Here is a 72,089-nt window from a genome sequence, read left to right as displayed (position 1 = left end):
AAATGGATCAAAGACCTAAAACTATAAAATTCCTAGAAGAAAATATAAGCAGTAATTTCCTTGACATTGACTGTAGAGACATTTTTGTAGATATGCATCCTCAGGCAAGGCAAACAAAAGCAAAATTAAACCATTGAGACTACACCAAAACGAAAAGCTTTTGCTCAGCGAAGGAAACCAACAAAATGACAAGGCAACCTACTGAATGGAAGAGATATCTATAAATGATATATCTGATAAGTATTTTAAAAATATAAAGAATTTATATAACTCAACACTCCCCAACCCCTCCAAATAATCCAATTAAAAATGGGCAGTTAGACACGAACAGACATTTCTCCAAGGAAGACCTATCAATGGCCAAAAGATGCATGAAAAGATGTTCAGCATTGCTAATCATCAGGGAAATGCAAATCAAAGCCACAATGAGATATACCCCCTTGCATCTGTCAGAATAGCTGGAATTAAAAAGACAAGAAATAATACGTGTTGGTGAGGATGTGGAGAAAAAGGAGCACTCATGCACTGTTGGAATGCAAACTGGTGCAGCCAATGTGGAAAACAGGATGGAGATTTCTCAAAAAATTAAAAGATGGTTCTTAAGTGCAGTCATACTGCCTGGGTTCAAATCTGGGCATCACCATCTACTAAGTATGTAACTTTGAACAAGTTTATTAAGTTCTACTTTGGTTTTCTCATTTGTAAAATGGAATGATTAATAGAAATACCCAGCCCATAGGGTTGTAGTGGGCTTGGAGAATGTGTGTGAAGCCTGAAAGAGAAGAATGTGAATAGATGCTTTCTTTTATAATATTATCATTAAATGATATCTATGATCTCTCTCATCTGTACTACATATTTTGTGTCCCTGGGTGAGTAAGCAGTGGGAGTTATTACTATGTCAACTGAATTAGTGACTCAGTTACTCAGCACATTTTTAATAAGTAGCTACTGTGAGCCTGGTACTATGCTAGGACTGGGAATATAACAATGAACATAGAAATGAAGTCCCTGCCCTCATGAAACTTACTGGGAGGATAATCAACAATACATTAATAAATATGTATTTAACATGGTGTTAAAATATTTGAAGAAAAGAAAGAAATGACAGGAAGACTCCACTTTGGGTTAGCTGATCAGGAAAGGCCTCTGAGGAAATGTTTTATAAGCCAATACCTAGATTGGAGACCATGTGGACATTCAGAGATCTGGAGAGGAGGGGGACGGAACATCAAATGCAAATGCCTAAGAACAAGTAGGAGTTTGAAATGTTTGAGCAATAGAAAGAACATGAGCAAGGCTGGGGCAGGATGAGCAAGGAGGGTGATACAGAAAAAGCCAGAATGCAAACCCTGAAGTCCACATGAAGAACTTCAGATTTTATTCTATAATGGTCCTAGTTAAATTATTGTAGTCATTCACACAGAGAAATGATGCTGTGGAGCCTCCTTAGAAAACCTAAATGCATCTGATTATTTTCTGAGCAGGGGAAACAGTTTTTCATTGCTTTTTCTCTCTGTCTCTCTCTGTCGACATATATATTATGTGCAGTTACAAATAAAAAGGTTATTTGCTCAATACATAAAGTGAAACTTTAAGAACATTCCACCTGTGACCTTTGCTGTATCAGATGAAACTAAGCTTTAGCCTGGTGTTTTGAACCTATACTCATTTCCAATAAACACCCCAAACATGTCCCCCTGAAGATTCTAATATGTTCTTGGGTGAGGAGAGAGAAGTCAGATGATTTATTTTCCCTATCCCCACTAAGAAAAAAAAATTTGGATTCTCCATACTGTCACCTGCCAAGAAGATGTTGTCCAGTTGTTCTGCAGTTTTTAATATATAAAAATGTAGAGCTTCCAAAGATAACATTGAACTATGATTTTGTTTTCACACCACATCCAACTTCTACCAAGTTGAGCATCTATGATTTAACCCACAGAGAATCATTTAAATACTGTACTAAGGGGATCCCTGGGTGGCGCAGTGGTTTGGCGCCTGCCTTTGGCCCAGGGCGCGATCCTGAAGACCCAGGATCGAATCCCACGTCGGGGTCCCGGTGCATGGAGCCTGCTTCTCCCTCTGCCTGTGTCTCTGCCTCTCTCTCTCTCTGTGTGACTATCATATCATAAATAAATTTATAAAAAAAAAATTACTGTACTAAGTTTGGTGTTCTATCATCTTCCCTTCGTATATCTACACAGATAAGCCCTATGGAAATAGAACACTGCAGAAGGATCAAAGGGGGTGATAGACCTTTTAGACTGGTGTCAGGATACTCTCCTCCTTCTAGACCCAGCTTTGTCTCTATCCCATTAAATAACCTGAGTGTGTCATCTGGTCCCTCTGGCTCTTCCCCCTGGCCCCACCTTATCTTTCACTAGTAGAATGTGATATTGTATCAGGTTATCAGTAAAGTTTTTTTCAGAAGCCAACATCTACCCATAAAATCAGCTTACAACCAAAAAGAGGCAGGATTGGTCCTAGACAGTTGTGAGGGAGAAAAATAATTATCCCTGTTACCTGACTTCTTCATTCTTTTATTGCCATTCTAAAGGCACAAAGCCCAGAATATGGTACTTCTGACATTCAGTGAATGGAAATGTATTCTAGAGAGTAGTGAGCTTTCCCAGGCCTTTAAACACCTACAGTGCAGGTGGTAACCTCCTTCATCTCTCTAAAGAAGCTTGTCTGGAAGAAGTTCCATATTTATGTAGGGGTCAGAACTGGGAATACTTTTTGCTTCCAAATTATATGTCATCAAACTCTTCAAAACTCCCCAAGTTTTTTCCTCCTCCTTCCCACATCATATTTTGTTTCCCTCTTATCTCTAACTTTAGCAAACTGCTAACAATGATTGTGTACAAGGTTCAGCTCAATGGGTATCCAGCCATACTGATGGATGAACATGATGAAGTTTATCACTGTTGAGGTAGAAGCTGGTCTAAGAACGTTAGGATGTTGTGTTGAGACCTGGGTCAGCTGGTGTGCATGCCTGCCCACGAAATAAAAATAGATTTGGCAAAAACACATTCCTTGTGCCACAATGAAGCCATTCCTCTCCTACCACTAGTCACTACAGTTCATATTATTGATTACATTTTTTCTAGTCATTTTAAAGTGGTCAGTCTTATTTCTTTATCCAGCTTTATTGAGATATAACATTGTAAGTTTAAGGCTTACAACATAGTGATTTTATTATGTATATGCTGCCAAATGATTACCACGATAAAGGATAGTTAATACATCTATCACCTCTCATAGTTACAATTTTTGTGTGTGTGGTAAGACCTTTTAAAAGACCTGGGATCCCTGTGTGGCGCAGCGGTTTAGCGCCTGCCTTTGGCCCAGGGCGCGATCCTGGAGATCTGGGATCGAATCCCATGTCGGGCTCCGGGTGCATGGAGCCTGCTTCTCCCTCTGCCTATGTCTCTGCCTCTCTCTCTCTCTCTCTGTGTGTGACTATCATAAATAAATAAAAATTAAAAAAAAAAGACCTTTTACTCTCTTAGTGACTTCCAAATGGTAGATGAATATGGTGTTAACTATTAGTCACAATGGTGTACATCACATCCCCAGAACTTCTTTATCTTGTCACTGGAAGTTGGTATTCTATGACCACCTTCACTCATTTTCCTCACTCCTGGCTACCACCCATCTGTTGTTTGTTTCTATGACTTTGTTTTTGTTTTTATATTCCATATATAGGTGAGATCATACAGTGTTTACCTTTTGTCTGACTTATTTCATTCGCATGATGCCCTCAGATTTCATTCAGGCTATTATTAATGGTAGGATTTTTAAGACTGAATAATATTTCATTGTGTATATATCATACTTTATCCATTTACCTCTCAATGTCCATGTCTTGGCTGTTGGAAATGATGCTGAAATGAACATAAGGGTACATATGTCTCTTTAAGATAGAGATTTCATCTCTGTTGGGGATATATCCAGTTGTGGAATTGCTGGGTCATATGGTATTTTTAATTTTTTAAAATTATTTCTTATATATGTTTTTGAAGAATCTCCATACTGTCTTTGCAAAGTCGGTGCACCCAGTTTACAATCCTAGTTGTCTATTTTATAGACAGTGTCCTCTCTGTTTCTTGAGGTTTCAAATCAGGCCATACTACTCTTGTATCATGCCCCAGATGGTTCAGGAAAACAAACCTCATACTATGGGCATTTACTCAGGACTGCTCTCTTCCTACTTATTTGTAACTTGCTCAGATGCTTCTCATATTTCTAGCCCCATGTTTGGATGACACTGAAGTCTCTGTCCAGTCAGAAACCCAGGACTTGGCATCTTCTGGTGCAGGTGGAGGAAGATGTCAGGTGTGTTTGTACTGCAGGGCAATTGATTTCCCAATTTGAACATGAAAATAATTCCTTGTGCTTTCTAGCTACTCTGCTTCATAGTGGTATTTTTAAAAGGCAAGTGGTATTCTTTAAAGGAGAGAGAATGATTATGCTGCATAATTTTAGCCATAAATTCTTCTATTACTGGGTCAGGATTGGACATGGAAACAACTCTCTAAAACAAAGCTGTTTGCCCATATCTAGCTCTCTGAGACCTGGACATATCTGGCAAAATTACGGTTTTATTATAACTTCCCTATGTATCTGCCATATTTTTCAGCAGATGATTTGTCCCACTTTTTAGTATTACCATTGTTTCTCTCAAAAATTTCACATGCCAGAAAAAACATTATAAAGGTTTACAAATCAATTTCTAAGAGAAAGCAGAGGAACTGGAGGATCACTTGAATTTTCATTATGGCTAAAGGCAGGAAAATAACCAGGTAATAAGGAGATATCAAACAAAACAAATCTAAAGAATTCATTAGCTCTAATATGACTTTTCTCTGTTGATGGAGATAAAACCTTAAACAGGTTCATTTCCTGACTCTAGAATCATTATGAAAATGTTTGTGGCATACCTATAAAAGAAATGTCTTTATTTTCAAGAGCTACAGTGAAATAAGGTAACAGAAATGGGCTAGAACTATTTGTGACATAAAAACAGATTTAAAAAATGAAGGATAGAAGGCACCTGAGGTGGCTCAGTAAGTTAAGTGTCCTACTCTCGATTTTGGCTCAATTCATGATCTCAAGGTCATGAGATTGAGCCCTGCATCAACATGGAAGCTGCTTAAGATTCTTTTTCTCCCTCTGTCCCTACCCGCCCACCTCTTCCCATCACAAAAAATCTAAGATAGAAATATTTTTAAGGTCATTTATGTATGTTTTACATATAATATTGTTGAAACAGGGAATATGCTGCATGACAGGGTTGTAGATAATATTAGACATGGTCAACTAGATCAGAGGTGCTTTAACATAAGTTTGGGTAGTAAAGAATGCATCCATTCATTGTTCCTTCATTTATTGTAGTGGGTGCTACAATGTGCCACCTGAATGCCCTCTTTCAGAACTGAGGTCTCAATTCCCCAGTTGTCCTTAGTGTTAGCTGCAGATGGATCACAGCTCAAGGCTTCTTCAGGACTTGTTCTGGCTGAAGGGAGCTGCCTTCCCTGAAATTATTTCCTACCCGCTCCCTGGGGACAGTCAGCTTGCAGTGACTGGTCCATGTACAGGGCTGAGTCCTACTGTGTCTCCATACGGAGCATCTCTGAAGGGGACCATTCTGTCTCAACTGCATCTCTCCAGCTCTGCATCTTTTGCCCTATTACACATGTTTTTCCTGAGACTGCACCTTCTAAAATTTCAAAGCACAAATCTCTGTCTCAGAGTCTACTTCCCAGGGACAATGACTTAAGATATGCATCAAGTAATTTTGAGCATCTATCATGTACTAAGCATGGCTCTAGATATTAGGAATACTGGTGAATAAGAAAAGTTTCTTTCCCTCTTGGGGCTTGCATTCTTGAAGGTGGATGGGGGTGATAAGATACAAAAAAAATGTCAGGTAGTGATAAATGTTAGGATATAAAACTAGAGAAGGGTGTAAAACTAGAGAAAGTGTTTGAAACCGTTGCTGGTGTGTATGTGTGTGCATGTATCTGTGCATGCTTTGGGGGGGAGTGCATTTCTGCTGAGAATCCTGAATAATAAAGAGCTCAGAGAGCCTAAGAAACAGTGTTTAAAGCAGGTGCAAAAGGTTATTTTGGTCACCCACCTATGATTACTAATGCAGATAGAAAAGAAAGTCTTCCAGGACTTGGCTCCTGGGCATCTTTTCAACTTTATTGCCCCCCCTACACCTCCTGCTTTATCCAGATGACAGCCCTCCAGGGTTCTTGGATCATGTTCTATTCTTTTTTTTTTTCCCCCAGCTTTTCATCCTAAGGAAAACTAAATTAGGTTTATATATTTTTCCAGTTGTATTGAGAACTAATTAACATATATCACTGTATAAGTTTAAGGCATATGGCATGATGGTTTAGTTTACATATATTGTGAGATGATTTACCACAATAGGTTCTGCAACTATCCATCTTCTCATAAGTATAATAAAAGGAAAGAAAGAAGAATAAAGGAAAACAAATGTTCTCTTGGTGATGAGAAATCTTAGGACTTGCTCTCTTAATGACTTTCCTATATATCATACAGCAGTATTCGCTGTAGTGATCATGTTGCACATTATATCCCTAATACTCATTTATCTTATAACTGGAAGTTTATAACTTTTGATCACTTTTCTCCAATTTCCCCTCCTCTCACCCCCATCTCTGGTAACCACAAGTCTGATTTCTTTTTTGATGACTTTTAAAAAAAGTGATTCCACATATAAGTAAGATGACATAGTATTTGTCTTATTTCATTTACCATAATGTCTTCAAGGTCCATCTATGGTGTCACAACTGGTAGGAATTCCTTTTTTCTTTTTTTAAAGGTTTTATTTATTTATTCATGAGAAACACACAGAAAGAGGCAGAGACATAGGCAGAGGGAGAAGCAGGCTCCTTGTGGGGAGCCTGATGCAGGACTCAATCCCAGGATCTCGGGGTCATGACCTGAGCCAAAGGCAGATGCTCAATCACTGAGTCACCTAGGTACCCTGGAATTCATTTTTTTTTATAGCTCAGTTATTTCACTGTAAATATATACTATAACTTCTTTATCCATTCATCCATCAACTGGACACCTAGGTTGTTACCATGTCTTGGCTATTGTAAATAATGCTGCTATGAAGATGGAGATGCAGGTCTTTTTAAATTATTGTTACCTTTGGATATATTCCCAGAGCAGAATTGCTGGATGAATTTACATTTTCCTAATAATTGGTGTTGTCGAGCATCTTTACATGTACCTGTTGGTCTTTCATATATCTTCTTTGTAGAAATGTCCATTCTGATTATTTGTCCATTTTTAAATTGAGTTATTTGGGTTTTTTGCTACTGAGTTGTAGGAGTTCTGTATATGTTTTGGATATGGACCCCTTATCAGATATATGGTTTACAAATATTTTTTCCCATTCTGTAGGTTGTCCTTTTAGTTTACTGATGGTTTCCTTTACTGTGAAGAGGCTTTTTAGTTTCCTATAATTCAACTTATTTTTTATTTTGTTTCTTGTGCTTTAGGTGTCATATCCCAAAAATTATTACCAGACTCATATCAAGGAACTTTGTTCACATGTATTTTTCTAGGAGTTTCATGTGTATTTTTCCAGGAATTAAATCTTGCATTTAAGTTTTTATTTTGATTTAATTTTTGAGTGATATAAGATATGGGTCCAATTTCAATCTTTTACGTTTTAATTTTATTGAGTGATGAATTAATTGATCATGACCTGAGCTAAAATCAGAGTAAGATGCTTAACTGACTGAGCAACACAGGTGCTCTCCAGTTTCAGTATTTTAAATGTGACTATCCAGCTATCCCAGTACCATTTGTTGAAGGTACTGTCTTTTCTTCAATTGAGTAATCTTGGCTCCCTTGTTCAATATTAGTTGACTATATATACTTAGGTTTATTTATGGGCTCTCAGTTCTGTTCTATTAGTCTATGTGTTTGTTTTTATGCCGGTAACATATTTTGATGACTATAGCTTTATAGTATAGCTTGAAATAAGAAGTATGACACCTTTTGCTTTGTTTTTTTTTATTTTTTTTTATTTTTTATTTTTTAATTTTTATTTATTTATGATAGTCACAGAGAGAGAAAGAGAGAGAGGCAGAGACATAGGCAGAGGGAGAAGCAGGCTCTATGCACCGGGAGCCCGACATGGGATTCGATCCCTGGTCTCCAGGATCGCGCCCTGGGCCAAAGGCAGGCGCCAAACCGCTGCGCCACCCAGGGATCCCTGCTTTGTTATTTCTCATCCTAGGATATCTGGCAAAAAAGCATTTTGTCTACTTTATATTTACTTCTGGAAGGCAATTCAAAGGCAGGCCATCCTGATAGAATTTGTAATAAGAGCACCTCAAACAGTACAACATTATTTTTAATATTATAGACTAAGCTGCTAACATGTAATGTAAAATTCAGTCTTTCTCTTCCTACCCTCTCAACCACTAAGTGTTTCTGAAGGGATTTCATTACCTTTTATTTGTTGAATGCAAATAGAATAATAAATGATATTCTCAAACTTCATGGATTTCCCTAACTTCCCTATTTTAATCCTCTCTGTCAGTGGTTTGAAGGTATTTTTGCCTCTGATTAAAAAGTTGGAGTATTTCACTGGATGTTTTATAGGCAGATTGGTAAAGTAGGTGTGAAGGGCTCTGGAATTCCTATCATAAGATATATAGGGGGAGAAATAGGAAGGATGACCAAGAAAAAGCTCCACAGACTTTGTTCAAGTCCTGGAAGGTCTTATTTGGGGTGATATTATAGTTTTCCTGTGTTCCACTGGAATGTAGAATTAGGACAAAAAGTTGAACTCTATGCCCAGCTAGATTTTAGCTCAATAAGAGGAGAATCATTCTAAAAGTCATAATGTTCCAATGGTGGAATCATTTGTCTCTGAGGTAATGAGTTTCCCATTGCTGAAAGCATTCAAGCTGCCTGGATTGCTGAAAAGTTCTCAAGCATTTAAATCTACTGGTAGTGTGAAAGAGTGCTTCTGCATTAGAAGTTGAGTTGGGTGAGATGAACTCAATTTGTGCTAAGCTTTTGTGATTCTATGATATGAGATAAAGATTATGACTCATTTTATTTTCTGAGTTTATTTATGAATAGAAACTTGAAGGATAGGACTAATGGCCTTGTCAGTCTCCTTCTTTGTGGAAGGACCTCAAGTTACTGAAAGATGAAATCGCAAGTTGAATTTAATGGAAGAATGACCCTTTGACATTGGCCTCAGACAGTATACCACCTGTCAGCCTGAGGTATGAAGAAAGTGGGACTCACCAAGCAACTGGGGACCCAGGAGAGCAGTGAGACTTCAGCAGAGACTCATGTTGCTGCTGTCTTGGGTTGCTTCATCTTCTTGCATGACAGGAAAATGACATCATTTTATGGGAAGACTAGCACCCAGAAAAAAGAAAAAAAAAAAAAAACAAGATTCCTAAATCTCTCTCTTTTAAAAATTATATATTTTAATATCACAAATTTAATTTTACAGAAAACCAATATCTTAAACTTTAATTACAGAAGGATAGAATGGCACAGTTGGGAAGAGCCTGAGGGGCTTGATCTCGGTGCCTCCACTGTGGTGGATTTATTATGGTTAACTCACTCTGCTTCCCTCCAGGTGGAGGAGTATACTTCTCTGTGATACTGAGATTGGGCTTGCTTTGGCCACTAGGACATGAGTGGAAGTGGCACATGCCATTTCTGGGCAGAAGCTTTAAAACTCCAGTTTGTACTTCACTCTATTCTCTTTTCCTTTAGCCGCAACTCTGGGCAGTGATCCCAGGGGGTGTTGCTTCATCCCACCTGGGTTGCAGAATGAAGATGATGCAGAGGAGCGCCAGAGCTGGCTGTGATGATCATGTTGCAAGAGTGAGAAAACAGCTTTAGTGGTAAGCCACTGAGATTTGGGGGGTTGTTACTATGGCATACTGAGAACCTCTTGACTGGTACAGAAATAATTAGCTTTGCAATAGCTAGGAGAGAATGCAAGTCTGTTGATTGTGGTGGTTATACTAACACTTAACCTTAATTGGTACTTTCTGTGTGCCAGGCATTGTGTTCATTACTTTCTTTTTCACAGCCACTTGATGGAAACATGTATTATTAATGAGAAACTGAGGCAGAGAGTTTATGTAACTTGATAAAGATTATGCAACCAGTGAGTAACAGAACTAGAATTTGATAGTGATCACGACCCAGGCTGGAATCCAGGCTCTCAAGCAGTTTCCTTGAGTTGTCATTCCTCTTCTTTGCTCCAGTTCTCAAACTTTTCATCTGTAAAATAGGCTCTATGTCACTTTTGCTGCTCATGATAATGTTTTGAAGAAAGAACTGGATGAAGAAAGGTTTTCTGATGTTTCCTCTACTTCCCAGGATATTGGAAGCAGAACTAAAAACAGATCCCAGAAGGTGGCTGGCTGTGTGACATTTTAAACTAATAATAAGTTACCTTTGTTTGATTTCTTATGACCATCCATAGCCATGGTGGCTCCAGCATGGCTTTGGCTAAGACGAAAGCTCGGGATGAATTTTGGCCTCACAGCTCAATTATGCCAGGGCCCTGCAAAATGTGGCGTGATCTCAGTGTTTTGGGGATGGTTGAGTCGAAAGGGATCAAAGGGACCTTGTCTCCCCTTCTGGTGTGGATGAAAACATGAAGCACATCGGGAGAGCTCTCTTGAAAATCCAACAAACAGCCTGGTTTGGTTGGTTCATGAAACAGTAAGTGGATTGGAAAATGTCATAACAAACCACAAATAGCCACAGAAATAACTGGGCACAGCTTTTACCCAGCTTGTTTAGATATCAGCTATTCTTTCTGAAACAGTCTGAAAAACACACCATACTTGGAATTTTTTAGCCCCAGGGAGAGAATTGAGAGGCCACTGTTTTTTTGCCCATAGCAACCTATGTTTTTTCTATTCCAACAGCATCTTTCCTCACAAAACTGTCCATTTCCTTGTTTATCTTTGTAGAATTACTATGTATACATGGAGTTTTATCTACCCATGGTGAAACTGAATCAGTCTTTTCTAAGCAGGAGTTTGTAATATTTTTATGATTAATCCTATTTTTCTTGGATTTTTTTGGAAGATAGTATTGTTAGGTTGGGTTCAAAGTCAGAAAAATTATCTACTTATCTGAATAATATAAAGTGCAAGTGATGTGTGTTTGTGTGTGTGTGTGTAAAGGAAAAGAAAAATAAGAGAGGGGAGAGAAAGTGTAGGTATAACATTCATTGATCCTTTTATAGGGGAAGAATTTTCAACTTCCTCCAAATAGTTATACCAATTATGGTTGTTTTGTTGCTGTTTCTCTTCCGTCTCCTCCTCTCATCCTTCTTTCCCTTATTATTTCCTTCTTCTTCTCCTTCCTCTTCATCTTGTTTTTAATTCTTTTTTAATAGCCAAATATACACAAAATTTACTTAACTATTTTTAAGTGTACAGTTCAGTGACATTAAGTACATCCACACTGTTGTGCAACTGTCATCATTTGTCTCCAGAACTATTTTCATCTTGTAAAACTAAATCTCTATACCCATTAAATGATAACTCTTCACCCACTCCCCCTCCACCCACCCCCAGATCTGGGCAATCACTATTCCACTTCCTGTCTCTATGAATTTGACTACTCTAGGTACCTCATAGATGTGAAATCATATAGTATCTATCCTTTTGGGAATGGCTTATTTCACTTTGTGTGACATTTTCATGGTGTATCCATGTTATAGCATGTATCAGAACTTCCTTTTTAAAGGTTGAATAATATTCCATTGCATGTATATGTCACATTTTGTTTATTGATTCCTCTATGGATGAGCACTTGTGTTGCTTCCACCTATTGGCTGTTGTGAATAATGCTGCCATACAAATGGGTACATGCCCAGAAGTGGATTGCTGGTGTACCATTTTACATTTCTACCAGCAGCACATAAAGCCTCCAGTTTTTCTACATCCTTAAGAATAATTGTTATTTTCTATTTTTTCTAAAATAATAGCCATCCTGATGGATATGAGGTGGTATCTTATTGTGATTTTGATTTGCATTTCCCTAATGATTAGTGATGTTTGGTACATGTTCATGTACTTATTGGCCATTCGTATATCTACTTTAGAGAAGTGTCTATGTAATTCCTTTGCCCATGTTAAAATTGGCTTATTTATTGTTTTCTTATTGAATTGTAGGACTTGGAAAAATATATTGTGGTTATTAACCCCTTGTCAGATATGATTTACAAATATTTTATTCCATTCTGTGGGTTTCTTAATCACTCTGTTGACAGTGTCCTTCATGCACAGAAGTTTTCAATATTGATGTAGTATAATTAACCTATTTTTTTCTTATGTTACCTATACCTTTGGTATCATATTTAAGAAATTGTTGCCAAATACAACATCATGAAACCCTCCTACTATGTTTTTTTCTAAGTACCTTTTAGTTTTAACTTTTACTTTTAGACCTTTGCAGCATTTTAAATTCACATTTTGTATCACCTTCTTCTTTTGAAGTAGAAAAAGCACAATGTTCTACTGATGTAACTTGCTCTGTTGAAGGCATTGTGTGGCATTGTGTGGGATTCAGATAAAGGAAACATGCCTCCAGCCTCAGGAATGTAAAGGATGAGGACATAGTAGCCATGCGTTGAAGCAGGAAGTAGCCTTATGGGAGAGTTGGAAATTAACTAGTCTACTCCGGGTTTTTAGAGCAACATGAGAGCTTCAGGTTTTGTAGTGCACTCTGTACAAGTCATAAGCCAAAGACTACACAGGAGAAGGTCACAAAATGGAGGAAAAGCTCTGGAAGATGTGATGGACAATAGAGCCAAAGTCCCTGCCCAGACATCATTGTGTAGAAGTGACTGCTTATTGGGATTTACTAAACTCCAGATCTGCAACCATAACTATTAGTTGGCCCTATCCCATTCAAGTACCATCAAGTGGTACCTGAAGGGGCTATTTTATATATTTAATGTTTGCTTTTCATTTTTTAAAAAGGTAGGCTCCACACCCAACATGGGTCTTGAACTCATGACCCTGAGACTGAGTCACATGTTCTACCAACTAAGTCAGCCAAGTGCCCCATGAAGAGGTTATTTTAATTCTGGATTTTATAAGGTGACAAAGAAGGATTTGTTGATAAAGCTCATATACAACATAGGAGCACAGACATATATACCGATAACTTCAGAGTAGGTCACTTTTTATTAAAGTTGCTAAGGAAAACGTCTTTACAGTATTTCAGTCTGGATCCTTCTCTGGAGGTCCTGGGTTCATGCAGTTTCTTGATTTGTTTCTTGGTTCTATGCTGATCCATGTCAGTTCACTACTTTGGATCAGAACAGCTATACTCATTCATTACAGAGAATTCTGGGTATCTATCTTTATATCTTTGATATTTAAAAAATAAAAATTTTATCATATGACATTAGCTCTTTTTGTTTTATCTTATCACTCTTTTCACTATTTCAGATATTTTGTGTATTTATTGCTTCCCCTAAATTTAAGCTCCATGGAAGCAGGGACTTGTTTCTTTGTGGTATCTCTAGCACTTAGAAACTTACCTGGCACTAATATATTAGGCACTCAGTAAATATGTGTTAAACAGATAAATGTATTTGTAGGATTTAGCTATTTTGTTCATGTTTAATTCTGCACAAATCTGTGCAAATTGGGTTTTCTGAGTGTGCATTGTTCTAAATCTGTACTTTGAGATGCCTGCTAAAAACGTGTTCTTCACTTTGTCCCTCTGTGGGAGGACTTTTCTATTTCCCTGGTTTTTGGTAAAAGGGAGATGACTTGTGAGTTGAGCACTCATTAAGAGGCTTCCTACTGTTCAAGTATGTAATCCAGCTCTGGGCACTTCCTGTGCCACACCATTAAATGTCTAACTTTGACTACACAGTTGGATTCTTTCACTGCCTCTCTGAAGTCATGATTTAGTTTCTTAATTTCTTCTGGCAGCCATACATTACAGAGTAGACAACCCATTCTGCCAATAATCAACACCTGGGTAACTTGGGCAAGTTGTAAAATTTCTTCATGCCTTATTTTTCTCATAGGTAAAGTGGGGATAGTAATAGTATCAATAACTAAAATTGGTTGAGTTAGGTCTTATCCGAAGTATTTTACATGTTTTATAAGCATCCTAGAAGTAGACACTATCATTAATTTCATTTCATAGAGAAAGAAATTGAATGACAGAAAGACTAGGTGCTTCCCCTAAGTCCCACAGATAGCAAGTGGTAAAGCTGGAATTCAAACACACAGAGTTTGACCCCAGGGCTGACAGTTTGGGGGAATATCCCCCCATCAAGTGTTTATGAAGAGGAAAAGATGTAAAAAATGTAAAGTGCTCAGCATCTCCTGGACCAGAGTCAGCATTTTGTAGATGTTGAGTGTTCCTTTTGCTAATCACTCATGTCCCTCTGTGACAAATACAAGGGAAGCTTTCTGAAAATCACAGACACCAGTTGGATATGGCAAAAGGATAAACGGATAAAGTGAATAAAGATTTAATGAGGGTATTTTCATTAGAAACTGTTTTCATGGAAGTGTGAATCCTGAGAAGGGAGTAGAAGAACTAAATAAACTAAGGGTGACTTTGAGAAAAGTCTGTGGAGGCAGTGGCAGTCTGCATGTAATGCCCCTGAAGGAAGAAGGGAGGTGCCTAAAAATGGGGAATGTTTCCACCCTTTGCACACATCAGCTATGGAAAGAGAAGGTTTCCATGATGGGAGTGCCAGATGAGTGGGAATAGGGGCAGGAAGGAGAGTTGTTCCAATTCCTGAATAAAAAATCCCCACGGTTTGTTATCCTCTTTGTGTTTATTGTGTCCTACAGGAATGTAAAGTCCAGGAAATTTCAGCAGGAAGAACAGAGGTGATTTCAATAGAGGAGAGGCAAACTACCAGTGTTAAGTAGATAAGATGATAAGGTATGGCACCTTGGTAGAAAACAAGGAAATATATTTTAAGAGTTATAGGGTTTTCCCCATATATATATATATCAGGGAAAGAACTATGTGTAGGTCATGCTGTAGCACATTGTTGAACGGGTTGGGAGACCTGGGAGATGACATGCACAAAAATATACAAAACAAGTTCTTTCAAAACTTGATTTAAGAACATAAGAATAAGGACATCTAGCTTTATATAAAACACCTCAGAACTAGAAAGTTCCTCGTTAGGAAGAGTGGGAGAGAAAGTTAACTTGAAAAACTCAAAAGACCAATAGAGAAGCTTGAGGAAATAGGAAGTAAAAGAGACAGTGTTTGATGCCAAAATGCTTTTTCTTGGTGCCCTCATGTCACCACCCCTTTCCTCAGGAGACTAGAACTTCCTTGGACAAACATTTCCTCAATGGATTGGCTTGTATAGTTCTTAGAAACTATCTTATCATGTAAACTAAACTTTCTTATCATGTAAGCCATGATAAGAAAAGAGATGGCAGATCAAGGTAGTCATAACTGAACAGAGGATGAAGTACAACCCCAGATCTCTTGCTTTAGACAGAGCAGGTGTCTCTAGATATAATGCGCATATGAATCACCTGAGGAAGTTGTTAAAATCCAAATTCTGATTCATGTAGTGATGGTAGTGGTGTTCTCACTGATGTGTGTATATGTGTGTATGTATCTAAGAGTCTGCAGTTCTAACAGGCTACTTGGTGATTAAAGAAATGCTGGTCCATGGACTTCACTTTCAGTAGCAAAGTAGACCTCGTGATACCAAGGATGACAACAGAGGAAATGTGCAAGTTTGGGGAGAATATAAGGAGACGTGTGTGTATGTGTGTGTGTGTGTGTGTGTGTGTGTGTGTACATGACAGAAAAAGAGCATGATCAGGAGCCGGACAGGGAGAGACAAAAAGACAAAGTTGAACTCCTTTTAGTATAGCTTTGGAATTTTAATAAGCAAAGAATACAAGTAAGAAGAGGGACAGGAAGAATGGAAACATGGTAGAAATTAGAGAAAGAGATGAGCACCCCAAGATGATTAGTGTCTGTATGCTCCATTCTTACTGGACATCCTTCCAACATACTCTGTTCTTTTTATTTTATGGATGTGTATACCCTATTCTTGAAATTGTTTTTTCCATGTCTTTACCTGATTTCTGCATCTTTCAGGCGAGATTTTTTTCATCATGTAAGATTTCCAAATGTTCCTATTATAGCATATAGCCCTTTTCATTACGTTTTTCATACTTATACATGTTCATTGTTTTTCCACTACAAGGGTGAGTACATTTTGTTCTTTCCAGCCTCTTTAACACACCTAACCCAACAGAGAGTCTGACATATAGTAGATGCTCAATGAACATGTCAAATGAATAGATGAAGTAGTGTGGGTAATTGTATAGCCCAGGTTTTCTAACTCTTCAGCCTTTCAGACCACATATAACCCCAAATGGTCTGAAAAATCTAGTTCTGAAGTCATCACAGAATATTAACAGGATGAGGTGAGGGGTAAAGGAGGGAGAAACAATGAGTGGACACAATTAGTCAAATGTTGGCAATTTTAAGATAGGAGAAAAACATGAATTCAGTGGAAATATGCAAGAAGGACTGCTAGATAATAACATAAAGACCAGCATTTTCTTAAGTACCTGATATGTGACAGATATGGACATAGTGTATTCAGTTTCATCTTTTTGAATCCTTACAAAAATGTGGTTGGGGTTATTAGGTGGTTGAAACTGTGGCATATTGTAAGGGTAATAATTTGCTCAGGCCACTTGGCAAGGAAGTGGTGAAGAAGATTCAAATTCAGAAGCCAAGTTAGATGCCTTGTATACTTGACCTTGTAATTCTTGTCAATGCAATACCCGATATCCAACCCTTGCCTTCCTTCTCCAATAGCCTGCAAGCCTGGAGAGCAGGAGCATCTGTTCCATTTTTGGTTATGTCACCTGCACCAGCATTTTTTTAAATATATGTGTCCTCAAAAAGAATCATTGAAAGAATGGTCAGTCCAAATTGATATTACATGTCTTTTCTATTTATTACATTATATAACCTATAATGTACTGAAAAGAAGTCTTGCCAAACGTTAGATTTTTTTGCCCAACCTTGAGATATGTTTCTTAAAACTTCTGGATCAGGTAGAACAATATTTTTCAATTTTTTTTTCAGTGTCCTTCCCCCCACTACCACTCACAGAGCCTTTTGAGACATTGTCTTCCTTAAAAGCCTCCCCATGAAATTTTAATACCATAGTTAGATTGTATATCTATGTATTGTATGTATTTCTGTGTTTTATACATAATAAGGGTAAGATTTTCTTTGGCCTCACTTCCTCCAACCCCAAGAACCAGTTTCACACCTTTAGTAGTGATATTACCCTGTTAAGGTTGTGTGAGTTAGAAGGTTGCACATCAGAGTAAAAGTATGAAAGCACTTAAAATGTGTTTTATGTTTATTTAATAGAGATGTAGTGATGCAGCCAACTGTCTTCCCATATCCCATCTTTTCTTCTTCTTAAGTAACCAACTGGTTATAAATTTTTAGCTAAGCACAACCATCAGACGAGAGGGCTATATATTTCCTACCCTCTCCTGACACTTTCCCTTCAGCTAGCTGAGTACATTGACAATGAGCTAAACCACTACCTTTCTTAGCCTTTCTTAGATTCCCTTTGGCCACCTAACCAAGCTTATTATGGCCAATGAGTTATAAGCAATGGGAGAGAAATAAATGTCAATATTAAGCTACTCTATTTTGAAGGTCTCTGTTCTCATAGCTGAACCTAACATTGATGGAAATCTTGTCTTCATTACATCTTTAATTATTAATTATTAGATCTGTATAATTAATTGACATTTATTAGGCCTCACTCCTTATAAATTTTTCAGGATTTTTCCCCTATGTCCTTCTTTTTTCTCTCTCCATAATTTTAATAACTTACATTAAACATTTGTATAGAGGTGCAGACAGAAAAAAAAAAAGTGATGTCATTATGTATCCTACTTGCCACAAATTGTGGTAACTGCAGTGGAAGTCCACACATTTTAAATTTATGACTTCCAGTCTATGTATAATTGAATTTTGCATAAGGGAGGGGTTCTCAACTAAGTAAGGATTATGGAATACTCAGGAGTAATGGGGAGATAGTTGAAAGAGAGAAAGAAGAGGGAAAATAGCAAGATGAGATAAAGTCAGAAATTTCTAAAAAAAAAACATTTAATTTTCAGATTCATTTAGAGAAGAAAGTAAAAGAGAGGATGCAAAGAAATATTTGGAAATTCATGTTGGGTTGCTCTTGATTAGCAGAAAAAATAAAAATTTAAAGAGTAAGTGTAAGAAGAAAGGTTCAAAAACAGAAAACCCTAAAGGGAAGAATGGATTCTAGCTACAGTCATGCTTGTGCTGGTTTGAAGTAGGGATTCACCCACAGATAGGAAAGCCCCTGTGAGACTTGTCACCTGCAGGCTTGGTACAAGAGCCATCAATTATTTAGCATAACAATATGGAGTTGTAGGGGGCACCTGGGTGGCTCAGCTGATTAAGCATCTGCCTTTGGTGCAAGTCATGATCTCAGGGTCGTGAGACTGAGCCTTGTTTTGGGTTCCATGCTCAGCAGGGATCTGCTTGAGGATTCTCTCTGCCTCTCCCTCTCCCTTTCCCCTTTTTTTCTTTCTCTCTCAAATAAATAAATGCATCTTTAAAAGAAAAGAATAAGGGGTAAGACATCTGGAATTGGACTTTCTTAAGTTGGATTTTTTTTTTCTGGGAATTTGTGAAGCCTTCTTTAGTGGTAATCAGTGGAATGACTCAACAGAGAAGTACAAAATTGGGCAACAGAATTGTAGACCTCTTAGAGATTTTAAGAGAAAGAACACACAACAACAAGGAGAGAGGTTGGTTGCTGTGTAAAGCTGGATCAAGAGAAACATTTGACAGGATGGAGTGTTTGCTTAATTTAAGATGATATGAATATACAGGTTCTCTTCCCAAGTCATAAGTCCTGTAGGAAGAAAAGGTATGAGGAGTGCTGTATAGAGTATCTGTATGGCAGATATCTGCGAGCATCCTACCAATAGCTACTCCCCTCAATTCCTTGTTAACCAAACCTGTGTTTTGGTCAGAGAGGCAAAGAGCATGGAGCTCCTCTCACTTTTGTCATATTTTCACTCTCACAGTCAGAAGTGATCCTGTGACTTAGTTCTAACCAATAACCTGTCACTAGAAAGCTGCTAAGTAGCGTTTGTGGCAGTATTTTCCTGTTCAGAAAAAAAATTCAAGGATTTACAAGACAAAATTTGTTCCCTTTGCCCATTTTCCCTTGTTGGTGTGCTGGTGTGGTGATGTGCTAACTGGATCTATATTGGCAACTTGTGACTTTTTGACAAACAAGAAGGCAAAAAGCTTATACATGGAGGTTGATGGAGTTTAATTTTGTAAAAAGCCTGTTTTGTTTGGAGCCTGGGTTTTGGAAGACATCACTGAACTACTAACTCAGCCCATGCTTGTTCATGGGCAAGTGTTGTAGGCTTGGTGATGTGGTGAGAAATAGGACATAGAAATAACTAACTGGGATGGGAAGATTTCCTTATATGATACATGGAGCCTATTTTGTGCTGAGATTACCCTCTTTCCCACCTAAATGGTGTCAAAGGAGATGAGAAGGCAGTTCTGAGGTCCTTTGAGTTAGTAGACTCCTTGTATTTACAATTTTTTTCTTTTCTTTCTTTTTAAAGATTTAATTGATGGAGAGAGAGAGAGAGAGAGAGAGAGAGAGAGAGAGAAAGAGAAAGAAGAGTGGTGGGGGAGATACAGAGGGAGAGGGAGACAAGCAGACTGTGCTGAGCAGGGAGTTCAACATGGGACTTGATCCAGGACCCTGAGATCATGACGTGAGCCAAAGGTAGATGCTTAACTGACTGAGCCACCCAGGTGCCTGAAATTCTTTTATTTAAAATTTTTTTTTGAGTATTGTTAACACATAATGTTACATTAGTTTCAGGTAGGACATATTCTTGAGAAATAGAAGAGGCATTGGAGAATCATTAACTTGTCTTACTGGGTTCATGTACATCCTAAAAAATTTTTTTTTGGTCAGGTTTATAGTGAAGGGCATAATAAAAGGAAATTAGCCAGTTCTGAATTGTTTTCACCAATCTTTGAACCCATACCAGTCTTTGTGATCTTGTCTAATTTAAATATCCTCATGGTTTAAGTCTCTGAGGCTGGGTTATCTGTTACTTTTGGGCAAAAGAGTACTTAATGAGTGCCAACAGGAATTCTAACAAAGTTGGGTAGATTATAAAAGAGATAAGGACCATGTGGGGAAAGGAGGGTTGACAAATGTCCAGGTAGTCTCATCTTATATGCTGAAGATGGCAACCAAATAAAAATTACACAAATGAGCAAGAGTCCTGAATGATGTACTGATATAGGAGGAAAGAATACAACGATATTTTCAGCCATGTCCTGGCATGAGAAGTGGTAGGAATTCAATATGGCAGCAAGAGAGATTTGGGAGATCTGGGTGTAAGGCTTATCTCCACTACTTGCTAGCTGAGTGACTGTTGGTAGGTAAATCACCTCTGTGAGTTCCAGATGCCGTATTTGTAAAAAAGCCATCATAGCATCTACCTTACAAGTTGTTTGAGATAATTTGAGATAGCGTGTGGTAAGTTTATGGTACCAAGGACATACTAGATTCTGAGCAAGAGAGGAGAATAAGCTGTTTTCAAATCCATAAAAATTAAAGGTTTGGACTAGATGTTTCTTTTTTTTTCCATTTTCTAGATTTATACATCTATTTCTAAGTATATAAGAATACATTCAGCAAGTAGGGAAAAAGGAACAGAGAAGTAGGAACACTTGACAGAATGAAGATCATGGGAGATTGGCCCTTCAAAGAAAAAGAGGACTGTAGGCTAATTCTATTCCTGTAGTCTCTTTTGATTCTCACAGAACTCTGGGCGTGTTCCTTCTCTCGGTGATTTTTTTTTTTTTTTTTTTGACAAGGGAGCTTCAGAGTGGATGCATAAAGTGAGTAGAAGGATCAAGGTAGTGGCTCATGTTCCAAGTCTTGAGCTGGGAGGGAAGAAAGCCTCTTTCATGTCTTGCCTCACATTTGTACACACTACACCTTTGTCGCCATTGGACAAGGGGGGAACTGAGAGGGGATTTTAAATCTCTTTTCTAGATCATGGTACAGTCAATTATGGTGATACTGTGGTTATTCTGATACCTGAATATAGATTCTCCCAGGTATGGTGGGAATGAATGGGAAGTTTAGAGAAAGGGAGTGAGCAAGGAAAGTTGGGAGGCAAACATACAGCTAGGGAAATTTTTGATGAGGGTGTTGTTGGAAGTGCAAGTAGGGAATGGAAAGAAGTAATATGGAACCCTGAGAGTGGGAGACTATATGGGACAATGAAGAGTGGTGAAATCTCTGAATCTTTCTGGGCATGGCTATCTCATATAAATGATGTTAAAGGATACTTTTACTCCAAAGTTGTGAAAATGTCATTTTCTCACACTTAACATTTATTTCTCTGAAGTTACTAATTTTGGTGTACCCAGTATATTCTCTATATTGTGGGCTCACCTTTAACTCTTCATTCTATTTCAGGCTCTAGACCTACTCAGTTACCATGTCTCATCCCTCTTTTGGTGCAGTGCCTGCTATTCCTTTAGTGTTCCTAAATTCATACCTCATCACCTCTGTCTGGTTTATGCCAGAGGCTGTCAAACATATCTCTTTGTGAGCAAGATTGCCCTCCAATGACATATGTGGTTATAATGCTGTTAAAAACAAATATTGCTCTAAATATACTATAGACACTAACTGTTCAGTCCTCCAAATATCCCTATGAAGCAGGTATTATTATTATTATTCCCCTTTTACAAGTGAAGACACTGAGGTTAAGAGACATGCTCAGTCATGGAGTACAAGGAGTAGAGCCAGAATTCAAGCCCAGCCTGCCGGCTTCAACACTCATGGTCCTAACTACTGTGCTATGGTGGCTCTCCTCTTGTGAAATGCTATTTTCGTGATTTTTTTTCTGCTTCAAAACCTATAATGACTTGTTCTAGGATTAATGGATTGGTTTTTAGGATTTTTTTTTTTTGCAAACCCTTTGGACTGACATAGAAAGCTGCTCAGCAAATGACGCTACCTATTATTCAGCCTTGCCTCTTTCCTGTTGCCCAAACCCACAGTGAAAGTGGCAGCTCGATGCTCAAGGCTGTGTCTTTGCCACCTTTCCCAATTCTCTCCTCTTATGGATCAACTTGGGCTTCTGGGTAGTAATTTTTTACCTTCCTGGATTCCTATAGCATTGGAAGGTTGTATCAAGTAATGTACAAGTTGGGTGGCTCATGGTTGAGCATCTGCCTTTAGCTCAGGGGGTGGATCCTGGGATCCTGGGATCGAGTCCTGTATCAGGCTCCTCACAGCAAGCCTGCTTCTCCCTCCGCCTATATCACTGCCTCTCTTTCTATGTCTCTCATAAATAAGTAAATAAAATCTTTAAAAAAAAGTAATGTAGCAGTTGATTCAGGTGTACTCAGTTGTTTTTTGTTTACTTTTTCCTTTTAAAGCTGTGTCAAAGACTATACTTTGTATTATGAACTAGGTCTAAAATTCTCTAAGGCAAAAACCACAACCTCTAAATAAATCTCAGTTTTCCCAGGCCTCTCAATTTTTCCCATTTGTAACATGAAAAAGAATTCCTAAGCTCTCATGTAGCATCGGAGTTCTGTCCCGGTTTCTGGATGTATTAGAATGTGAGACAAAGTGTTGGGCAGAAACAGATGCTCATGAAACAATCCATTGGTTTGACACATCCTGAAGTCCTGCTAAAATAAACCAAAGACCAGGATTTCTGCAGTTTGATTAGACATTTTGGAAGTCTAGAATTACCATATTCAGCTTCCATTTTCCATCATGGAAAAATGAAAGATAAGAAAGAATGCGTTGGCCGAATTTGTCAGTCAGCACACCATTCTAGTTTCAGCTGCTTTGTTAACATCCCATAGCTTAGGGGAGCAGGCCTGGATTGTTTGTGCAGGAGAGGCGTTGATTAGATCTGGAGTGTGCGTCAGATGTCAGGCTGCCCCAACCCAGGAGGTGACCTTGAAAAATGATAGGGTTCAGTAGGTCAGCTCATCATGAGGTGAGCCTGTGTGATTGGCTGTCTCTAGAACTGGACTACAGGATGGCATGAAGGCTAGGCAGTAGGAAGTGAGTAAGGAATGAGATAGAGACATCGCTAGAGATAGGGGGAGAGACATAGAGGCGGAGACCAGAGACAAACAGAAAAGATAGTCAGCCTGACAGCTGCCCATGTTCACAGTAGCTTTTTACTCCTTTGAATATATAGACATTGTCATTAAATTCATTTAATTAGCCATATGATAGTTAAGTTGCACAAATCTGCCAGTACAAAGAGCACTTTGCATCGAACACAAACTAAAACTTATCTTTTCCTTGGAGATTTTTGTTAAGCACCCTGTGTCTTACATTAATTGTGGTTCAAGAGAGAACATTTTATTAGATGTTTTCTTTCTTTTTTTTTTTTTTAACTCAAAGTATTTTAGGATAAGACTTCAAAGTCTTGCAAAAAAAAAAAAAAAAAAAACAACCCCACAACTCATGAATTATAAAGAAAAAAGGGTTTTGTCTTTAAAACAATATCTTATGCAATTAGAAGCCAAGTGACCTTAATTACCATGTGAATAATTCAGAGAGGCAAATTAACTGCAACGGGGAAAAAATTTGGTCTGGTGTGGTCCTTTTGAGGCATGCAACTCAAATGATATGGGACCTAATCTTAGCGCAGTCCACTTAAGGTTCTGAAATCTGGTTGTCACAGTTAACAAGTATTTGTTGTTCACCTTCTAGGTGTTCTTAACACCAAGGCACTACAAAATACTCTGATCATTTGGTGTTCTTATTGCCTTGCTTCTATTCACCCCTTTCTACTGGAGCAGGACTGCCAACCTTCCTTTTGGCATTTGCTTTTCCTCCATCCACACCCCTGTGGCCCTTCCACTTTGGATCAGAGTGGGAGCAGAAGAAAGGAACATCAGAATAGCTGGCACATGGCTTGTCACCTTCATGCAGGGTTCAAGTTGCATAGCGTGTTCTGATGTATTGAATGTAATGAGTATTTCTTGAGGGCGCTACTTGTAACAGACTTCTTGCCAGAGACTGCAGGGCAGTTAAAGAAACTAAAATACTGGGGTGCCTAAGTGGCTCAGTCGAAGTGTCCACCTTCAGCTCAGGTCATGATCTCAGGGTCCTGGGACTGAGCCCTGCTTTGGACTCTCTGCTCGGTGGGGAGTCTGCTTTTCCCTCTCCTGCTTGCAGCTCCCCCTGCTTGTGCGCAGCTCTCTCTCTCAAAATAAAATCTTAGAAAAAAAGAAACTAAAATACTGCAATGTTTTCAAATATCAAATGGCGAAGACAACAGATCTATCTGCCCACAAAGCACCATATTATAAAACAAAGGGGTGCATGCCTTGATTGTAGCCCAAACAAAGGCAGGAGGACAGATAAAGACACATTGAAAAGAGTGTTTGAAGATAGGGGATTTTAGGTCTGCATGAAAAGGACGAGCTGTTCATATTTGAGGATGAAGTCAGGTAGGAGAAAAATGTCACAGGAGGGGAATACAAGCTAAGTAAGTGGAGGCAGAGAAGCATTTGCAGAAATGCATCAGGTTTAAAGATTCTTTAGATGGGCAGACACAATGCACTGACAGTGGAGGCAATACAAGGAAGAACTGTTACTTGTAACTCCAAGGAGACAATGCTGCCCTCTAAGGCCAAACAAAGTTGCCCTGGGGACAGGGTAACAGCAAGCTAGCATTGTAGATGGCAGATTGTTTATGGCCATCTGGGTGGGTATGGGAGTGAGGTTTTGCAGGTTTCTTGGGGATTGGTTGATTTAAATTACATAGCTCCAAAACATAGAGGCTGTCCTTCATTGTTTAGTACCTGGCCCAGGGATGTGGGAGCCTCCTAAGGTCCAGTTGGGGTGTATACTTAATTGCCCCATAGGAAAGGTGCCTGATCAGGGACATGTTTGGTGGAGGCCTTGGCAAATAAGAACAGAGCTCAATGCCCTTGAAAGCCCCACCTCAGAATGTAAACTGAACTTGAGAAATTCCTCCACCCTTTCTGAAAATCCCCTAGACCAGCCTATAAAAAACTAAGCTGAAACCCACCTCGGGGTCCAAGTCCCTGCTCCGCTGTGTCGGGTATACTTGGACCCAAGCTCAAGCTTGTAAATAAATCCTCGTCTGTTTGCATCAGTGTCAGCTCCTTGGTGGTTTCTTGGATTCGCAATCTTTGGGCACAACAAGGGTATGTTAATAGCAATAGTATAACAAAATGCAGGTATTTTATAATGACTGTTCTAGATCTAAGAGAGAAGATAAAGTTATGAGCAGAGAAACTCTCATCTGAGAGGCTCAAAACTTCTTTGCAAATGCAAAAGTCATTATATTCACCAAGTGGAATAGTTGTTCACATGCTTTTGGTGACCCTATTTGAAAATTACCATGTTAGAATCTGTTGAGCACCCAAGTTTCTAGAAAAGTTGTAGAATAATAATTACTTTCTATAAAGGCATAAGAAAGTTTTGGAAAATATGGAAATTGTTGATATATGCTGATATTTACTGTAAGGGGATGAAATGCAAATTTTAGTTCAACTAAAGCATATGCAGTAGGTATCATGGTGCACCCACCACTTGGACTCACCTATGCAGGACCAACATGGGCTCATTCCCTCACCTGTTAGGAGTGTTGACTGAGGATAGCTCACAATTAAGTCTTTCCACAGGCTTCCTTAGCCTAAAGGAGTACCTTAATCAAGATTGGGTTCCCTGCCCAGAGGCAATTGCCACCCACTGACTGGTTGATGCCGGTACAAAGAACTGCTTCCCTGCCTCATTAGGGGATGTGATGGTTAACTTTTTGTGTTTGGCTGGATGGCTATGGGTGGGAGGTGATCAGATATCTAAGTTAAACATTATTTCTAAGTATATCTGTGAGAGTGATTCTGGAAGAGATTAGTTTTGGAGGGACCCCTGGGTGGGTCAGCAGTTTAGCACCTGCCTTCGGCTCAGGGTGTGATCCTGGAGTACCAGGATCGAGTCCCACATTGGGCTCCCTGCATGGAGTCTGCTTCTCTCTCTGTCTATGTTTCTGCCCCCCTCCTCTCTCTCTGTCTCTCTCATGAATAAATAAATAAATCTTAAAAAAAAAAAAGTATTTGGTTTGGTGGCCTGAGGGAAGCAGATTCCCCTCCTCTATGTGGGTGGGATCATCCAACCAATGCACTGAGGGTATGAATAAAACAAAAAGTGGAGGAGGGAAAATTCTCTGCCTGATTGCTAATATAGGATATCAGTCTTCTGCCCTTAGACTGGCACTCATGCTATCAATTTTCCTGATTCTCAGGCCTTCTTGGTCCAGAACTATACCACCAATTTTCCTGAGTCTCCAGCTTGCATGAGGCAGATCATAGGATTTTTTTAGCTTCCATAATCACAAGAGTCAATTTTTCCTTATAGTAAATCAGTCTCTCTCTCTTTTTCTTTCTTATTGGAGATAGGATCTACCTACCTACCTACTATCTCCACCTTTCTCTTCTATTGGCTCTGTTTCTCTGGAGAATACTAATACAAGGGACAACCCTGAGGGTCCATCCTAGATCTAGTGCTCCTGGCAAAATGGGGCAAAGCCACTGATAATTTTATCCTCTTCCTCTGCTCCTGTCAGCTTCCTTCCCCATGCTCAATCCTGCTTCTTTTCCTCTACTACAGGTCAGCACCTCTAAGAGCATCCTCCAATAAATCCCTTGCACTCAGATCTTCATTGCATAGTCTGTATCACAGAGAATTTAACCACAGCAATGTATATCTAAAGAACAACTAAACAATTCCACAAATAATGTATATACTCTGTAGGATCCTGAATTTTCTTTCATTCCAAGTTGAGAAACATGTTGAGAAAGAGAGAACATGTATAGGTTTTTCAAGATTGTATCTATGTTTTTAAAAAATATTCACCTTTACTTGAATTATTCTAGACCATAGAAAAGGAGGAGATTCTTTTTTATAATGCTAGCATAACTTGAACACTAAAATTTGATCAATATATTATAAAAAGGAAAAACTATAATTTCCTATAAGAATATAGATCTAAAAATTCTATACAACATATAACAATTGATTCCAGCTGCATATTATGAGAACAGTATAATATGACCTAGTAGAGTTTATTCTAAGACCATAAAGATAGTTCAGTGTTAGGAAATCTATCAATGTAATTTATGACATCAACAAATTAAGTGAAGAAAGTCAGTGATTATATCGATAGATGGCTGAAAGGCATCGTAAAATTCAACAGCCATTCCTAATAAAAATTCCAAGTAATTTAGAAATAAAGGAAACTATTTAAATATGATAGATTCTTTTTACCAAAACCTAATAGCAAACGTTACAATAAACCATGAAATGCTAAAACCATTTCCATTAAAAAGTAGAGCTGATTTCTTGTTAAATTTAATGTATAGTGAAATTGATCACACCTTTCTTTCTACTCCCACTGGTCTAGGACAGACCTCCAGAGTGGTTATTGCAAGGATGTATTTACACATCTCTTTCTCTTGAGGCAGACTTTCTAGAGGTAGGTATAGGCCTTACAAATTTTTGTATCCTTGATCCCTGACACAGTTTCTGACATACAAAATTTCTTAAAGGCAGAAGCAATTGAATGAATATGGTAGTCGAATTTTGAACTTTATGGAAGGCCATTTCCCCTTCCCCATAAGAGAATTGTGTCAGTTTGACTTACAGACAAGATGCTAAGCATATCACAAGCATAATTTGCAAGACTGTTTTTCAAAAAGTCCAACCAAAGAATAAATGTGAATCAGAGAACAGAGACTGAGGAGCCTATTTACACTTTTTATTTTTTATGTTATCTTTCCTTGAGATTTAAAAATCTCACAGGATTTTATCACAATTGTTTTTGAAACTCATTCCGTGGTGGTTCTAGGATTTATTGACCATATTTAGAAGTTGAGCTGTGAACAGCTTGGATATACAATAGTACAAGTCACTTAGTTTAAGTTGATCTACCTTAGAAGCCATAACAAGATTAAAAACAAAGAAATTAACCCCCCCAAACTACTTGGGAAATGCTTCTCTAAAAGGAATTTTAGTTTTACATCCTTCATACCTCCTAAGACCAGATTTTCTTTTAATATTTGTTTTCTTTCAAAATTGCTCTTTAAACCTGAGGACATCCACATATTTAATGTCTCATGAACCATGATTTATTTCACTTAGTATTAATGGGGCAGATGTCTTTGCCCAAACTTGCTACTACCTATTTGGAAGCTAATGCCTTCTGTTGCTGTGTCTTTCTCTCAAGAGATAATAGATATATGACCCTGAAATAAAAGGTAGCTATGCTCACCACTATACCACCAACACAGGCATTGGCCCTGAGATGGAAAACAGAGGTTGAATATTCAGGATTCCACCTGGCAGTGTTGCCCACTCTGAGTTAACCCTCTCATTTATTTGTTTAACAAGTGCTTATGAAACTCCTCAGCTGGAGCAGGTACAGAGTAAAGACAGGACTCAGATCTCATGAAGAAATTTAGTCTGACAATATTCTCCTTGTTCCCTTTCTTTATCTTTTTCCAGCCAATGCTGTGTTTTTCACAAAGAGGTTCTTTGGAGGCAACAAAGAAACAAAAAGCCATATTCTTATAGTCAATGAATCTAGTTACTCTAAAGGATAATTTAAAGAATTAAACATTACCTTACTTTCCTCTTCATTTACCTACTTATCTATCGTATCTATCTATCGTATCTATCTATCATCTATCTATCTGTCTATCTGTCTATCTATCTATCTATCTATCTATCTATCTATCTAATTCTGGTCTGCTAGCTCTGACTTCCTCTCTCAGGAGTAGAACCCTCATTTTCCTGGGGGGAATCCATCTTCTTCCACTGCCAGCCTGTGTGATTGAGTGAGATTCGACATCCACGTCAGCTTCAGAACAGGACATGGGATCCAGATCTGGCTAGTAAGGAGAATTCCTGGGATTTTAGCTGGACTTGTCAGGAAAGGTTACTCTCATCTGGGGTTGCTAAATTGGTGGAGTTTAATTCTGAAGTTGCCCATAACTATCTTGCCATCAAAGTGGGAGAAATTATATGAAAATGAAACTGAATACAGAGGAAGAGGAATTGAATCATGAAGAAAGAGATATTTTTGATGAGACCATTTGAGTACTTGAATTAATCCAGGCTTAAAATTGGCCATGTAAACTTTTCAGTTGTGTGATCCAATAGTTTTTTAAAGTTGATTTGAGGGGGACTTCTCTCACCTGCAAGTAAAATATGTAGGACAGGGGCACCTGAAGCAGTCCAGGGGAGTCAGAGAAGCCTTCCTGAGAAAGTCCCAACTAAATGGTCTCCCAAAGGCAGTCTAGTTAAGAGGAAAAAAGAGTGTTTTCAGCAGAGGAAACAGCCTTTTGGAAAAACTATGGTTGAGGAAGAGCATGGTTTATTTGAATTGAAAGCTGTTCCCTTGGTTGGTGCATGCAGCATGAGAAGGACCAGAGGCAGGAGCACCATGGCCACACAAGGCTGTTGAGGTGGTGCAGGGCCAGACAAGGCATGACTTGATCCCAAAGGTAGGGGGAAAGGTCTTTGGGGAGGCAGTGAAAGACCCAAATTCCATCTTAGAAGTGTCCCTCTGATGGCCATGTAGAAAACTGATTCAAATGGGCAAAACACGTTTCAGTCTGTCATGATGGTGACCTTTCTTTGCAGTGGCAGCAGAATGGGAAATGAATGGATTAGAGAGCTTTGTAAGAGAATGAGGAGGCTTTGGGGCCTGACTGGGAGGAGATGGGGGAAGGAGGAGCCAGGGAAGTGCCAGAGTTTCTGGCTTGGGCACTGACAGAGGGCAGTGTAGAGGGAGAACCTTCTCATGGGGTGAGAAGGTCTTGGAAGAAGTGCATTCAGTGTTGGAGAATTTGGGTGTGAGGCATTGGGCATATTGAGGGGAAATGTGGGATATTCCATGGAATATTCTGGTCAACTGTATCAGGAAAGTGAGAGCTGGAGATATAAATGTGGGACATGTGGTTTGTAACTAAACCGTGAGTGTAGAGGAAATATTTTGGAGTTAATGTGTTTGGTAAGGAATGAAGAGAACTTGGAGAAGAATCCTGAAGAAGGTAACACATAGGGGATGAACAGAGGAGAAATGACTCTAGAACGAGCTTGGGAAGAATAAGAAGGAGAGCAGGGTACCTCAAAGGCCAGGACTTCAGAGAATATGTCAAGGAGAAGGTGGAAAAGACTAAAAAATGCTACTTAGGGTCCACTGTGAGTCAAGGAGTGGATTATTATAAGTAGTAACTACTTATCTAAGGGGTAGGACATGGCAGAGAGAGATGGTATTGTTGGGGAAAAAAAGAAATCTTGATAAACACTTGATAACACATGCCAAGGTTTCAAAAGAAGGAACAGTTTTCAAGACAGAAGGTGAATTTGGGGGTCTTACAGTCATTCTGGAAGGAACAGCAAGGAAAGGAGACAGAAGGGAAAGAGCCAGGGAGATAACAGAGGCCTCAGATCATTTGTGATGGGACACTTTCATGGAATGTCACAGAAATTCTGCAAAATGTCATCAATGTGTGCTTGATTAAAGTAATGATTGTTATTTTCTAGAAACTGAAAAGGGCTGATTTTCACAATGGAGAAGGTGTGGGAAGGGATGGAGTATAAGTAAGAACCCTGGAGTTGAAGCTACAGAGGAGACCTGGTAGACAAGTGTGGCAGAGCTGGCTGGAGGTGGGCCCAGCGTGACTGAATGTAGGTCTGGGTCCCTCATTTATCAGCCTTGTTACCACCCTGAGTCTCAGTCTCCTTGTCTGTAAAAATGAGGATAACAGGATAACTTCCCAGCACATAGGACTGTTATCAGGATGCAGTGAGTTGCCACATGTGCTGGCACACAATAGGCTCTTCAGAGACATTGGCGGTTTCCACATAGCCATATGGGATGGCTTTGGACTTCCACAGGCCATGGAATTAGAGGAGATGAGGCAATTTCTTCCAGAGACCCAGGTTAAGAGAAGTTTCCCAATGAGGCTTCCATTATATAAGAAAAGGATTTTTAAAATGGTCTGTAGATTTAGCCATAAGGATGATGTTACTGATCTTGGAGAGAGCAGTTTTAACAAAGAATGTAGACCAAAGGCAAATGGCGGTGCACACATTCAGTGAGGGAGGACAGTGACAATTTTTACAGAAATTTAGCTAGGAAAGGCAGGAGAGATAGAAAGAGAAAGAGCTGGGATGGAACCTTACCCAAAGGCCCCCCATTGACCTAGGGTAGTATAATTCTCTCTTCTACTAAAGGTGATATCTCAATCCTACAAAATTTGTCGTCATGGTTCTTTACTCTCACTGCGATGTAAAGAACACCATCAAGATATAAAGAGTTCCCTTTTGGGAAGTTTAAATTGGAATCTTATACTTTAAAGAGGCTTATTAATTTGCCATGTTTGGTAACTAAGAGCTTATCTGTGTCTTACGGTCCTTCATGTTTTCTTCCTGAGTGGAGAGAAACATCTTACTGGCACATGGTCATTCTTCAGTAGCCAAGGGCATCATCAGAAATTGAGATAATTACCCATAACAGGAATAAATGAATTTTGAGTACGTGGGCTCCCACCTCTTAAAGCAGGGCAAAGGAGGTTAACAAGGCAGGGTGACTCGTAGCTGAAGGAGTACACATAAGTCATTCTTAATTGGAGGTTTCACCTTTGTTCCCTTGAGCAGCTGCCAAGGAACTTTCTACAAGTGACTTGAGATAAATGAGCAAGTCAGGGAACTGTTTGCATCTCTAAGATGAACTGCTGGGCTAGTCCTTTGAAATCCTAAAGGGGATGGTGGTGATTAAAGATACATTTTTTACAACTTAGTGTAAAAGACAGTCAAAAAGTCTGGGAGGAGGAGGCAGGGCTCAGGGAAGCCCACGACCACTGACTCTGAGATGCTTTATTTTGCATTGTTTTTACTACCAATGGTGCTTGAGGGAGTCTGGAAGACACATCATGAGGAGAACTGTAGATCATGAATCAGAGCATCAGTCCTTTCTGGTAAAGAACAAAAAAAGCAAAGGGAAGCCTCAAAAGGAAAGTTATATGAACACCCTCTCTTCCCTGACAATCTCTTCTGTTGTTTGAGGGAAGAAAGTGAATCCATCCTTCTTTCGAGGTTCTACTCCCAATAGCTATGTGTTGAGTGTGATCGCATGAAGTGATCGAAACAGCTCTGGGTGGAGAGTCAGTGGTTTGGAGTTACATGTCTAGCCCATTCACACCTCTACCACTAATTTGATGATTTGGGGCAAGCCTGGACCCCTTCAAAACTCCTTTTCCTCCCACATGTAAAATAGTAGAGAGCAAATGGCCACAGGGATTGTTACCTGTTATGGAATTTTAAGCATCAGGAAAGATGAACAATAGGATATATATCTATGATAAAGAGGTTCAAAAGAAAACAGCTTCTTGTCTACTTTGCTTTGGGAATTATATGGGCCATTTGATTCTATGGAAAAAGAATGGGCATGAAATCTAGACATCTTGGGTTGGCACATCAGACAATAATCTTATATAAAATGTTGGATAAACACTTATTATACACTTGCTTTCACCCCAAATATTTGGTTTTCAATTTCTTAATCTTCTGGAATGCCTGAAATTACTTTTGGCATTTTGATCATTCCTGGGGTACGACTTTATGCTATTTGAAGCAGAAATGGCATAAATAACAAAATAACAGTTCCTGCTAATCAACTCAAAATCTTCCAAGTCACACAGACTATCGGAAACCAGAACCTGTTTTCCTGGACAGGGAATGTATTTGCTCAGTCTACGAAATTGAGATCAAACTTGGATATTATTTTGCAGGTCCTAATCTTTGGAAAACAAAAGAATACCCTGATGGCATGAGATGTTTTGTGAATAACAAACTCTATAAACATTTTCTTAGGAACTACACTTTGTCCCATGAGTAAATTAGATAGGTCACAGGTGTATTTTCATGAACTTATTTTATGCTTAGTATGGAGCATGGCATATATTTAGCACTTAAAATGTTTGTTGAATAAATGAATGAATGCATATATAGATGGCATTTAAAAGAGACTGCAAAATCTATCATTAGGAATTTTCCTAATTAAAATTTAATTATTGCTATCAATTTTGATCTATTATGTATATAAAAGGATTGACAGTTAATGAATTTCTGAGTAGATGCTTCTGAACTCTTTGTGAGATAGTCTTAATAACTTTGAAAGGCTCCTAATGGCATCTGGCTTTCTTTAAGAAAAAAAAAATTTAAGAAATAAATGAACTGGTCTGTCTGGTTATCCAGAGATCTATAGGCCAGTCAGGGAATGATTTAATCTGGGAATAGCTTCCTGAGCCACTGGCTTCTCTGGGAGGCCTCTCTCTGTTGAAACCTCCTTGAGTTCCTGGTGATGCTATTTGAATTGTGGGTACCCTTAAATTCAGAGAAAGAGAGATCTAGAAAGGAAATGAGTTAATTAAAGGAAAGTATGACCAATTTTGACACTAAGAGAGTACACTTACTAAGATGAGTAGGAAAGCACTAACTATCCATTTATTATTCTGGGCTCTGATGCAAAACATGAGTAAAGATATTCCTATCTGTCCCCCATGGCTACATCATGGCAATATTTAATTTTGATAAACTATTTTCCTTTTTAATTAAGATAACTTTTCCTGGAGGCTTTGCCTGTGGGAAATTAGCTCTGCAATTCATGACTAATATCAAGGCATCCTCTTACCATTATGTCTGCTAATGAATCCACAGAATGTATGCACTACCAGGACTAACAGTTTGGGGCCAGATGTCTGAAGGGCCTCTTTGCATTCTGACAGTTGACATTTGTAGAAAATTTCTTTTCAGGTATGTTTGATCACATATTTATGAGAAAGGTAAAATGGTGTGTGTGTGTGTGTGTGTGTGTGTGTGTGTATGTGTGTATTTTTTCTTTTTCTCCAGCAGAGAGTCACAGAACACCAGGGTTGATGAATCAATCCATCATACTCCTTTTATTATGATGAAAAACAGTCCCAGAGAAGTGAAATCACTTGACCAAGGACACTATTAAGTAGGATTAGAGCTCAAGTGCCCTGATGTTTTTGAAATTTGTAGTAGGCTACATTGCCACTTCTTGGCCAATTCTAGATAAGTTCTATGCTTTGATTCAAGGCTTCACTTGAGGTAGAAAATGGTATTTTGAAGAGCTCTCAGAGTGTGACTGTTCCTGCTCTAATATTTTTTTCCTCATCAGTCATAAGGTCATGTGGCTTAGGATACCCTCTTTCTTGAAACCTGATTCCAGATCATATCTGCAACAACTGATCTGTGTATCCTTGCAAGGACAGGAACAGAACAAGAATGGATGTTTGTATAGGGGGAGGACTGTAAAGGGTGTTTATATCTACAAGTAAACCTTGGGCCATCAAATTGGTTTGCATCATCTTTGGTTCTTATCCAGCTGATGTTTACCATAGTGGGGGGCTGCAGTCTCTGGCATCCAATCAGGTCCTCATGCCCCGGTTCTTGCCTTCCAGGACTGGATGACTATGAGGTGTTAGACTGGTTAGCAGCCCTGGCTAGGTCCAGTCCTGGCCTTTTCCTCAGGGGTAGGGTATTGCTTTCTTCTTGTGCTCTCCCAGTGGCAGATATCAAAGTGGTAGGGCTCCATATAGCCTCTGAAACCATCTTGGGCAGACTATCTTATCTTTCTGTTTCTCTGTCTCTTCATCTGTACATGGTGATAATATTTGTGTCTCAAGAATAGGGATTTGTGGAATGACACACAGAGTTGTCCAAAACTGGTTTTGAGTGATTATTCTATATTGGCTGGTACAGTCTGGCTCAAACTGGAAGCCACTGTCTTCACCTCACTGGGAGAAGGCAGCTGTCCTCAGTCTCAAACTCATGAAATTGGTGGCCTCCTCTTCCAGTGAGAGGTGAGAGTACAACTTTCTATGGGCTGCTGACGTCATCATGTGTTAGGTAGTTGGATTTCCCAGCAATCAATGTAAACAGCTGGCATTTAAACTCAGAATATCTGTACAAGATGGGTTTCATGTTTACTCCATATGGAGAAAGAACAACAGGGGTAGTGCCCTATGCTGAAATAGGGTGCCTTACTACCTCAAAGTGCCTCCAACCCCACGTGAATTCAAATAAGACCCTCTGCAGAATGCTCCAAAATCAAAGACTCTGTACATCTATTGCTCTGACTGCAGCTTTATCAAGTGATGCTCCTATGTTTACCCAAACCCTTAGAGAATATTAGGCCATCATGAGGATTAACTGAATTAATCCATAAAAACCACTAAGGACAGTATCTGATATTCTTAGCCTTCAAATGGACATAATCTCTCAATGAAAAGGCCTGTGGTGAATGTTAAAAATGTTAAAGCCATATGTAAACTGTAAAGCACATACACAAATTACCTATTATCATTATCAGCCATGTCTATCTTTTGTACCATAATATTCTATTCATCCAAACTGGAGTACTAAAAGAAATGAGGGTCATGTCAGTATTTAGTTGAGAATGGGAAGAAATAGGTATATAGATGACAGGGAATAACTAGGCAGGGGGACTTTCCATTTTACTGGTTTTCCTCCAAGGAATGTCTTTATTTTTTAGAGGACCTTCATGCATTGGAAGCATTAGACTTGTCTTCTGCCTTAGAATGGGGGATACCTTTTTCTTCCCTGTGTAGAAACTACCCCAGATCATATCTGTGCCTTTCTGCAGAAAGTTGTTAAAAACCTAGTTCTTTTTTCTTCACACTTTCAGATGTATAAATACATCTTTATGTGCTCTAACGCAATCTCAATATGAATATGAGAAGGATGAATTCCTGTTAAGAATACCACCAGGTTGCTGCAGCCTAAAATAAGAAATGATATGTCAATAGCCTGGGACATGAATCTGATTATCTCAAGTTATGTGCCCATGAGGGCCCTACTCTGAGCATGGCAGCAAGGAGAATATTCGGGTGGCTAAAATTACCTCAGGAGTGACATCTCCAGAAGTCTGAGGGCCAGCCTTGATTCCTCTCCAGATCAGGTCTTTTCATTTCCACCTTCAATATATCTTAAAGCCATTTACTTGTATACCACCCCTGCTGTCTTAGCCTAAGTCATTGCCATTTTGTCTGCTGATACTTTTGCCCTTCTTTAGCTAATTGTCTACAAAGAAGTTAGAGTAATCCTTTCTTTAATTTTTTTTTTTATTAAGTAAACTCTATCCCCAGTGTGAGGTTTCAAGCTCACCACCCTGAGATCAAAATTTGTGTGCTGTACTGACCGAGTCAGCCAGGCACCCCTTAGAGTAATCTTTTAAAACATGAATTGGATCATGTCTCCCTCTGAGCTCTAGTAGCTCTCATCGTCCTTGGAATAAAACCCAAACACTTCAACATGGCCTACAGAGTCCTGTGTGAACTCACAGAATTCTCCCTTGTGCAGAGAAAAGGCAGCCACATGCATTGGCTTTTAGTTTCCTCTTCAGTCCCTGTAAAGCTGTAGGCACCCAGAGCTTTTGCACATGCTGATTTTTTTCCCACAGGACTACTTCCCCCCTTTCTTCACCCTACATCTCCTTTACTCTCCTTCTGGTCTCAGCTCAAATAGTTTCTCTGTTAGGCGTGCATGTGCGCGCGCACACACACACACACACACTCCCATCTAAATAAGATCCTATCCTTCATCGTCTGAGTACTCTGGGCTTTGCATTCCCTACACTATATCAGAGCTTATAAATGCATCTGATTTATTAGTGCAATTTGTTAGTGCAAGAAAATTTTAACAATTTTCTTCCTCAGCGGATGGTAAGATCCAGGAAGACAGAGACAATATTTGTTTTGTTCATTAATGAGTACTTCATCTCTAGCACCGTGCTTGGCACATAGTAGGTGCTCAAGAGACTTTGATAAGTGAATGAATATTCACATTGTCATAAGTTGTCATGGTAAGCTCTAAAGGCTGAGGAATCTCAGTGATTTCCATTAGGCTGACACCCTAGTGTGTGAAGAAGGTAACTATACAGAACCCACTGGAGCCCTGGATTCTAGACATGTGAGACCTTAGGTAAGTTAAACCTCTCTGAACCTATTTTTATCATTGGTAAATTGAGGAAAATCAAGACTCCTAATACTTGTCATTTATACCCCTCAGAAGAGTTGTGAGGCTCAAAGGAGAGAATTGTACTAGTGCTTTAGAACCTTAACATATTTATACAGATTTACTTGTTTTCATCATTAAGTGGAAAATTGTGACTTAGAGTAGAATAGGAAAAGAAAAGAAAGCAGACAGAAGGAGAAGAGACAGATGAATGACAGCCAAGAGGTCGTTGGTAATAAATACAGTGGCCTGGAATATGTTGTCCAATTTTTAAAATTCCAGTATTTGAGAAAAGCCAAACCATTCAAAACAATCATAAAGCATTTATAACATGTAGATTTTTAGGCTGTTTATGTCTTTGGCAAATTTCCTAGCAAATGAATCCCACTCGATTGAGAGCAGATGTTATCTATATTTTTAAACTTCTTAGATCTTCCTGATTTTGGATATCACATCAACAGTCAGTACTTACTTTAGTCATGCCTTATTTCTTATCTTCCTCAATTTTCTTTTCCTTTTGTAAATTATATGCTAATTTTTAAACCTGTATGAATTCCTTTATGATGCTAATGATTCCTTTTTTATGCCCATTTAATAGACTTAATTCTGAAATTCTCAATTCATCAGGCAATTTAAGCAAAACTTATAAAACATCCATTATAATCTGTCTCAGTGCATTTACTGTGGATGATTTTAGTTCAGATTGTATTCGTTAAACCCTAGCTACAAAGTTTAATAGTGACATTCTTTGACTCCTGGTTTCACGATGGTTTTATGAGGGGGGAAAAAGTACTTGTTTCTGGTCTGAAATATTGTACAGTTCAAGGATGATGGAGAAACCTCATCTTTACTTCATTTTTGGTTTCCAAGTGAGAAAGAAGTCATAGTGAATATAACACTTTAATTAGCTGTCATTTTTTATAACGGATCAAGGAGGTTTTATTTCATTCAACATGAATTTAAACTCTTTAGAGAAAATGTGTATTTGGTACATAGGAAGTGCTCTAGGCATGCTTAGGATTTTGCCCATCTCTTTATTTGATAAAACAGTTACAGTGCAATATTATGGCACTATTCTAGGTGCTAGATGTTGAAAAAAACGAATAAAATGACCCTTGGCTATTTTTTACTTTCCTATTTACTTGTGTCTTTGACTCAGATTTCAGTTAGGTAAAATTTATAAAATCCAGACTTGGTATGAAGCTTCCTGATAGTCTAGAGATTTCCTAGACCATTAACAGATGTTTCATGATTGATTACCAATGTTGGTTTGCAAAACCTGTGTAGTCACTGGACACACACACACACACACACACACACACTTTACCACTCATTTAAATTCACTTTAATTTTCTAAAAATAAGGATGCCACAGAGAATCTTGTTGACATGTTCTATTTAATCTGGGTTGGCTGCTTCTAAAGAAACCACAAAACAATGCTTTGCACCAGATAGAAGTTTCTTTCCCTCATAAGTGAAAGCTCAGGTTGGCAGGAAGTCCAGAGGAAGGGCAATCCTTGAAGAGGTTTTTCAGGGACCCAGACTTCTTTCTGTTTTGTGACTCTAGTATCTGGTCATCAGTGTGGGCAATGATGCCTTTCTACTAGCTATCTGTGCTCCAGCCAGAAGGAAGGGCAAAGAGAAAGTAGAAGACATAGTTTCCACTCAGAAATATGACTTAGAAGTTGCACAGGCAAAAAAAAAAAAAAAAAAAGAAAAAAAAAAGAAGAAGTTGCACAGGCTACCCCTCACAGGGCATGGCATAGAACTTTGTCATCTGACTATACCCAGCCAAAGCAGAGGCTGAGAAACAGTCTTCAGTTGGGCAGCCATGTGTCTAGCAAAGTTCAGGAAGAGTAGCATGGATACTGAGGAAAAACTAGTAATCTTTAGGAGATGTCCTGACTCCTTCTTCCCCCTACATATACTCTTCATTTGCTAAGGAGGTCAAGGTTTTGTTTCATAAAAATAAAATATGAAAAGCTACAGAGAGTTTTAGAGCACTCATGAGCCCAACATCCAGGATCTGCCAAGGTTTCACCCTATTTCTCAATTGAGTCCCAAAGCACAAAAATTTAAACTCCTTGAATGATCCAGTTCTCTTCTTAGTCTTAAGAACTAGTTGCATGGATAGTTTTTCCTCCTCACTAGTTAGATGCTTATTGGGAAGAAGTGGGCTACTGCAGAAGCAGCCTATTAGTGACAAAATTTTTACATACTCGTTGTAAGGTAACCTCCCAATTTTAATGTCTAGAGCTGGGGCTGATTTTGACTACCTCCTGGCTGAATCTTCCTTGCAGTCATTTATTACTTTTCTTTGACACCAATCCCAGCTTCTGGGGACTCCTTAAAGTATTCATTTATTCATTCACTGAGTCAATATTTATCGAGTAGGTGTTATGTCCAAGGCAGTGTGCTGGCTGTTGGAGGATGCAGATAAAAGAGTGAAAAAGTATACAATCCTTGCCCTTAAGGTACCTGTAATCAGGAAGGGAAGACAAGGGATGCACATACTTAATTAATTAATGCCGTAATGTGTGATGGATGTTGAAGCTATAGCATGGATGATGGTTCGGAAGCAGATTCAGTCTTGTCTGGTGTGGAGATCTGCTTTAGAAAGGAAATAACCAGTAGGATGTATAAGGTTGTATGGTTTGTTTTTTTAAAGATAATGACAACAGAGGTTTCTCTAGGCAGTGGGAACTGTGTGAAGAAAGTAGTAGTGATGGGAAAATTTAGAGGTGATATTACCCAGGCTGAGACTCCCCTAACCTGGGAGGTAGCAGGGACCTGAATGGCAGAGTAGACATGGATGCTGACTCCCTAAGGCAGCCCTGCTGAGCAGTTCTTGAGAAGGCATCTTGAGGGTATTATGTCTCTCCAGTCTCATGCTACTTGTCTAGTCACTCTCCCTAGGCTCTGAGAAACAGTCCTCTGCACAGAGATGGGTCTTTTCAATGGCTCTGCAACCTCTCTCCCTTCCAGAATGATTTGGCTCGTTATTTCCTTATGTAAATGAAAATCATTCTAAAGCCTGACTCTCCAAGTTAACTTCTGGACGTCAACACTGTCCAGTACACTTCTGGCAATACAGAAGGAAGGAGCACTATGTTGTATTACTGTTCTTATCTTTGTTGTTTAATTGCAAACAGAAAATCTTCATCTACTGCAAAGGATAGAGGAATTTCTCTCTCTGCCACAGTTTGGGCAAATTCTGGAAAAACAGTGGATAGATGGGATTTAGGAAAGTAGATTATTCAAAGAATCACTTAAAAAACACATACAAAAGAAGGCTGTTTTATAACTTTTCATGGCTCTCAAAAGTAAGACTCTCATGAGTTAATTTCTCATATCCAAGGGAAACATCAAATCTTTAGAGTATTCAACAGTCTTAAAAGTTAAACAAAAACATTTGAGTTTCTATGCTGAGCTCAGGGGATTCTGCGTGAGACTCTTGCCTGCAACTGTACTGGAATCTGAAACAGAACACAGGCAAAATTTTAAAATGGGATTAAAATGTTAATTTCTCTCCCACATTTCCACTTCTAGCAGTTTCTGAACTCCCTGAGTTGAAAAGAATGGTTTCAACTTTGCCACAATAGGACAGTGTCTGACTGAACGATGAGCATTTCAGTCAGGAAGAAGTGTTTTGATTTTGATTTACATCTAAATGAGGCTCTTTGCAGATGGAAGACTGAAGAAATGTTGTAGCAGGAGACCAGATTCTGGCTGAGGACGAATCCAAAAGAGAGGGGAGGGATTGGAGAGCCTACCAAGTAGCTGGTTATTTTGGTTCTATCTTCCTGTCTCAACAGGGATAAATGCTAGTATATGTGAAGTATTTTGGCCTACCAGGAAGAAAGGGAGTAGAATAACCCAAGGTGGCATGAATGTCTTCACTATTATTTATGAGGGTTAAAACTGAGTGACAAAGCTCGGAGAAATTTTGATGCAGGTCTCTCTTCTTCAGGTGAGAAATACACATTTACCTAGTGAGTCAGAACAGCTAAGTGTTTTTTGATTTTATGACCCAAAGCTGTGTTTACTTATCATTTACTGGCTCTGTTCTAAGTGTCTGAGGATGATTATATAGATTGTTCATGGGACAATTTGGTAACAGACCTATGAATAATAAATTGTCATTAATGCTCAGACTTGACTCTTCTAACCTTTCCTACTCCTTTATTAAATTAAATTTTCTCAAAAACTTTTTTGTCTCCTGAGATATTACTGTGCCCTGGAGGAAGATTTGTGTGCACATGCCAAAATGACATTTGGTAAACTATCAAATAGACTCACTTGTCAGTTAGGTTGACATGTTGCAATCCAGGTGAATATCTGAAACTGAGAAGGAAGAAAGAAAGGTAGATCTCATGTTTTAGCTCATCTTGTTCTGAGCTGACTCCAGGTATCCATGGGATGAGTTCAAGGCAAGTATCTTGATATGATATAATGGGTTTTAAGCCAAGACAGCTTGACATACCCATTTTGAAATGCCTATAAGCTGCTTTTAACAGTAAGGATAAAGTAGCTGGGAGATAAAACCATCTGTAAGTAGACAGAAGATGCCTGTTTGGTTGTAGTTGCTCATACTTTGTGTTGGCTTCTAATGTCTTTGGGAAGCCTACAATATAGTTCTCTACAGTGACGCTTATTCATCCTAACTAGATAAGACCTTCTTTAATTTCTGAGACTGAGCTAGTAGGGTGCTTGGGCCCCAGAATAAGTAGCTCTAGCTTGTGTCCATTGAGGAATGTTTTCCACGAAGCCAACAGAAGCAGCTCTAGGGAAATCATTGGGCTTGCTTTTCATTATTGGCCTCACCTCTCAGTTGTGTAGAAAAAAATACTATGGGATGAAGGGACCAAACAATTAGGGGCTGGAAAATACTTCCTTTTATAGACATAGCTTGAGGAAATCCCATTCAAGCTCTATTAGATAACCCAGAGATCAATGAGTATATCAGCTTGGTAATAGTAAAAGTGGTTAGAAATGATCCTCACTGTCTGAGTCACATGCACATTTTCTGAGCAGGAGATGGCTGTATTCTTCTAGTATTTTTCTATTGACTAATGGGCAATGTGAACTAACAGAAAACATTACTTGGCTAATGCCACAGAAGACTTAGTGCCATCTTGAAAATTTGCCCAATCAACATCATTTCAACATCCATCTCTGTAACTTCTTAACCCTATAGCTCCTGAGGACTTGCCACCTCTAGGGCATTGACATCAAATTTAAAAGCACTTTCCCATAGCCACCACTTGGAGCATACTTCCTCTCAGGAGCATAATGTCTTTAAAGAGTTTAGGCTTTTATTGTAGATAAGAAATATCTTTGAGTTGAAGAAGCAGCATATATTTTTCCACACTGAAGGAAACATTTCCAAGACAAAATATGAAAGGGTCGGCAACCTACTTAGAAGAGGTGGGACGCATGGGAAATACAAAGAGAACAAATGTAAATAAAACATCTCAAAAAATTGTTCTGTTATATAAGTAAATCATAATGTCAGCTTGATTTAAGAAAAATTTATTTTGTACTTTCTGGTATATAGAAAGCCAGACAAAAGAACATCATTAAGGGCACATGGACTTAAATGAACAGGTATTGTTTAAAAGATCAAAAGATTGCCTAAGATGGTCAATGTATAAGCCACAGCAAGTGGGGGTAGTAGTATTTGTGTGATGAGCAAGGGTTGGGGACCAGTCAGATCATGAGGGCCTTTGAGTACCTGGAGTTTGGTTATGATATTCTAAGCAATAGATGCCATGAAGTCTTTTGAATCAGAGATGTGGTAAGATCATGTCTATGTCTTTAAAGGAAGACTTTGGTTGCAGAGTGGAGAATAGTAAGGCGGAGGAAGAAGGCAGTGAGTCTGGTTATGAGGCTTTGCTTCTTGGGATGGAGTGGAGCCAGTCTCCTACCAACATTCCTTTCATTTGCAGGGCCTGGGACAAGAGTATGAATGCAGACCGCCTCCTCACTCCAGGACCCCACTGTACTAGGCCCATGCCTATTACTTTCCGTTCCTTATTCAGGGCACTCACACAACAGCATCCACATATCCAAGCTCCATCTGTGTGCCATCCCCCAAATAGCTCTTGATCACAGTCAGACCTGTGGGAACATGTGCTGTACTGTCCACTCTCTGAAGAATACACAGTTGTAGAAGGCTATGTAAGCCCCCAAATATATTCTGGGCTATTTGGACAGGAAATTCCAGGTCCCAGGTACCCAGAGCATGATCAAGGGCATGGGTTCCAGATTAGTAAAATCCTTGGCCCTGTGGATTCTTTGCTCTTGCTCTGTAGGAGGTCCATATGGGGCCTTCTAAAGCACAGAGCCTCTAACACAGGCCCCACTTGTCTGGATATAACGGAGGTACTGGAGAATGATCCAAAGCTTATTTTTAGATATCCCCCTTACCAATGTGTAGAGAAGCCACACAGAAAAATTGCACATGAGTGTGCCTGAGTATGCATTAAAACGAAAAGAAAAAAAACCGATGCCTCTGACAGAGGTCTGGATACCATCACACTTTTCTCTGGTTATAAAAAGATAATAGTAGAGTGATAACAATGAAGATTCCTTGCTCTTCTAGTGGACTAATTTCAGAAGGATTCCAGTTACTTTTTTTGACTTCTTTAATTGACCAGGGTGTTGGCAGGGCATTTATCTGTGTCCTGGTTAAAAAAGGTTTAAAGAAAGTCCAAGACTTCTCCCAGAATGCAACAGACCTCAGTGTACCAGCCCATTCCACTCACCACACCCTCAATGCAAGACAGTCCCCACCTTGATCTACACCCAGAAGCTCGTATTTCTCTGTAGAACCATTGCTTTAAGCATCTACATAATGGTATGTGTGTGTTTGCACTGTGTGTGTGTGTGTGTGTGTGTGTGTGTATGAGAGAGGTAGAGAGAGAGACACACATATCAAGGACGAGAGGACGAAACAAAATGTGGTGAGAGGAATTAGCCTCCTCTTTTCCATCTGTCCAACAGGAATATGAAGCTGAGTTCCAGTGCTGACACCCATCACTACCCAGGCACTTGGACCAGTCACTCGGCTTCTCTCTATCTTAGTTTCCTCTTTTCCAAGATGAGGTAGCACATTGGATCAAATGAAACATGAAGTGGGTTTTGAAAAGCAAAGGAAATCAGGACTCCGAGCGTTGCCTTAAGGACTTCTACTACCGCCATTTCTGTTTTTCGAATTCTAGCAGCTGCGTTAGGATGTAGGGCCAGGCATTGTGAGTGAGGGAAGGCAAAATCCTGGAGAGCAGAGCACTGTTTATTTTCCAGGATGGACAGTTGCTCTGGTACTAGGGGAGATTTCTGTTTTTAGCTTCGTGGGATCATATCATGAAGGAGTCTCAAGTCAGAGTAAATTCTTGTAGGTCTTTGAATGCTCTTTCTCTTCCTCCCAGAAGCCTGTTTCTTAGTGCAAGTGTATCCTTCCCTTCTGGTTGTGTTTCTACTCTTTAACCCTGTGATTATTACCCAGAATTGGGTGGTTAACCTGATGTCCATCTCCTGCCTGTCCTCTCTGGGAGGTTACAGACAGGGCCTGTGTGCTCTCCAGAGATTCTAGAAGGGGCAAATCTACACTCAATATTCCCTCCAATTGGTACTCCCCCAGTTTTTCCCTTTTGAATTAGTATGAGACTCCCATTTTAGAAGGTAGGAAACTGAGCTCTTTCTTGTCTTCTTTAAAGTTGAGAATTCAAATTCTGGCCTCACAGTTTGATATTTGCTACTGACTTTTTCCAATCTCTTTGAACCTTAGGTCTCTCATCTACAAAATAAACATAATAAAATACACCTTACGACGTTGTTGGGAAGCTTCAAATAAATGGTATGAATGTGTGGGAAAGCACAAGCAGTTATCTGCTGAATGCCTAGCACATTTCAATAAGTATGTTAATTTTCAATTGTCTTTTCTGCCTCATTTGCACCAAATTTATGGAGCAAGTTAGTATTACTAACCCATGTTGGGGAGAGTAGCTATTTGTAGGGACACACAGTGTTTACGTATCTGAGGCCTTGTACATTTCTGGGTTTGAGGAGAAAAGCTGCCTAATTTGAGCGAGGAGAGACGTAGTGGATCCCGGGGAAGGAAAGGACATAGTAGCTCTTTGTCCTCAGTAAGCTAAAGCTTGACCCACTGTGACAGTGCTGAGAAGGGCGGCTGGTCCTTGCTGGGACGACTGCACAGGGAATAGCTGAGCACTCCAAGCTAGGATTCTGGGAACTCACAAGATTTTGGGTCAAAAGTACTCCTGAGGGAGCAGGATTGCCTTCCCATGCAGGTCCAGGTGATCTCTGTAGGGACTTGAATCAGCAGCAGGCTAGGGTGACAGCAAAAAGCAGAGGTAGCTATGGACCCATCAGACTTAGGGTGTCTCTTTCTTCTTCAGATAAGGGGGTTCCCATCAGACTTAGGGTGTCTATTTCTTTTTCAGATAAGGGGGTTAGAGCCACCTCACATCTCTGTCAGGTCTCTGGGATGTTTTAAAAAGGGTGGCAAAAGGAGGATACCAGATATTCTACTAATTTGGCACTGGGGGATCCAAACAAATTCATTTGGGAAAAACAAAAGATATATGATGCTAATTATACCTTAAAAGTGTGGAGCAATTTATTTCAGTTCTGTGGGTCTGCATTAATGTTTGATTTTTTTTCCCCTTTGCCTCGTATTTTGAGTTGTATGTGTGTGTGTTTTTCCTTTTTGGTCTGTGTTCTTTTTATTTTCCATACAAAATAGTCATCAGATGGCCTGCCTGGCAGACAAATCAGATTGGGGAAACAGGACATGTTATTATTGTCAGTTATTACTTGTCTTTCACCAGTGCTGCTCATGGGTTATGACCTGGCTCTTAGCTCTTGCTGGGAAATTACCCTTGTAGACCATGTGAGCAGCTGTGCCCTGTTCCTCTCCTGTGTCTCAGGGCCAACGCATTTGGAGTAAATTCTTTTGTTCTTCATACGGAAACCCTGCTATATTGTTTATGTACTTTTTTCTATTAAGTTGCAAATTGCACTGTCCTACTGGGCATTTGCAGTGTTATCCTTAAATATATTGAGTCTCTTGGGAAAGATATATCTGAAACACAAATAAGTGGGGTTATTTTGTGAATAAAGTATTAGGCCACAAATAATATCGGCTGGCAACAGAAGAAAGAATGCCTCCTCACAAATAAAATATCAATTGCTAGCGTGGCAAGACAGGGTGAGTCTTCGCTGCTGAGGGGCATAAAGAATGCTTCTATTTTGCTGTTGTTTCTAAAATGTAAGCATTTTCAAATCAGTTACACATTGTTTGGTCCCAGGAGGATGTAAGAATTTCTAAAGATAGTCTCACTTTCCAAGGACAAATTGTTCAAAGAGGAACATTGTATCTTCCATGCTGGGCTGGACCCCTTGGGCCATTTGAGAGGGATATAGACTTGATATTGACTCAAAAAGCTCACCTAACTTGTTATATGACCTCGGTCAAGTCACAGGACCTTTCTTTATGGTTGTTGTTTTAATTTTTATAATTTTAGACTTTGGGTCCTTTTAAGAAATCTACAAAGTAGGGATCCTTGGGTGGCTCAGCAATTTAGCGCCTGCCTTTGTCCCAGGACGTGATCCTGGAGTCCCGGGATCGAGTCCCATGTCAGGCTCTCTGCATGGAGCCTGCTTCTCCCTCTGTCTGTGTCTCTGCCTTACTCTCTCTCTATCTCTCTCTGTCTCTCATAAATTAATAAATAAAATCTTTTAAAAATAGATAAAAAAAAAAAAGAAATCTACAAAGTCCATTCCATTGGCGGGAGAGAAAACATTCTTGCAGGACTTCCATAGGTATCACTTCATCTTTCCCAGTGCTTGGGAATAGTTGTAAAGACCAGCCGACTTGCAGCCCTACATTCAAAGCCTCCTAGTACACATTGACAGAACCGAGGGAGAACTATACTCCTTTCCTGTTCATCCATGTTATCTAACTCTAATCCAGTGGTCTTCAAAGATGAGCATGCATCACAGCTCCCTAGAAAGCTTGTTAGAATGGATTGCTGGGCCCCACTCCTAGGGTTCCTGATTTGGGAGTTCTGGGATGGGGCCCAAGAATTTGCATTTCTAACTAGTTTCCAGGTAGTACTGCTGCTGCCGGTTCTGGAAACCCCACTTTGGGAACCATTGTGCTAATCCATTTGCACACTGCTTCCAGAGCAATGTTTAAGCATATAAATTAGATCATGCTATTTTCTTAAAATCCTTGAGTGTCTTTCCATCTGCTTAAAGTCAAATGCTTTTCCTTGCCTGCAAGACCTTGCATGGTTACTTTGGCTCTGCTTGTCTTCTCTTACTTCTTCCTCTTGCTCCCAAGGCTCAGGTCCTCTGCCCTTCTTCCAGGTAGTTCTTAAAAATACAGAGCTCTTTCCCCTTTAAGACCTCAAGTTCATTGTTTCTCCATTGCCTGGTTGATTCCTTCTCAACCTTCAGGTCACAAGTGCAGTGGTGTCTCTTCCAGAAGCTTCCACTGACAGCACCATTTGCAGTTACCCCAGCTTACTGTAGTTACTCACCATCACACTGCCTCTCTTCTCTGTAGTGGATCAGTGCACCATCTGAAATGAGAAGATGAAACCATCTTTATTCAATTGTTCATTATCTTCCTCTTCCATTTAGAGTATAAGGTCTATGATGATAGGATCCTAGCTCACTCACAGCTATATCCCCAGCACCCAAAAGAGGTGCTTGATAAACTGTAGGTACCAGGGTTTTGTTTTGTTTTTGTTTTTTTTTGTACCAAGTAGTGGCCTAACAAGGGGTTGGAATTATACTCCTTGAGTTGGATGGGTTTGAACTTTTGTGGCCTCTATGGTATAGATGGAGGCAGCCAATCATTGAGAATAAATGAATCCTTGGTAATGTTTTAGCACACTGGAAGCAGGACCAGCCCAGGGAGGCTAGGCTAGATAGCGGGATCTCTGGACCCACGCTGATGCTGAGTTCCTACCACCCAAATCTACCAACCCAAAGCAGGGAGGCTCAGAGCAGCTAGATTATCTCCTTTACTGTTTTCCAGGGTTAATCCCACGGCCATGGTGCATCTTGGAGTCTGTATGGCTGTTAGGAGTGATGTACCAAAAAGTTAGCATCAACACTCAATGCTCTCTGATGACCCTGGGAGAAGGAAGATTCCATCCAATTGGGCTGACTGCCTCACTCCGGGCAAGGAGAAGGACAGCATTTGTGTTCACGTCTGTCCCCAAATGGGACTCAGACTGGAGCTCGGCATATCATTCCAGGAAAGGAGGGTATGTGAAAAATTCAAAGCTAGAATGGGGCTCTTTGATTTTCCTTTGACTTTAGACAGGTTTCAGTGTTGTCTGTTTGATACATTATTTGGTAATACTTTGAAAATGAAGATTTTGCAGTGCTCTTAGGTTCCCCATAAAACACAATGAAACAAAAAAGTGATTCTCCCACCTAGGTACCTTCAGAGATCCGTAGGTCTTCCATACCTCCTCTTTCCCCTCCAGCAGCACTATTTGATATAATGGTGTGTAGCCTACGGCAGATAAAGTGATTTTAAATCAATTGTGTTAATAGCAAAGTCTCACATCAGAGAAACTGCTGAAAAACAATCCTATTTCCTAGCACTTGGCGGCTCACTCTGGATGAGACAAGTCTCATTCAGGCCTGAGAAAACACAGATCTACATGTGGTCTGGGACTCTCCGGAAAGGAATAGTCTAGCACCAAGAAAGAGTGAGTGGCTTTAGCTCACACTAGAAATAGGCCTGTTTCAGGAAAAATGTTATATTTTTAGGTGATAGTCCTTTTAGAAAGAAATTCCAGTTCTAGTTTTGTCTGTAAAAGTAATAGATACACACAGCTCCAGGGGGCACTGTTTGAATTGCAATTGTGATCTACCTAAATGGCACCTCCAAGAACGTGATGATCAGGGTGACAGTGCTTCCAAGTTTGCCCATAATCCTGCAATGGTTACTCGTATATGTCAACTTGATGGGGTTGGTGCTGCCCAGATAGCCAGTAGAGCATTATTTCTGGGTATGTCAGCAGACTCTGGAAGAGATTAGTATTTAAACCAGTAGGCTGAATAAAGATCATTCTCACCAATATGGGTGGGTATCATCCAATCTGTTGAAGGTCAGAATAGAACAAAAAGGTAGAGGAAGCAAGAATTCTGTTTCAGCTCAGACATCCATCTTCTGCCTTCAGACATTGGTGCTCTTGTTCTTGGGCTTTGACTCAGACTAGGACTTACATCACTGGTCCCCCATCTCAGATCTTGAGAGTTGGAGTGACTTGTACCACTGCCTTACCTGGTTCTCCAGCTTGCAGATGGCATACCTTAGGACTTTTTAGCTTTCGTAATCACAATTTTTACAATAACTTTCCTCTTGTATACCTATATGTATCCTGTTGGTTTTATTTCTCTGGAGGACCCTATGACATCCCGGCATCATTTTTCACCATGTTCCTTTTCTCTCTTTGTAGTCTCAGGAAAATATTAATGCCTCTTTTCTCTCTCAAAAGCATTCCTGTTTGGACAATAGGCTACATTGTCATCATATTGATAATATATACTCACTGCTGTCTCAAGAGTTCCTAACTAGACCTTCACCTGGAAGTCTCTAGAGCAGTGTGTCCAATAGAACTTTCTGCAGTGATGGCAGTGCTGTGTACTCATGCTATCTGATATCATCATAGCCACTAGCTAGCTGCACATGGCTTCTAAGCAATGGAAGAGGAACAGAATTTGAAATTTTATTCAACTTCAACAAATTTCACATTAAATGTAAATAGCCACACATGGCTGATGGCTACCATATCGGAAGAGCACTGCTCTGGGGTCTCTCTGTGTCAACCTCCAGACTGACTTCTCTGTCCCAGACCTCCCTGGCTTATTTTCTCCACCAGTACCACCTCTCTCCTGTAAGACTGATAGCGTAGTCCATCAGCTCTTTGGTAGCCTGGAGACAAGCATATCGACCCATCCATGCTAAGGATTTTTGTGCTGATCATTGGGGGTCAAACAGAGCACAGTATGAATAGCAACCATAGAGGAGCTATAATAATGGAAAGGTGCTCCAAGGAGCAAGAAGGGTGGGGGGAAACCAAGACTGAGCAAGCCCCACCATGTCCCAGACTTAGCACCAGGTTGTGGGAGTCAGTGAGATACACGAGAAACAGCGTCTTGCTGCTTACAACCTGACAGGGATGAGGCACCATACTTTCAAGGGATCTCACAGCCTGAAGGGTAGGATGATGCCATGTTGTACTTTAATTAGAAAAAGGAAGGTTCAGCCCACTGAAAATTTAAATAAAAGCCTCATCATCAATTTTAGTAAGCTAAGAAATTGGAAATTCAGTCAGAATATAGTTTGGACTCATGTGTCTGAATAAGAGTCATCGTGGCCACTGGTAACACAGGTATTGGAAAGATGAGGCAGAGCCAGACTTTTTGTCCCTTTCAGTTCTATGCTTCCCTTCCTGCTGAGCAGACCATTTTGGTGTACAGGATTTAAATATTCTAAAGAACAAACTAGTAGTGTGGGAGTTTATTTTCTTTTTCCTCAGTGCAATGTGAAGGCAATCATGAATGATGGCCAAGATTTATTAGACCACAGTCCAAAGAAATCCCAGCCAGATGGACAACAGAGCATGTGGATCTGAGATGAATGTGATCCTGAGTGTCCACACCTCCCAGTCTCCGCGTGTCCTCTCTTCTCCTTGGGTAAAGTCTTTTTGGAACAACTATTATTGCATCCTTCCTACCCTCATCCTGCCAAAAAGTGATTCCAAACAACAAGTCAGGTAGGAGACAAGCAGAGATAAGACCAGAGTGAAGCACAGTAGTATTTATCTGGTGGATGAAGAAAAAGAATCAAGAATTTTCTTATTTCTGTTATTTTGGTTTGCCTGGGTTAAGCTAGGGAGGAAGAGCCTGCTGAGGTTTGAGGGAAACACGTTGCCAATATGATGATCCGCATACATGAGAATGGGAAAGGGGACACTAATGAACTCTTTTCTCTGGGAGATTGATTCCTTTTAGCAAACCAGGTTTGCTAAATTGAGCTTGGCGGTGGGGCAGAGAAAGTGATATAATTTTGTTACTTGGACATTTTACCTTTAAAAAAGATTTTGGATAAAGCTACTAAGAGAGAAAAAAAAAAAAGCTACTAAGAGAGAGAATCCATGGATGCATGGTTAAACAAAGTGTGGTGTATCCCTATAATGGGATAGCATTCAGCTTTAAATAGGAAGGAGAGTCAGACATGTGCGACAACATGGATGAGCTTTGAGTGAAATTAGTCACAAAAAGACAAATAGTGTACGATTCCACTTAGATGAGCTACCTAGTGTAGTAGGAGTCATAGAGACAGAAAGTGGAACAGGGGAAGGGGAGAATGAGGAGTTATGGTTGAATGGGTATAGAAGTTCAGTTTTGCAAGGGGCTAACGTTCTGGAGATTGACTACACAGCAATGGGACTGGATAAGCTGTACACTTGAAAGTGGAAAGTGATGATGATGGTGCTTTTCATGTTAGGAATTTTTTTTTTACCACAATTTAAAAATTTGCTAAGAGGGTAGTTCTGAGATTTTTCTGCTTCTTAAAATTTGGTTGGTTCATTTAAAGAAGGATTTTTTTTTCCTGATGAATAATCACAAGTTTAGAGAGAGCTGGGTGTTATAACCCATTTTTCTTCCCCCAAAGATCTTGCTATGGAAAGGAGAAAGTCTGTTTGTTTGTTTGTTTGTTTTTTTGTTTGTTTTTGCCTAGTCATAAACCCATACAACTTTGAGGGAGAAGGAAAACATTTATTTACTGAACACCTACTATTTGCTTAGCGTTGTGCCTGGCCTTCTCATAAATGTTATTTCATTTCATATTTTTAATGACTCTTTAGCTCGGTTTCTATGTAAGTAAAGCTGAAGGTCAAGGGAGGCTCAGTTATTTGCCTACAGCCACACAACTGATGATACTAGTAAGAATAAGAGCAAGAAGATATTTGATGGTTACTGAGTGCTTACTACATGCCAGACATGATTGCAGGGACTTTTGCGGTTTACTCATTTATGTGATAGAGGGCGTATTCAGTCTGCTTGCTTGATCTATGACCACCACTTCCCACTTGTAGGTGACATGCCCAAGGTCACCCAGCTACTCAACACCAGAGAGCTAGGCTGTCCACAGAGGCCATATCAGTGCTGTTTCCAATTCATACTTTCTGCTATCCCAACTTTGGGGAAAGAAGGATAAGCCCTATCTAACTGGGAAACTATTATTATTATTATTTTTAATTGGAAATAGCTCCTTCAACGGAGACATTTAGTGAGTTCTGAATCTCTTTCATGAGTTGGTGTTTCCCTTTGATGTGGTACCTGACAGAGCCATCTAGACCAAGAATAACGAGACAGGGTGATCACTTTCCTGGATGTAACTTCAACTGTCGAACCCTATATTTCATATAACTTTATAAATACACTGTTCAGAATTTTCTGAGTTAATGTGGTGATAACCATGTGGATAAATCAAAAATGATTTGTGTTACGAGGCATTTTTTTGTGGCTACAATGGGTATGTCTGACTTATGGGAAGACACCACATCACGAAACAATAATAAAGCTGAGGTATGAAGTCCTTGTCTAGCATGAGCTGGAATATTTTTCCAGTTCCACATTCTGTCTTATGATTAATTCTCTTTGTTTTTTAGTAAATGCCACTGACTCTCCGACCAAGGCCATGCATCAGCTTGAGCTATGCTGCTTGCTCTTTCTTCCCCTTTCCATGCTGGTTTTTGCTTCTCCAAGGTTCAGGATGGGAACAATGGGCTTTTATTTTATGATGCTTTACTGGTATCATTGTTAAACATAGCATCTACAGAAACCTCAAAATTTTCCTTTCAATTTCCTGCTGAAGTCAAGAAAAATTCAGATTTGGAATCAATATGTAACATGTCACAAAAGCATCAGAGGAGTTGGTAACATGAAGATAAACATGTCTCTTTCTTCCCTTACCTGTAGCTTTGTCTAAAGTGATAATAAAAGAGGAACTTACTCTGAGTAAGCAATTCACCCCACTGCCAGCCAACCAGACACTCAACTGGCTTTGCAATCCAGATTGTAAAATGAATTAAACCAATGTTATTTATTTGCTTTCAGCCTGAAAAAAAATGAATCTAAGGCAGCTATTGCAGGATTTTGGAAGAGATGTCACTCTGAAATATCTTTTCTGTGCTTTGAAGCATATCATTGCCCTTCTTGTAGAGAAATCAAGCATGTACACACGTACACTGACACGCACATGCACAACATATTTTATTAGTCAGCCCCTCTGTCCTTTCCCCCAGAACACAGAGGGGATATGGAGACAGTAAAATGCCGTCCACACAATTCAGCAACATGCACTGTGAGCTTCTATCAATATTTACTACCAATGGGCCCTGGGGCTTCTTGCAAGACGACTCTGGCTTTTATTCAAAAACCTTTGCTTTCTGACTCTGATTCCAACACTATTCAATTTCCTGACCATGGAAAAAGATTTCCACTAAATTTCCCCTCCATAAACCTGGGTTGTAATAAATAAATGTTTCCTTCTCACCACTCCTGACCCCAAGGACCTCCTGGTCTCTGCGAGGAGTCAGTAATATTTGTGACAGAACTTGTTCCTTAAGATTATCTCTTGGAAGTGTGCTGAAGTTCAGGACATTTGGTTTTTCTGCTCTATTTAAGGATTTGTTTTCTTGGATCAAAGCCTGGATTTGACCTCTCAGAGATTTAAGCTTGTATCCTTCAACCTGATACCTGAATCAGAAACATGCTGCTATGTTTTTATCAAAAGTCAGTCCAGTTGCCTTTTTTTTTTTTTTTAATAGTTCATCCTACCTTCCAATCAAGTGTTTGTCACCTCTACGGTCTGGAAAATCTCTGAAATAAGGCCATATATTTGCTCTTCTAATTCCTGGTACAGTGCCGGGTCCTTCCCCTATATTGAGGGTGGGGAGATGAGATCAAAACGACACAAATGACTGACCCATAGGGTCTTTCTTACAAATTGTTGAAAATAAGGTCATTCCTTCCTTACATGCTATGAGTTTGTCTTGATCTCTTCTCTGGTTGGTTTTCTGTTGAAGGAGGGCAAGCCACAGTGATGTTTGAGCTCCCAGAAGACCTAGGTAAAGTGGGAGGGGATACTAGGTCAGAGCAAGAAGAACCCATTCAAGACTGTGGTTGAGGATTGAAGAGTCATGTGGGAGCAGACCAAACCATGTGGATTCCCAGAGGGTAAAAGCCAGTCTTCTCACAGTTGGTGACATTATTCTCTTACTGGTCTCCTTGCTTCAGGTCTCACACTTGACCTTTGAATAATATAAATGGGATCACAGTCACTCTGCTGCCTAAAATCTTGCAATGGCTTCTCTTGTCTTAGACCAGAACGCCAGCTGCTCAACAAATCCCTTCCATTGGTTTTCCCTTCCTAATTCTACAACCTTATTTCACTTTCCCCTTTTTTCCACTAGTCTCCCGGCGTATTAACTTACTTTAATTTCTTTGAATTTGCCAAGCTCTTTCCTGCCAGAAGATCTTTCTTTGGTCGTGTTGTTTTCCTTGCCTGGAAAGCTGTTTGACTCCTACTAATCCTCCAGGTTTTAGCTTAAATGTCACTTTCTCAGAAAGTCTAGTTAGTCTACGTCAGAACACTTTGCTCTTTTCATGGTAGTCATTATAATTTATAATTATATCTTTCTTCAGGGTAGGATTAGTATCTATCTTAATTGCTGAATTTTAAGATTTCTAAAGATGGGAAATACAGTTTTTTTTTTGTTGTTGTTCTCCACAGAACCACCACTAACTGGTACATAGTAGGTACTCAAAAAAAATGTGTGTATGTGAATCTTGGGATCAAAATCCAGATAGGCAGTTGAGATGCATATCACATTCAGTACAGGGCCAAGAAATGAGGTAAAGCCAGGCAAGTAGTCAAACACCAGGAGACAGTTCTTCTGGAAAAAGGTCATATATCAAAGAGCTGGTGAATAGGGAAGGACTAGGAAATGTGTGCATTCTAAATGCAGAGGAAGAATCCAGATGAACACTTGGGGAAGTTGGTGGTGCCAGACAGGGTCATAAGCTTAACAAAATAAGCAAGTAGTAAACACATGACACCAGTGATAAATAAGACCACAAAGCAAACAGTTTCATGGCTCAACAAGGAAGATTCTGAGATAAGAGCATTTGGATTTTACCATGATTCCACTAACAAGGATGTGTGGAGGGCTCCCGTAATAGATGAGGCTGGCCCTGCCTGCCCCCCGCCCCGGAACATCTACAGCTGCTCACTCCTCTCAGCAGGGGAAACTCCGTGTGCATGCACCTCCTTCCAGCCTTAGCATGCCATACAAACCCTGCAGGATGGCCTTCCATATTCCCCATACAGTTTGCAAGTGTGACAGCTCCCTTCTGTTCCCAAAGGCATTTAGATTGGGTGATAGAACATTCTCATCTATTTTAAATGAGTTATAGTGGATTAAAAGATCCCAGGGCTGAAAAGCCCACACATGTAACAAAGAAAGGGAAAAAAAATCATTCCAGGCTGCTTTGACAAAATGAGTTTTTGCTTTGTAAGGGCTAGCCAGCCTTATCAGAGAAGAGAGGCAGAAAGGAAGGGCCTGGCATCTTACCGGGTTCACGAAACAAAGGCTGTTTGAATAGGACCTTCCAGACTGTTCTCAAATTATTTACCTCTTTTGGGTAAACTTCGTGGTTTTGAATGAATGGGCTGCTATTATCATCCGTGGATCAATCTCCAGGTTTTTCCTTAACTGGTTCTAAGGTAGGAAAAGGCACAAAAACTCAGATAAGATCGTCCCAGCTTTCTCCCCACTGCTCCTTCTCATTAAGTATGTGTTTCAGTTCTGCCAAAGAGAAGAAAAGCTTTTCCCTTCCTGACCTAAAATTGGCCCAATAAAGTGCAATCAAGTGCACCCACATCTCTACTTTTTTGGCCTGTGTGACCGCTTTCTGGGAAAGCAGGATCCATTGTAAGAGGATAAGCAATAAGGCATGAACTAAGGATGGGCTCCTCCAGGAAGTTTTTATGGGGGATCCACTCTAGCAAAACCAGAGGTGGGGGGGTTAGGTGGGGGTGTAGGGAAGCAGCTGTTAAGCTTTGGCCCCCAGTGAGCCTAAAACCATAGGGCTGGAGGCTGCATGGACATCCCGGACAGACAGGATGACCCAGCTGAGTCGGATACTTCATCTGTAGCATAATAAACACCTGAGGAGACACAGGTGCAGGTGCTGAGGGCTTCACAGTGCAGCAGGGCTATGCGACTCAGCAGGTGAGCAATGAGGGCTCTATATTTCAAAAAGAGGTAGAAGGGCTCAAAGAGAAGGTAATGGCACCTGTCTGAGTTGTGGTTGGCAAGGTGCAGGCAAGAAGAGGACAGACTCTCAGTTGCACAGCCCACCTCACCAGAAAGGAAGGAAGAGACCCAGCGATCGCTTCTGGAAATAGCACGCGTTATTTATTTGCTGCGGATTCATCAGGATATTACATTGTGCGGTTATAGAATGCTTCTTAATGAAAAGCCTCATAAGTAGACGGATGTTTCTCTTGTTTGATAATTTAATACGCAGCTCTTCAGCGAATGCAGATTTAGCAAATAATTTGGGTGTTTTGAGGCAGAAGCAGAACATTTTATTTATAGGTGTACATCTATAACCAGGTACTTGGAGTATGGCTTTTTGTTTTTGTTTTTTTTTTCTCTTCCTTTCTCCCTTCCTACCCTCTCTCCCCAGCTATTCCTGAAAACACCCCAGCATTAGTTCACTCCCTTGGTTCTTCCTTAGGGATGGAACAGTCATTTCCAGCCAGCGATTCAGCTTGTTGGGAGAAAATTCTACAGAGGGTGGGTAGACAAACCTATCTTGGAGTTCTTTGTTAGACAGCAAGGCACATCTTCCTTCTCCCCCTCGCAAAGAGAGCTCCCTCACACACGTCTCTGGCTGCCTCAGAGCTGTCCCTTCCCTGCAACTTGTCTGGATGCTCCAAAGGGAATTTCAACATAGTCTCACCCAAGCATCATTTTTTATTAAAATTAAAAATAAAATCCCCCCAGCTGTAAAATGACAACTGCACAAAGCGTGCAGAGCTACTTGGAAATTATAGTCCTTGCCAGCTTGGATGGCCCAGCCTACACCATTTGAGTTGGGGCTGAGGGTGTCTAGGCCACGCTTTGTTGGCCTCTCGGGGTGAGAGGAAATTTCTTAACCAAGAGCTCCTCATGGAAAACATTGTTTCTGTAACAGCCTGAGGTCAAACTCTGGGACTGGCTCGCAAGAATTTCACTGGCAGCGTTCAATTGTCTTGAGGTTATAAAAGGAGAAAGAAATCCCTTTCCCCCCTCTCTCCCCTCCAAGATTCAGGGGGGCCTGGATTCTGAAGAATTTTGTCTGCCTCAGCCATTTTCGAAGTGTTCATGGGAGCAGACAATATGAATTGCAGCTGAGGTTGTCTTTGTGGTTAAAAAAAAAACAAAAAACAACAAAACCCAACTCTGAGGCCTGAGGAAGCACTGTTTTATTTTCACTTTTCAGAAATCCCTACCAGGTAGGAAAAGATTGAGATTGGAGGCTCAGCGGAGCTGCAGGCCTCCAAAGATCTTCCTTATGTGCTTAGAAAATGATACAGCCTCGTACATTATGTTTTCCAAAGGCAGTTATTTATTATGAAATAGTCCCACTAGGACATTCTTAGAACAGTTTGAAGTAAAAATACTTAAGAGACCACAGTCACAGGCATTATTCAATCATGAGGGGGACTTTTGAAGGCAACTGTTTTCACATCTTATTTAAGGAAGAAATAACTTATTAAGAAGAAGCAATTCTCAGTGGGGAGGCTGAGAAGAGCCACATGGTAAAGGATCAGGGGGTGGGGGGTGGGGATGCTCATTGGGAATGAAGGTAAGACACCCAAAGACGTGCATCTCTGACTCAGTGAATGAGCAAACTTTTTCATTGTCCTTCCCTCTGAGGTTGTTACTTCTAACATCTCCTTCTAGAGGACGAGTAAGTGGAGGAGGAAGAAGGCCCAACCAGGGAGGTGGCTGGGGTTTCTGCACATGCTTCTGCGGGGCCTGGTTCTAGTATCGGCCTCAAGAGCAGATAAATACAAGATGGCTGAGGTCTTGCTGGTGGTGGAGAGCAGGGTCATGCTTACCTTGGCGCTCCAGGGACACGGACTGGTGCTCAGCTGGTACTTACTGAGTGAAAATACGAAAGGAATTGGAGGGGGGGAGGACGTGTGTGCAAGCAGGGGGAGGCTCTGAAAACCATTTGACTTCCTGTCTTCGTTTTCCCAAATAAAGTCTTTGAGGAATCAAAGAAGTGGGACTTAGAAATATTTTATTTTTTAATCTTAATTCAGCCACCATTTACATTTTGGATTTGCTCAGTAAAAGGATCTTCCAGATTCAATTTGTGACAACATTAAGTTTTTAGGATTTACTCTCTTCCCGCACCCATTTCCTCACGTTCAGCCACCCTCTTACCCCACTGGCCTCACATTTGGGAGATGAGGACGAAGTGGGTTCTTAGAGGTGGCCAGAGGTGAAGGGTTAGAGATGTCCCTTTGGGAGGCCTCTAACTAGCCCTCATCTTTTCTGTTCCCTGATACTTTTGTCCCTATTTGGGGGCAAAAAACAGAGTCTTCACTATTTCCACAACTGGCCACTGTGCTAGGGAAGTGGTGGAAGTCCACCTGGACATTCTCAAGGATGATCAGAATTGTGTGCCTGAAGCATAGAGAGGGCCAAAGAGGAAGCCAGAGAGGGAAGAACTGCAGGCCTTTTATGTCATGGGGCTTGTGGCCAGGGTCTAAAATCCTCTTCAGATGATTAGAACCAGGGACTCCTCAAAGTCATCAGCATGATCTGGGCTGTAGCAAATCAAAGGTAGGAAATGTGGGAACATGAGTGTAGGAGGGAACCAGGGCTGGCGACACCACTGAGCTCTGGAGGGATGGCTTAATCCCTTTCATGGTATTCATTAGGTGTGGTTATTACCTCTCACTGCTGGGTTCCTTCTTCTCTGAATTTTTTTTCCAGTTTTGTCAAGCTATAATTGACATACAACATGGTGTTAGTGTTAAGTGCACAACGTGACTTAATATATGTATATATATTTGTAAAGTTTTTATTTATTATTTATTTTAGAGAGAGAGAGAGAGAGAGAATGAGTGGGGGGAGGGGCAGAGGGAGAAGGAGATAATCTCAAGCAGACTCTCTGCTGAGTGTGGAGTGGGACCTGGAGCTCAATCCCACAAATCAACATCATGACCTGAGCCAAAATTAAGAGTCCAAGGCTCAACTGACTGAGCCACCCATGCACCCCTACTTAATATATGTCCTTAATATATGTATACATTGCATTTGCTCAGTACAATGTAACTTTAACATCGATCATCTTGTGTAGTTAGACTTTTAAGACTTAGTCTCAGCAACTTTCAAATATACATTATTGTCAATTATAATCCCCATGCTGTACATTACATCACCAGAATTTATCTCTTGTAACTGAAAATTTATAATTTTTGACCACCTTCACCCATTTCACCTATCCTCTCCCATGCCCCATCCCTGGCAATCACTAATCTGTGTCTCTATGAATTCAGATTTTTTTTTTGAGATTCCAGATTTAAATGGGATTCTACAGTATTTGTCTTTGTCTGACTTATCTCATTATAATGCCCTCCATTCCCTTCCATGTTGTTGCAAATAGCAGGATTTTCTTCTTCGGTATGGCTGAATAATATTCTATTGTGTATACACACACACACATATGCCACATTTTCTTTATCCATTCATCTGTTGATGGACATTTAGACTGTTACCCTATCTTGGCTATTGCAAATATACTGCAATAGTGCTGGTTTTTAAATGCCTTGTAGTACTTGGATTACAAAGATCAAGATGTGACTTTTTTACTCTGGACTTTTAATGAATATGCTTTTGTGAATCATCTGTGTTTTTAAATATGAAATACGTATGATCTTGTAATAAAACTTTATTGGGCCCTCTTTTGGGAGGAAGCTAAGGGTTCATTGCTTGAGCAGTAAACAGTGGTTCCACACCCTTCTGAGCGCCTGTTTTTGGAGGCAGGGGCTGGAGAGGAATCAAGGTAAGGGCAACTGTGTGCCCCTTGACATGCCTGCCCAGAATGGAGCTGGTGGGTCTAGCATTTCTTGAAAAGCTTATAGTGGAGGATATTCTGGGAGACAAAAATATTACTTTCCCCAGTACCGTTTATCATCAAAGCTGTAGGTAAAACAAGACATTCCAGAATTAATCTTGAGTTGAAGGAAGAAGAAATAAGCTACATTTTCTTTCACAAGCAATATTGTGGAAAAATGTGACATTAACCAAGTTTTCCTACTTTTGATTTGCCGCAGTCTAGATTATGTTCATGACTTTGAGAAGTCTATGGTTCTGACTATTTGAAAAAGATGTCAGGCCCTGGCATTGGAGACTTTTCCAGGACCTGCAGGTACCTTGTCTTCCCTGTCAGACACACTGTCTCTTCTATGTCAAATGCTCTTCCTCACCTATTGATGGGCTAACTCTAACTCATTCTTTGATCTCTGGGAAGCCTTTTCACTCCCAGGCTGGGCTAAGAGCACACATCATCCTGCATGACCTCAGGCTTGGCACTTAATACACTGGATCAGTGAAGTTTATCTACTTGTCTGTGAGGAGGTTAGACTTCAGTTGTCTGTGCCTTAATGTCCTTACCTATAAAATGGGACCATTAGATATGCCAATCATGGGGGGTATGAGGATTCAGGGGTGTAATGCATGTGCAGCTGTACTCAGAGGGCCTCTGGCACATACTAAATGCTCCACAAACGTTGCCTGTTATTTTTACACTTAAGGGAAGGGCCCACATCCAACCTTTTTTTACGTCTCTAAAGCCTGTTTTGGTATTGGCCAGAGTAAGCTGCCAAAACATATTCATTAAATACATGCGAGGGGGTCAAGGACTCTCTCAGGGTAAATCATGGACTTAGGAACATCAGTGCCTCTGATAAGAGTCCCATGGCTTTGCAGATTTACTCAGGCTGTCTCTCTAATATCGTGGAGGCAGCAAGACCTCTGACCCCAGCAGAAGCACAACTGTGTGGCTCTGTGGGGATGATGGAGGCTCCCTTCTGCAAGCAGCTTAGGACACCACTGGACTGCCTGTGGGGCATTCAACACCCAAAGAGGCTGAAACTTTAAAGAAAGCTGGGGGCTGCCCGCTTGACCCCACTTGCTTCAAAGGTCTTAGGAAGGATAGGTAAATGCAAGAGGCAATGTGGGCATGCCACAGGGAAAGAGATGGGCTCTGGAGCCAGATGCACATGGTTTTGCATCTTAGCTCTTCAGTATAACCAGCTGTGGTCCAGTTATTAACTTCTACCCACCTCAGTGTCTTTATTCCTAAAGTGGGAATGGCAGACTTTGGAGTTCGTCGGACCTGAGTTAGAAAATTAGTTTTTCTGTTCACTAGTTGTGTGACATTGAAGTGGGTATATAGTCTCTTTAAACCTTAATTTTACTCATTAAGAAAAATGGACATAATAGTATCTGATAATTTTGTTGAACAGATTAAATGAGACATACATAATAAGTGCTTAATAATGGAATCCTTGCCTCTCTGTAGTCGTGTCATAAATTATTTCTTGAAATATAGCAATTGCACATAGTGAAAAGAATTCTGATTTGTTGACCAGAAGCTTAGAGGCATGTCCTCCTAACCTCAAACAACACACATTCCTCTTAGGAGACAATTTTATTACAAAGAACAGCAACCCAACCAGAAGCACAGATTATCAGTTTGTTTTAACTCTTGATAGCATTCAGAATCATTTTTAATATTCTGTTTGCCCTGGTGTTTTTTGGTTATAAATGCTTTATTACATAGAGAGACACATCAGTGACCATCTCCTCCCTAATAAACCATGCCTTTAGACAACATTGTGCATTACAACCATTACTCCGTGTTCTTCTTAACAACAAAAAGCAATGGAGCAAGTGATGTTAATATTACTGAGACTTTGCCCAGCTCAACTGACCCTCAATAATACTTCCTCTGTAAAAGTACCCAAAAATGGCTGGTGGACCTTATTGCCAGCCTGGCTCCACATTCTTCAGACTACATTTTTGCATGTTTCATGCTTTGGAACCAAACACTGTTAAAATGTTCCATTTTCAGTACTGGATTACATTTCATCTTGAGATCACATTGAGGGAGGGGGCGCCAAAACTTGAGCAAAATTTTTGGTTAAGCTGCTTCACATTCCTCTGCTTGACAATGAAAGTATCTCATTTCTGTCTCTTGGCATTTGTGGGGAGAATATTGTGCGGTTAATGGAGCCTGAACCAACAACGGTGTGTGCCATTAAGTAATTTATTGGCACGTCTGCAAGCAGGCCCATCAATATGACCATGTGGCCTCATTTCTAATTCCAGTGTTTCAATTAAAAATATTTTGGGAATACAATTTCTAAGATAGAAAAACAAAAGGTATTAAGGATATCTTTGTCTTCGAGCCTTCAGGACAAAGACAGAATATGAAGTAGCTCACACTGCATTTGATTTTCTTCATCTTCTCCTAATATTCTTGGGTTTACCTCCTGGTGCTCCAAGCCCAGATTTTTTTTAAAAAAGATTTTACTTATTTATTCATCAGAGATACCAAGAGAGAGGCTGAGACATAGGCAGAGGGAGAAGCAGTCTCCTTGCTAGGGAGCCCGGTGTGGGACTAGATCCCATGACCCTAGGATCATGCCCTGAGCCAAAGCCAGACATTCAACCACTGAGCCACCCAGGCATCCCTCCAAGCCCAGCTTTTACCAAACATCTAAAAAGTGTCCTGTCTCCAAGCCTGGGGTGTTCTACAGGTAGAAAGGAAGTTCAGATTAAAACCACTGTCTGATAACGCTTTCATTCATCCAAATATTTCCCATGCCAGTGCCATGTGTGGGGCCAGGTCCAGGTCCTGGGGATTCAAAGGTGAAACATTTAGGATGCCTGACCAGCAAGGACCTCCATGGGGGTCACACACATGCACTTAATTAGAGGGCGCCCTGACTTGTTTCAGAGGAAGTGCCTAAATACTTGCAGAATGCATAAAGTGGAAAGGAATTCTGCCCCAGGGAAACTAGGGAAGATGTCAGCAAGGACACAGCATTTCAGATCTCAAAGGACACCCTGTGCTCCAAACAGCATCCGAAGGCTTCTCTGTAGAGAGAATCACAAGTACTAATAATAGCGTGCTTTTGCGAAATCCATCTGAGGCTGGTGGACAGGACCAACTCAGGGAAGAGATCATGTTCAGAGGGGCAGAGCGATGATCCCAATTCCCACGAGTAGGCAGGATTTGAGCTGGGACCGGAAAGCAGGTCAGGATCTGGATTCAGGTCTCCTTGGTACCTGCTTGGACAACGTGCTCCCACACTTGGCACCTGCGAAATGGATAAGATCTGTTATCTATCCTGTAACCCCCTCCTCAAGTGCCCCAGGGCCAGTGACCTAGATTAGGCCAGCCCAGGCCAGAGACCTGTGCATTTGGGAAATCCTTGATGGGGACAAAGGTTAAGCCAGAGGGGGAATGTCCTAAAGGTTGTGGGGGCTCCCTGCCCGTCCCTCCATGAGCTGTCAACTCTGTGGTGGGAATGCCACCAGGGTGCCTGTAAGGAGCCTGCTATCCCAGGAGGGGGTGAGCATCCTTATAGCCAGGGGGTGTTTTGTCTTTATGTGCATTGTTTTATGAGCCTTACAACAGCGCTGTGATGTAGGTATAACAGGATTTTGTTACAACAGACAAGGATACTGAAGCAAAGAGAGGAGATGTGACCTGCCCGTATGACAAATAAATCACATAAGCGGGCCTGGAATTCAGATATTCCTTTAGTCTCACTGGCTTGCGGTTGGTGGAGGGATGTGGTGTCTCTTCATCTTGTTTCCTGGAATTCTTTTGATAGGAAACAATGCCGTTTGCTCTATAATTGAGCCAAGGTTTGAAATGAAGTATTAGTCTGTCTTCAATTCTTACTGAACCATAAATCATCTTTATCAGATCTTTCCCTGATAGCAGTTTTGGTGAGGGAGGGAGGCAGGAGGGGGTAATGAACACTGAGATCCTCAAGGGATGCGAGGGAGGTAGAAACAGGAAGCTGCTAGAATGGGTGTGTGAAAACGGGCCTAACACCCAACGCCCTTGCCTGTGACCCTAGCCTCCCCATAATCTGCCTGCTTTCTGTTTATATATCCTACATTACCTTCCTTTCCTTAAATATGATCCCACTTCTCCAGCTTGCACCTTTTTTTATGCTGTTTCTTCCAGCATCACCACCTAGAAACATGACACCGTCTTTATAATACCATCTCCTGATGCTCCTGCCTGCATCCATTCGCTTTTGACTTTGAGACTAAATATCTGAAGACTTGGGATGTTTCTTGGCACTTGCTGTATTGGGACTAGAGTTGAGGGGTGTGCTTATAGAATTCCCCCACCAGAGTACAGAAGTCAGGGCCCATGTCCCAGTCTTTCTAGTGGAGTATAGTATATATTTATACATACTTTGAAAATATAGTAGGTCAGTACTCAAAGACAAGGGGCCAGCCTGTGTTTCTGAATCGAACTCATGATATTGGTTAAAGTCAACTCTACTCCATGGGAAGCCCAGTTCTCAGGCCATCATAGGGACCTGGGCCTTTGATGTGCGAGTGTCCTGAGGGAGCAGCTTGGGCTACGCAGAAGGGCTGGGTGGAGGAGAAGACTTCTGGAAAGAGGGTTCCCAGGTCCGAATAGTTGACTCTCTAGCCTCTTCTCTGATTACAGCTGATTTCATTGTAGATCTTTCTTATTCAACTAATTAGCCCTCCCGGCCTGTCCGGGGTAGTATAAGCCAGGGGCGAGAGAGACTCTTAAGTACAGATGCTTGATTGTTCTTAACTTGTGGGCACATTGGCTTCTTTCCAGCCAATGTTTGGATATCTCTGACTTACATTAAGAACTTTAGTTTTCAAAATGAGCTGAGTGTGGTGGACAAAAAAGGCCATTTGAAGTGTAGGTGTTTCCAAATGCATCCTCGGATGTCTTAGCAGCTCCCTGCATATGCACCCTGCTTGGCAGCTTACAACAGTTTTACGCTTCTTACCTCATTTGGCCCCCGCAATGACTTCTGGAGATAAATAAGGCAGGGCAGGGAATATGGTCTCCTCTTTAGATGGGGCTCAGAGTCTAGGAACCTTATCTGATCACATGGCTAGTGAGGGGTGAGGCCGATTTTCAAAGCCAGAACTTCTGCTCTCCTTTAGGCATCCTAGATCACATCAGTCACCACTGCGGGGGGGAGGGGGGGGGGTTGGGGGGGGAAGGATGGCCAGAAAAGAAGAGAACCAAAGTGGAATGGTCAGAGAATATGTAACTTAGAACCAGTCCAAGGAAGAATGTATTAACTCTATTTTGGCCAGTGATTTTCTTTTCCTTTTTCTTTTCTTTGCTTTTCTCTTATCTTTCCATATTTTATTGTGATTTTTCTTTTTAGATACAAATGAGAAATATTCAGAAAGAAGGATATGGTGGTCTGCCCCATTCTACTTCTTTGACACCAGCATTTGTCTCCCCTGTGGGAACTGGAAATGGCCAATACTGTTTTCCCAGCATCCCTTGCAGAAGGGCAGGTGCACATGACTTAATCCTGGTCAAAATGACCAGAAGATAAGTCTGCTGAGAGGCTCCTGGAAAAGGTTTTTCTCTCTGATAAAATTAGACAGGAAAGGACAAACTGCCCTTTTTGCTTTTGGGCAGGGTTGCACCTGGATGCGACGGCCACAAGTATGGCAGCTACTTTGAGATCATGAAGGCCGGAGCTGAAGGACATGAAAGAATGTGCCGAGGATGGCAGAACAGTAAAGTAGGCAAGGTGCAACTTTGATCTTGTTTTCAAACAGTTCATTAACTGGTGTAGCAGCCACTCTACCTCTAGGTATTGCCTTGTGAGCTAATACACGTTCTTACTGTTAAAGCCACATTTAGGTAGATATTCTCTTAGTTGAGACTGAAAGTATTCAACAGTCCTGGAGCAATTGCCTGTGCTTGGTGGGATCTCTGTCTGGGGCCCTGACACTGTGGGGTTCTATCAGTGTGTGTTGAGGAGGATATGAAATGCTCAACTTACACATCAAATAAGACCTTCATCTAAGAGCTATGAAATGTAACTTGGAATGAAAATATTGCAAAAGTCACTAATAACTTAATAAAGTTATGAAAGTGTCAGTAACATACCTCTTGTCTCAGTGAATTGTTGCCTGGTGATAACAAAAAAAATCTCCCCTATATTGGCAACCACATTTAAAAAATAAAGGACTCCCTTAATGCTAACGGATAAATGGCACTGACTTCAAATAACTATTATGTCATCCCTCGCACCTTGCTGACACGAACATGCAAATCTGCATCTTCCTGTGGGATTTTGTTTCTTCTTGCCTGGCTTATTTATGTAATCTTCACCCTCAGGATTTTGTCCATCCTTAGGCAATTTTATAATCACACTTAAAGTTTTTATAGTACACTGATCTGAGAATCTGAACTTGTGTGATAAATTGTAGCCTTCGTGTATTAGTGTGTACAGGGAGTGGGGCCTGGAGGGCCTGTCCTGAGGAAAGCTCACTGCCCTGGGGCTGTTTGCACCTGCCTTGGCTGGGTGCCTGTGGAATTCACTGACAATGTGACATACACTTCACGTGCAGCTTTTCTAAGATGAATAAATGTGCTGTGTAATCCAGAAGTGCTTTATGCCGGATGTTGGCTTTTTCTACCACAGCTGTCTGACGGAAGAGCCTCTTGGATGCTTCTAAGCCCTTTGCAAAGTGTGTGTATGTGCGAGGGATGCAAGTCTGTAAGTATGTATGAAAGGGAGTGCTGTGGCATGAGGAGAACTCATGAAACATGGGCGTTAGAGTACTAAAGATGGGAAGCTCATGAGCAGGCCTCCCAGTAATAACCCTACCCATCCCCCTTTCTATACTCAGCCTGCAAGTATGGCTTCCCTGAGATTTTGAGGCCCTGGGCCCTGTCTTGGCTTCAGCAACTAATGATATTGTTGCAAATGTCAGGGCTGCAACAAGTTCAGTTTTGTTGTAGCAAGTGTGAGACTGATAAGAAACAGTGAGGAGTCACTAATAGCTTTGGCAACAAAACATGACAAGGTGCATATTACCGGAGACCATTACACGCAGCTCAGATGCATCAAGAGACTCTAGCATTGACTTTAATGACCCGAGAATCCACTTGCCCTTTTAGTTTTCCCTGTTATCTCCAAGTAATGAAAATATAGAGAAATTATTGTAACTATAAAATGACTACAGAGTCCTTCCTTCTTTCCTTCCTTCCTTCCTTCCTTCCTTCCTTCCTTCCTTCCGTCCTTCCGTCCTTCCATCCTTCCTTCCTTTCTTAAAAATACAGTTTGATTTATCCTGTGACTTGGAAAATGGCTCATTACGCTTTGATTCAAAGGGATGATAACAGAGCCAGGAGCGTGGGACTCGCTCACTTTGTCTGTTTACTTGGCACCAGACCATTCGGGCACCAGCTCAGGATGGGTGGGTTTTTACATTACTACGTTGGAAGAGGGAGCCAGTTACACACTCTGTTTTCAGAAAGTCTCTAAAGACTGATAGCCAGCTATAATCATATTGATTTTCCCAAAGTGAATGAGAACATATTCATAGAATATCAAATGTCGTCACCAAGCAATTATTCATAGATGGGTCCCTCCTTTTGTCAAGCAACTGCCGTCACCTTGTCTCTTTGGTGGCATTAAACTGTATCTCTGTGAGTGATACTGCTGCTTAGGAACACCTGTCACTTACTATCTGGGAAAGGGTCTGAATTGTCGTATAATGCAAATGAGCTCTCTTTCCTTTGTGATTCTGTGTTACCTTTTAAACACATGTCTCTTACAGATCTTGTGACATGTGATGGCAGTGTGGGTATGGATTTGTTTTTTGCAGGATAGTGAATGGAGAGAGAGAGCACCAAAGGTAAATTCTCAGTGAGTCAGCATTTAGGTGATGGGAGAAGAAGCAAATCCAGTGAAGGAGAGTACAAAGGGGTAGTCAGAGAGCAGGGATGTAGCGAAAGGGAAGTATGTTTCACCTCTGTTGCTGCCTGGGAAGAGAGCTCAAGCTGGCTGCCTCATGTTATCAGACCACCACAGAATAGGATAGGATAGGATGACTATTAGCAGGTTGATCGTTGCTCTCAGTGTCCCAAACTTACTCTTTCTCTGGTAGCTCTTGGGTTTCCTAAGAAGGAGAAAGTGCTGTTTATATAAGGCAGTTAAGTTCTGAAAAGCCATTCTTGGGGTAGAAATAGGTATCGTTCCTGCTGAATGATCCTAAGTAAAGTGATAGTTGCCTATGATGGAAACTTTTTCACTAACACCAGTGATAAGGATTGTGATGTACATTATCTACTAAAATGGACACTGGCTGGTCTGGGGCACAGGCAGGGCTCACACATGCTCTCTGGGCTGACAAGAGACCATGGTACTCAAGAGCAGGCACTAAAGTCTCTGGATATTGATGGTACTCATGCCTCTTGCTCTTTCTGGTCTGGGCCTACCTAGTCTCCCATTATGGAGTCTACCAAATTTTCTTTATTTCCTTCCTTCCTTCCTTCCTTCCTTCCTTCCTTCCTTCCTTCCTTCCTTCCTTCCTTCCTTCCTTCCTTTCTTCCTTCCTTCCTATTTAAGAAAAAAATTTTACTTATTCATGAGAGACACACAGAGAGAGAGGCAGAGACATAGGCAAAGGCAGAAGCAGGCTCCCTGCAGGGAGCCCAATATGGAACTTAATCCCAGGACTCTGGGATCACAACCTGAGCTAAAGGCAGATGCTCCAGATGCCCCTGTCTCTTCTTCATCTTCCATGGTTCAGTTGGTTTATCAACTGAGGGTAGGAAAAAGAATGGCTTTCCTATTCACATAGCTTTCCCATTACCTTTGTCTTATACCTGGAGCTTTGCTTTGGAAATTCTAAAGCCAAGAATATAATTTTTTTTTGGTCTGGTCTTGCTGTGATATGGGATGAGAAGTTCCAAGTCTACCAAATGTGAATAGCAGAGGAACAAGTTATATTGAAATATTATTTACTAACCTGGATAATCTAGAATTATGGATGTTAAGTAAGGGGAGAGTTTTAAGAAGGAAGGTATATAATAAATACAACAAAGTTATGCAGAGAATTAAGAGAAAAATGAAGATATTTAGTTTTGTAAATATGTGTCAGTTGAAATTCCTAGATTGTTAGACCAAAGGGGACTGAAGCCAGAATGCAGAGAATTAGAAAAGCCAGAATGCAGAGAATTAGAAAATAAAGAGGCAGAGATAGGCTCATGGCATTTTAGAAGGTCAGTACCCTGGCAGACATTCTCATTAAATGCAATTATGTTCGGAAGAAATCACAGCAAACACTTTTTGATGCATTCCTGAATATATTACAAATCTTGGAAATCTCCAAGAGGGAGTGGCAGATTAGAACAATGAGAAAGGCCTTCATGTGTGCTTGCATAAATTGCATAGATATGGAGAGTGACATTCACATCATAGGTATATGAATGGCACCTTCTGCAGTTTTCGGGGCTGTGTCACAGAGAGTAATAGAGTCCCTTGCCAGTGTGGTAAGATTAAAAAAAAAAATGATCCAACTTCTAAAACCAGCAGCAAATAGAAATACAATACAGAGATACCAATGGCAACAAACAAATGGGGTGCAAAACATACCTAACAAGTGATGTGCAAGATCTGTATGAAGAAAACAGTTGTTTGTTTATTAATAAAACTTTATTGAAAGTCACTAAGAAGAGCTAAACAGAGAAATATACCATTTTCTGAATGGTATATTTTGAATGCTTCAAAATTATAGAATGTTTCAATTATATACTTGCTTCAATATTATATAGTTGTCTTTTTCTCCTAAATTGAATGATACATTCAGGATGATTTTTATCAAAATCCCAACAATCGTCGTCTTCTTCTTCTTCTTCTTCTTCTTCCTTCATCCTTCTTCCTTCTTCCTTCTTCCTTCTTCCTTTTCTTCTTTCTTCTTTCTTCTTCTTAGAACTTGACAAGCTAATTCTAAAATTTAAATGAAGGATCCCTGGGTGGTGCAGCTGTTTAGCGCCTGCCTTTGGCCCGGGGCACGATCCTGGAGACCCGGGATCGAGTCCCACATCGGGCTCCCGGTGCATGGAGCCTGCTTCTCCCTCTGCCTGTGTATCTGCCTCTCTCTCTCTCTGACTATCATAAAAAAAAAAAAAAAAAAAAAAAAAAAAATTAAATGAAAGAACAAAGTCCCAAGGAGAACCAGGACTGCTAAAGAAGGAAATAATGGAAGGATTTGCATTACTAGATAATCAGGCATAAAGCTATTGTACTCAGTATAATACGTAGAGTTGTAATTCACATGGAGTTTACAGATTGAGCTAAGGAGAATAGAGCACTCAGAAACCAATCCACACATGGCAATTTATATGAGGTGGCATAACAAATGACTGATAAAGGAAGTAGCACCTAATAGATGGTGCTGAAAGAGTTGATTATCCATATGGGAAAAAATTAAGCTTAAGGAGTTCTACTCCATATCATGTAGAAACTCCATTCTGGTTTGAGTAAAGCATATATATTGAATAGCAGAATTTTTCATAGAAAGTATAGAACAATTTGCATCCTGGGGTAAGAAAGCATTTATGCAACTAAGACACAGAAAGCACTACCTTTGCTGTGCAAAAGCTTCTTATCTTGATGAAGTCCCAATAGTTCATTTTTGCTTTTGTTTCTTTTGCCTTCGTGGATGTATTTTGCAAGAAGTTACTGTGGCCGAGTTCAAAAAGGGTGTTGCCTGTGTCCTCCTCTAGGATTTTGATGGAATCTTGTCTCACATTTAGATCTTTCATCCATTTTGAGTTTATCTTTTGTATGGTGAAAGAGAGTGGTCTAGTTTCATTCAACAAAACTAAAAGACAACCTACAGAATGGGAGAAGATATTTGCAAATGACGTTATCAGATAAAGGGCTAGTTTCCAAGATCTATAAAGAACTTATTAAACTCAACAGCAAAGAAAAAAACAATCCAATCATGAAATGGGCAAAAGACATGAACAGAAATCTCACAGAGGAAGACATAGACATGGCCAACAAGCACATGAGAAAATGCTCTGCATCACTTGCCATCAGGGAAATACAAATCAAAACCACAATGAGAATGGGGAATCCCCAGTGAGAATGGGGAAAATTAACAAAACAGGAAACCACAAATTTTGGAGAGGATGCGGAGAAAAGGGAACCCTCTTGCACTGTTGGTGGGAATGTGAAATGGTGCAGTTTTCCTCCACACTGGAAAACTGTGTGGAGGTTCCTCAGAGTTAAAAATAGATCTGCCCTATGACCCAGCAATTTCACTGCTGGGGATTTACCCCAAAGATACAGATGCAATGAAACGCTGGGATGCCTGCACCCTGATGTTTCTAGCAGCAATGTCCACAATAGCCAAACTGTGGAAGGAGCCTCGGTGTCCATCGAAAGATGAATGGGTAAAGAAGATGTGGTTTATGTATACAATGGAATATCACTCAGCCATTAGAAATGACAAATACCTACCATTTGCTTTGACATGGATGGAATTGGAGGGTATTATGCTGAGTGAAATAAGTCAATCGGAGAAGGACAAACATTA

The sequence above is a fragment of the Canis lupus genome, chromosome 1 (assembly GCF_011100685.1).
Source record: "Canis lupus familiaris isolate Mischka breed German Shepherd chromosome 1, alternate assembly UU_Cfam_GSD_1.0, whole genome shotgun sequence".
Lineage (NCBI taxonomy): Eukaryota > Metazoa > Chordata > Mammalia > Carnivora > Canidae > Canis > Canis lupus.
This window is presented reverse-complemented; position numbering follows the sequence as displayed.